This window comes from Dreissena polymorpha, chromosome 3 (assembly GCF_020536995.1).
Source record: "Dreissena polymorpha isolate Duluth1 chromosome 3, UMN_Dpol_1.0, whole genome shotgun sequence".
Taxonomy (NCBI): Eukaryota; Metazoa; Mollusca; class Bivalvia; order Myida; family Dreissenidae; genus Dreissena; species Dreissena polymorpha.
This window is the reverse complement of record NC_068357.1, coordinates 31,071,750-31,143,838: the sequence shown is the minus strand read 5'-3', so window position 1 is coordinate 31,143,838 and position 72,089 is coordinate 31,071,750. Positions and strand designations below refer to the sequence as shown.

Genomic DNA, 72,089 nt, shown 5'->3' with positions numbered 1-72,089 from the left:
AGAATAACAGAAAAATCGAGATTATTGATTTTAAAACATACAAAGCCACAATACCTGACAAAAACTTGTGTTATGTAAAATCATTCTATACATAGAGATGACGTCACTTTGTTAATTGTCTGTAAGATCGGTGTGTACCGGTGTCGTAAAATGCATATTCTTTACAAGGAAGAATATTCTTGTTATCTTGGCAAAAGAAAATGTTAAGGGTTGCTTCCCTTGTAAACAGTACGGTGTAGTTTTGCATGGAACTATCCGAATACCTTGCGCTTTGTTGTTTAAACGTTAACATACTATAATTGAAAAAGTTTTGTGGTAACTCCACAGAAATAACGGATTTAAGGGCATTTTTTTTAAGTAATTAAATTATAACGACCGCTTGTCCCGTCGGACTAGCAAACTCTATATATTTACTTGTCCGGACTAAAAATATGGTTGTCCCGGACAGTCGTACTACCGTTAATGTCGAGCCCTGCGAAGTTAAGGAAAGCAACACAAATAACCAGTTATTCTCAAAAAGAGAAAAGCAGTATCTCAGGCAAATATATGGTTCATGTAGATATTGTAGACCTATAACTGAGTAAATTACTTAAATGTTTGGTCAGAGTATTGAAGCGTGCATATCCTATTCCACCTCATTGCGTTGTAGATTGCTTTATTATCCTTTACCGGTTTCACTTGAGGGGACTTATGGTTTGAGCTCTGTGTGTCCGTCAGTCTGTGACACTTTTCTGGATCCTGCGATAACTTTAAAAGTTCATAACATTGTTTCATGAAACTTGAAACATGGATAGATGGCAATATGGACTTAATGCACGTCATTTCATTTTGTTCCTACGTCAAATATTCTGGTTGCTATGGCAACAAATATATATATATATACATATAAATATATAATCCGACAATGGTTGAGCCGGTTGGGGACATATAATGCTTGGCAAAAGTCTTGTTTGTATATTAAATGCTGAGCTTGTAGTGTTTTGCATACTTTAAGCATAAATGTTACCTTGCAATCAATTATGTTTTCTAACTGCTTATGATCATGGATATAACACACAATAGAACATGCCAATACTACTGCTTATGTAGAATATGTTTAGCTCTTACACTTACTAACATTTATGCTTTGAAACTTATTTTACTTAACCCTTTACTTCATGCATACTCATTTTAACACCTTTGCCAACGGAACAGACCTAAGCTCGCTCGGTTTGTTTATACAATTATAATAAAAATATAATTCTTCACTATTGTCTGTAATGAGAACATTCTTTGTTTAGTACTAGTGCAAGAATATTTATATATATTCATACTGGGTGAAGTTTGGTAAATATTCGTGGAGGAAAGGGTTAATACTTAGGGCTTTTGTACTTTGCTTTATAAGATTAACAGTGTATGTTTTAAATGTCATGTTCATTATTGTATTCCATTGTGTAAATTGATGTTAAATGAGAAATACAAATTGCAGGTGCCTGTATTTCAAGGATACAGGCACTCAAAAGCATTCAATGTGTCTTTTGCTGATTTTGTCTCCAACTGTCGCATGCCTAAAACATACATATGCACATCCTGATCTGAAACATGATATCCTGAGTATTTAGTACCAAATTTTGATGTTTCATCATTATACAACGTCAAATTTGTTTTCTCTGGTATTAGTTCACCTAACTGCGTTTGGGACAGAATAAGACGCTCAACATTCATATTTAAAACAGTAGATCTTGCAGGCAATTTTTCACACTGCTTTCCAACTATTTTCAAAACACATTTTATAACATGTTCAACATTTTGAGCACTTACATTCAAAGACAAAAGAGTGTATATACATTGCCTTAAATCATAACTGTATTTTCCCTCAATGCTGTCATAAAAACTAACTGACTGTGACTCGTTCAGCATATCTGCCAGCCAATCACGCTCTTTTTCCATGTTTGAGAGTGTTTCATTTTTCGCCTGCAGTTCTCGTTCTTTATTTGCCAATTCAGTTTCAAGCCTTGCATTATTACTTCTTACATCATCAATCTGTTTTGTCATTTGCCCTATTTTATTGTTAAGCTTGTTTATTTTTGCAACATTACGAGAGTGCTGCAACCTAATTCTTTTCAAAGTTTTGTCTTTGATTTTGATTCTCTTTTCAAAAATTTTTATAAGAATTTTCTGAGTAGTTATGGTATCTTTCATTTTCACTATTGTTTTTTTCGAAGTATTGCTTTTTTTCAGTTCAGTTACAGTTCCTTTCAACTGTTCCTTTTCTTCATTTAGATTCTTATTTTGCAAGGCCAAATCAATGCTTACATTTTTATATGAACAATCACCCCCACTTTTGATGCATGGTTGACTGGGATCTTTGTTGTTTTTTTAATGAATAGCAGCCTTAGGAAGCTGAATTTTGGAGTTGAGAAAAAGCTGGAGTGCTTCATGTCCTCCTCCTTTATTTATATTCTTGACAAGTTTACGATATGTTTCTTGAGCTTTTTTTAGACATTGTCTGTAGGATGATTCCGAAGGTTTAACTCAATGATGATCTTTATCCAGAGACTTTAACCAGAGGACAATAGTTTCATTAGATACATTTTTTTTAATTGATTCATCAATTCGGCATGTGTCGCCATTTTCGCCTTGATTCTCTTCCTCGACAAACTGGTGAGGAGGAGCGCTATAGGGGAAAAACGTTAGTGTGTGTTAATATTTGGGTAAGTTAGTGTTTGGTATACTTTTTACTGATCCAATATTTCACCTGATACAAATAAGTACACCCATGTTTGACTATTCATGCACACAACCTCAAATATTGGCACAAAAATACACCAACAAGGACATTGATTTCTTGTGTGGGTTTACTGTAAGTAAATGTTGAGTTGAATCCAATTTCCCCCCCCCCCCCCCCCCCCAATAGTACATATAGGCTTTTGCGTGTCACTTTGTACATGATTAACAAACAAGAGATGTGTTTGACATAAAGACAATGCCCCCTATTGCGCCGCTTTGAAGCCATATATATGACCTTTGACCTTGAAGGATGACCTTGATCTTTTACCACTCAAAATTTACGGCAATGTTAATACGGTCCTCGAGTTTTGAATCAAGTGAACCGGAAATGGTTATTTTGTATGCTTCGCGTAATGCCAATTTACTCAATTAAATTACAGCGGAAAGTCATAATGATTACTGTTTTAAATAAAATATACATATTTTCACATAATAACACCAACCTTTTATTAATTTGTACAACAGAACAACAAAATAAATGCCTTAAACTGTTTAGCCTTCAAAACAATCGTGCACAAAAATCGTTAGTTTTAAAGTCTCGTTTTGGAACTGCGCGCCTGATGACCAAGAGTAAACCAATTTTTGTAAACATACATTTGTTTGAAGAAGAAATCATTACTTTACATGACACTACAGAAAAAATAGAGTTTCTGAACATACTTTCTTCGTTCCAGCCTTATAATTTCGAAGTGTGCCGGAACTGGTCATAGTTCGGAACTGGTTCACTAACTGTATTTATAAAGCATGACGAAAAAACAAGAACATGAATACTGTTTTTCGGAAAAAATATTGCATATGTCAAGCCGTTCGCATAGGTTCCTTCATTACAATACAGCTGACAAAGTCTTATTTTCATGTCTTTAAAGGATGTTAGCTACTAATTGGACCCATTCGTATAGGCGGCTGTACATCTGAACGGTGTATTTAGACTTTAATCCTGTATAAAACGTCTGACATGTATATCAGTATTAGATTTGTTATGTGTAATTATTTATAATAATAGTAATAACAACAAAATACTTGCATTTTGGCATTTCCTAAAAGAAATACTACTGTCGTTTAAATACTTGTTATCCACTACTGATTTGGAAGCAAATCGGATATCGACGTTACTGGTTATTACTGTATTAATGACAATTTTTGAACCTCCCTCACGCGCTCAGAAATCGGAAAAACCCACAGCGCGGGAGTTCCGAATTAAATTTATTAATGAATATTGATTAAATAAATGCCATTAGTTGCATTGACAGCAGAGGGAACTGGTGAAGCGACTTGTGTTTATTGTCAATCTCACACTAAAAATACCTGTTTTTTTCTCTCCAGAATTATGGCTGTGGGACCACTTTCCACAGTTGTGCCATGAAAATTGCACAAGTACTTGTCAAAGAACATGTTGAAGACTTACCGGTCATGTAGTCATGAATAGACAGCAAAACTCATGAAAGATGTAAAACCGGCAGATACCTGTATTCCTGTAATAATTAGAAGCTATAACGAACAACTTTAGAATTAGAATGTAAAGAGAATTTGAAATGGACGTCCATCCATGAATATTGAATACCTTAATTGACTGGGATGAGTTGGACCATAAGATTTGCTCACAAGGTAAACATGCTTTTTGACTCACTTGAGCATATGCTCCATGAGCATACTGACTTCTGTTTAATAAGGCTTGTATACACTATTATGCACCAAACACTAAAACGTCATGTTCACTATGGACAAGGTTCAAGTATAGTCTATACTTGAACCTTGTCCATAGTGAACATGACGTTTTAGTGTTTGGTGTTTAAATAATTAGTTTTACTTCTAAGAGCTGTGTAAATTGGGGGAGCGTTGCTGACTCATGACCATCGTAACGCCCTTGATTTGACATACAAGTTGTTTATTGACAAGTTATATTAAGACCCATCTTTTCCCAATAGCAGAACAAATTTAACAAGAACCAATGGTGAAATAATAAGCAAGTTTTATCCTCAACATTGAAACATCCAGTTATGTCCTGTTAACTCATTTTGTTGTACATTTACACTAAAGACAGTGTACAGACTGTGCTCTGTATAAGATGTTATTGTCTTTTAAAGGTAAATTGTAAATTGTATTTCTCAGAAGCTGGCTAGCTCTGAAGCATAGCTTTTAGACTCGAATAACTTTGTAATTAACTTTAAGTTTAGAAGTGTCAAAAGTCAGCCATATGTACATGTATATGTAAATCTTTAAGGATGTGTGTATTATCAGAGAAATGTTGTTTTAAATTCAGCAGGGGCTGAAAGATCTGTTGTGCAGTTGCCACAGGAAAGTTCCACCGGAAAAAGTAAGTTCAGTGACATTTTATAAAATAAATATTTTTATTAAACACATTTTGAGAAAATGCATATACATGTATTTCAATTTGCTACGTTTCTGTGGAAAGCAATTTAGAACATAAGTTAGTGTGTGAAACCTGGCTCTCATTTCAATGCCAGAAATGGTTGCATAATAATTGATGAACTAGTTTGTGATTTGACCAACAATGTTTTTATGCCCTCAGCATCTAGTGTTATCACCGTCCTTCCGGGCTACCTTTAAGGGTTTGGGGGCCATCTAACTGTAAACAGAACATAAGATAACAATAGACTTTATTCCGTCACAACAGAATAGGGGGAAAAATGGCCCTGTATTAAAAGAAAATAACAATGGAAATGGCCCTTTATCCCATTTCGGCCGGCCGGCTGTCCGTCACAAAATTCTTAACCTTTTATGGCAAGTTGGCTATTAGTCTATTTCTACAAAACCTACAGTGATGAAACTTCACACACTTACTTATTAATGTATTTGCCATCATATGTTTTTTTCAAAATGCATATTCTTGAGAACTTAAGCATTTGGTTAACATCTTTGTAAACTTGGCATTTGTCTATTTTCACAAAAGCAAGTGATTAAACTTCAAACACCAAATTGTATCCATGGATTTCAGATTCTGTTGATCCACCTTCAGTTGACAAAGAAACAAAGCAAACATCAAGAGCCCAAGGTATAATTTTTCATAATTATTTTGTTTATTTACAGGTAACCACATTATTGTTTTATGGGTATATGGAGCCAGTTATTTGACATAATGCAAGCTGGCTTTTAACGGGCTGACTAACAAACACCAATGGCAGAAATGTTAGTGCATCATACTTGTTATTGGAGGTGTTCCTGTCATTGGCCAGCCGTATTTTGATGAGCAAGAAACTTAATGCTTGCTTAGTACTTGTTGGTTTAATGAACAGATTCCAGATTATATCTATAAGCTTCAAGCCTCCTTCCATATCAAATTCAAATAAATCCTGTATAAGTTAACCTACCATTTGAGTAGAACACTAGTGCTAAATGCTGACAACATCCCTACATATTCATCAGCAGGGTTTGAATAACTTTAGAAACATTTTCATAAACCAGGTTAAATGGTCTGGTTGAGTCTAACTCACGAAACCCGAATTGTTTAGATTGCTTCTATCATTGTGCACCAAGTATGACTTTGGTTTTTAAGATTCTAGAATAATTTGTCTTTTCTGTACCCTATTCACATTTTGAGAAGAACATTGACAGTGTCTTGTGTCCTTGATTTTCTTGTGATGCCAATACATCAAAATCCTTTGAAAATTTGACCCTAATACATGTAAAATTAATTAATCACTTAAATAATAAACTTATACTAATAAATAGAATTACTTCAGTTCATGTAATTTGATTGTGAAAAACAATTGATTAAATAGTTGTTTTTATGCCCCCGAAGGAGGGCATATAGTGATTTGACCGATCGTCTGTCTGTCCGTCCGTCTGTCTGTCTTGCCGTCACACTATGTGTTTAGGTTTCCAAAAATGCTCATAACTTCTGTGTCGCTTCAGATAACAATTTGATACTTGGCATGCATGTGTATCTCATGGAACTGCACATTTTTAGTGGTGAAAGGTAAAGGTTATCTTTCAATGTCAAAGGTCAAATATATGGCTTCAAAGCGGCGCAGAAGGGGGCATTGTGTTTTTGACAAACACATCTCTTGTTTATTATAACCCACAAATAAAGTTAATTAACTGAAAACTGCAAAAAACAAAAATAAGGTGTGGTCTTGCATTGCAGATGTTCTCATAAGACATGGTTTCGATGTCACTGTAACTCAGTGCATTGACAGGTACAAATATATGAAACGATCATACAAAGCATATCTTGATAAAAGCAAAAAGTCAGGAAGTGATAAATGCTCATTTAAATATGAAGAACAGATGCATGCTCTGATTGGAGATGACCCAGCAATCAAACCGCTGTTCACATTCGGATCAGGTGATAAAAGTAGAGTGTGCAGATCTCGATGCTAATGAAAGTGATGAGAGTGTAACTGCTTCTAGTAGTTCTACACCAGTGTCTGAACCCATGCGTTATTGCAGGAGAAGCATGATAAATGAGTTGAACGAATTGATGGAAGAAAGATATCAGAGGTTGCTCTCTGCACTTGAGAAAATGAATAATGAGCAAAATGAGCTGATGAAAAAACTTATTGATAAGTTGTAAACTTAATACATTCTGAACTAAAGATGTATTGTTTTAAAGAATTAGAAAAACTGTTTTAATTTTGTTAATTAATTTTAATTTGAAGAGTTAATTTTAATTACTATGTTTTTTTCATGCTAGTAAGGCTATTTTGAGGGTTAAAAGCATTATAGTGAACTAACTCACACAATCGTCATTTTTAGAAAAATGGAATTGAAGTGTTTAAGTGTGCCTTTAACTTATAAAACATTGGTGTCATATATCGTAATTGTGTTAATAGTCAATTGTAGGCTTTCATAGACGAATGTTTATAAGTTTAATTTTTTTATGTCCCCGGATCGATAGATTGGGGGTATATTGTTTTTGGCCTGTCTGTCTGTCATTCTGTCCCAAAACTTTAACCTTACAGTTTTGCAATAACTTTTGAAATATTGAACATAGCAACTTGATATTTTGCATGCATGTGTATTTCATGGAGCTGCACATTTTGAGTGGTGAAAGGTCAAGGTCATCCTTCAAGGTCAAAGATTTAAAACTTTAATATAGTAAAGTTTTGCAATAACTTGAAATATTGAACAAAGCAAACTGATATTTGGCATGCATGTGTATCTCATGGAGCTGCACATTTTAAGTGGTGAAAGGTCAAGGTCATCATTCAAGGTCAAGGTCATCATTCAAGGTCAAAGGTAAAAAATTTAAATATTTAATATAGTTAAGTTTTGCAATAACTTTTGAAATATTGAACATAGCAACTTGATATTTGGCATGCATGTGTATCTCATGGAGCCGCACATTTTGAGTGGTGAAAGGTCAAGGTCATCCTTCAAGGTCACAGGTAAAAAAAAGCGGTGCATTAGGGGGCATTGTGTTTCTGACAAACACATCTCTTGTTTTTTAATAAAAACATAAATTTGTGGGATAGTTTATTATGACATTATTTTATTTCTAATTTGTAGATACATATGTCATAGTAAACAAACCCACATTGCAAATGTTTCTCAATACAAAGGGTTATTAGCGTAGTCGTCGTGCAAAAACTTTGATGTGAGTCATAACTTCTTTGTTATTTGCATATGTTCATCAAATTCACAAATATTTTTCTTCTTGCAACAATGCCTATCCAGAGCTGAATTTTTTACCTTGACCTCTGATTTCAACCTTGACTCCTTTGAATCTGATTAACAGACAAGCGTTGGTTCCCGCGGGTACTCTTGTATATAAACTATATTTTTATGCTATATTAATTTATATCCAAAAATTATCACAATTTTAACAAGAAAGCATTACATGCATAATATTTGACATAGTGATATATTGTCATAATGCCCTCACAGTATGATTACGTGTAAAATTATGACTAAGAGTATTAAATGATGGGACATTGATTGAGGCTAATTAATTAAAAATTACTTGCATATAGAATTGCACAATCTAGTAGTGTACTAAAACAGATTGCATACATATAATTTCCCTAAATATTTTACAGAAAAGTATACTCAAAATTATTGATTTTTTGGGTGCCTTTGACATACAATGAAACTAAAGGAATTTTCCTACCTTCATTTTGAGGCTGAAATATGGCCCAAATGCAGTATACCTATTTTTCTATATCTCTTCAATGAAATCCTAATTTACAAGTTCAACACAATTTCAACACTTAGATTCTAAAAAATTAATCATCATTTTCCAATTTTGAATTTTGTAAGAAATCAATAACTCATTTTTGTGAAAATGTGGTTTACTTCACTATTCCTTTTCACCAGCCATTTGTTTGACAATTTTTGTATTTTATTTCATTTTTATGCTCCCCCCAATTTTTTTTGGGGGGGAGCATATAGTCGCCGCTTCGTCTGTCCGTGTGTCCGTCAGTGCACAATTTTTGTCTGGGCTATTTCTCAGCAACTTATAACCGGAATTCAATGAAACTTTATGGGAAGCTTCACTACCAAGAGGAGATGTGCACATTATCAGTGGGTTCTGGTCGGATGATTTTTCACATAGTTATTGCCGTTTGAAATTTTCCATTAACTGTACATATAGTGCAATTCTTGTCCGGGCTATTTCTCAGCAACTGATTACCGGAATTCAATGAAACTTTATGGGAAGCTTCACGACCAAGAGGACATGTGCATATTATCAGCGGGTTCTGGTCGGATGATTTTTCAGAGTTATGGCCCTTTGAAATTTTCCATTTACTGTACATATAGTGCAATTCTTGTCCGGGCTATTTCTCAGCAACTAATGACCGGAATTCAATGAAACTTTATGGGAAGCTTCACTACCAAGAGGAGATGTGCATATTATCAGCCGGTTCTCGTCGGATGATTTTTCAGAGTTATGGCCCTTTGAAATTTTCCATTGCACATATAGTGCAATTCTTGTCCGGGCTATTTCTCAGCAACTTATTACGGGAATTCAATGAAACTTTATGGGAAGCTTCACTACCAAGAGGAGATTAGTCTCATTTATAAGACGCGCAAAGAATTTAGAGATACTTTTTATATGGGCTAAATTCTTTGGAACGTCTCATCGTTGAAGGACCTTTTTTGTGGTGGAAACCAGAAAGTTTAAATTTTCATCAATTTGCGTAAAATTGCAAAATAACATTACCAACTCATTCAGTTTTAATTCAGAAGTTCATTTTTACATCAAATATCGTCGATTCGAAGTTAGAAAGGCATACATTCTGCAGTTAAACTTCTGCTTAAATCGCAAAACAATCACTGACCTGTAGCCATGTCATGAAACTGATTTAAATATGAACCAATCAGAAGAAGGCATTACGGTGTAACGTGTACGCGTAATTTTATTTAACATGAGCTTTTAACACCGACTTTTACGTAACTAGATCTAGTATGCTAAACTTTGTCGATTTAATAAGCATATGTTCAAAACAGATATGGTGCAGTTTCTATTCACTGTTCTAAGTTTCAGGAAGTGTTTATGCATGTCTTTTTCGCACCTCTGTCTGTGTTGTTTTATGTACTTACATTCTACGTTACAAAGGAGTGGACGGTATACTGTACGATCTGTTTCAATATTATTTATGTACAGTATAAAAATAAAAGATGTAATTTATTTCAGAACTTTTTATTTGTCAATTTAGAAAAAAAAACAATGCTAAATTAATCTTGAAAAGTATAACATCGGTTTACTATGTAACGCGCTGCACAACAACAGACGAACGCAATTTTTATTTTACGCTGTTTATTCTTCCACTTTAAACCAGATGCTTTACATCGAGGTCGTGTTATCGATTTATATCTACTCAGCGAGCGAATCGATAGATATTGAATAGTGGTTGGATTTAAATTGCTCAGGCGTGCAAAATTCAAAGTGTCATTACATATTATTTACGGAACATTATCGAGAAATGAATTATCTACACAGGTAAGTAAATATTATTGCAATCCGTTGTTATTAAGTGTCTTATATCGGGGCTTGAATGTTGCGCACAAAATCCTTGCGCAACAATATAGACAAAGAACAAAAAATTCCCACCACATAATTGGTCTTTCACCCTTTGTACGCTCCAAATATTACCCATATAAAAAGTAGCTTAATATTTAAGAGCGTCAAACATTTGGACTAAGAGGAGATGTGCATATTATCAGCCGGTTCTGGTCGGATGATTTTTCACAGAGTTATTGCCCTTTGACATTTTCTATAAACTGTACATATAGTGCAATTCTTGTCCGGGCTATTTCTCCCCAACTACTTACTGGAATACAATGAAGCTTTTTTGGAAGCTTAACTACCTTGAGGAGATGCGCATGTTATTTGTGGGTGCTGGTTAGATGATTTTTTAGAGAGTTATGGCCCTTTGAAATTTTTAAGTTGCTAAACCATCCGTCGTATTATTTTGTCCAAAGTTATGCCCCTCAAGACGTTTCCTTTTATCTGAATATATAGTGCAATATTGTGACAAAAAACCTTTGGGGAGCATCACCCGTCCCCGACGGTTTCTTGTTAAATGTGTTTGTCAAAATTGTTCATTCCCGTAGGTTTGAACTTCAACCTTATGTGTTTTAATCACAGAAATGGGGAAAAAGACAAACAGGTGAAAGGGGGTGTGTGGGGGGGGGGGGGCATTAATTTTATGTCCTGTGGACTTATTCCTAGTTTTGTTTATTATAGTCAGTTCCCTAAGAGTACAAGGAGTACATTGTTACTATGATAATTTATTATAAATTTCTATAATTTGTTAATAAATTATGTTTCAACTCGATCAACATTCTTTGTGTTGTTGATTAAAGGATTCCAGAATCATATGTTCCGGCAGCGAAAATTAGTAGTGTCTTAATAGATTTCTGTTCCATGCTTGCCTAGATAGCTCAGTTGGTAAGACATCAGACTGTCATTCCAGTCGTTGCTGGTTTGAACCACAGGGTGTCGGGCAAAATTTATCTGTGGTTATTTAATCAAGGTCAGTGTCTTAATGGTTATTAACCTTCCACTAAAGAAATTTTAGAGAAAATTTGTCAGTACCCATTGTACTACAGGAATGCTGGTTAGTTATCCGACCACTGGAATGTTAACTTATCTGTTGAAAACTTAGATTAGGCGTATATAAAGACTATGTATTAAAACGTAATTCTTACATATGAAATTTGAGTATAATATTACTATGTTTTCTGGAAAAGATGTATACAAGAAGGAAGTCTATCAAACATAAATTAAGAACATCAGTAAATACTATGCTTTATATGTAAAGATAACGTTAGAATATGACACATGAACATGCATGCAAATACAACATAACTGTAACCAGGTGTATTGCTGTAAATTAGGACATATAGTGAAATGTAAGGTAAAACCAACTGGTACCTTAATTTACATCTCAATCTGAACTGATTATGACATAAGCTCAAAGCAATGCATCTGATAATAAAATCATTTCCAACATGAAACAGTACAAATAAAGTACAATGTTAAACTTTCACTGAGACAGATGTCGTACAAGTTCATCTCTAAATTGGATTCCACTCTCTCTGTCTTCATTTAGTTCATCATACACATTAATATCAGGTTCTTTACAAAAATCAGTGATTTCATGGTCATTTATAAGACAGATATTATGGAGAACACACGCAGCTACTATACAGTAAGTTAAAAACTCAATTGTGTGTACATAAAATAATGTAAATCGTCTAAACCTCCCCTTCAGTTGGCCGAAAGCACGTTCTACAACCTGTCTTCCTCTGCTGTGCTGCTTGTTATAATTTTGCTTTTCCCTTGACAGAGTGCCGTAATCTTTGAATGGTGTCATCAGCCAAGGTAGTAGTGGATATGTAGCATCTCCAAGTATGTACTTGTTCTTGGGTATAACCTTTTCAGCACTATCTAAAAAGAGTGGTGAGTTTTTGAAAACTCATGCATCGTGACTGCTGCCAGGCCAGCCAACAAATATATCAAGAAACAAAAGACGATGATCACTAACAGCCTGGAGAATAACTGAGTGAAATTTTTTCCTGTTGTAATAGGATTCTTGATGTATCTGAGGAGCCGTTACGCGTACATGAGACGCATCAATCGCGCCAACAATACCTGGAAGCTTGCTCTTTTCCGAAAATCCCTGAGTTACAGAGTCAAGTGCTTCATTCCTTGGCCACTTTATAAATAGTCTCACTAGATGCATACTTATTATACGTGCAATTTTCCAACAACAAATGTGTGCGGTAGATGTTGATATCCCAAATCTGTCTGCAAGTGACCGAAAACTGTCGTGTGTTCCTGAAAATAAAAAAATGGATATATATCAAGCTTATTCAATATTTTGAAAGTGTTTAGAAACGGTGCCACAGGGACCTATACGTATAGGTCCCTGGGTGCCATGACTAAATTATCTGAAACACTTTTCCAACTATCAATGAGTGATACTATAAAACACATGCACAAAATATTGTATGAAGTAATTTGTGCAATACATATTACTGCGCGGTAGTAAGTATATGATAACACTTGCAGAAATCATGACGCAAAAAAGTCATTAAGAGGTATGTTTTTCACCAATCAGATGAGTCTGTTCATTTGTTCATGAAATGCAGTATAACTATAGCTCTAACAGATCTACATGTTTACTGTATATACATATAGGCAAAGTAGTACTGTTTTAAATCTATGAAGATTTAGTAAAAATAAGTACCCATAAACCATAGGAAAATCAAAGCCAGTGGTATGTTTCCTTTGCGTCGTTTCAAATGACTGCCAATGACACCACATATGATTTAAAATGAGCTTCTTTCTAGGCGAAAGTGACTTTTGAAGTCGCTCAAACTGTATCTTGGCACTATCGATTCTGCATACAATCTTATGCGAGGTACACTGTCGCGCCGTAAAAGTCTTGTAGTTACAAAGTCATTTTGAGTTATGAGAATGAACAATGATCTGGTGCGGTTCGCGTCCATGAGTTTTTTAATTGCTAACGTTATCAAACCTTTCTTTCTTCGAGTTTTGTCAGCCATCTTGAATTACTCCATAAGCGTTCGGACTAAATCCGTTACCCGAGTTACTCGGGTTACATAGGGTAAGCAAAACAATTTTACACGGGTATGTATGCCGAATGCGCTCAATGTAAACATTAAAAAGCTAATTTTTACCAGAAATGCAGCACTCACAATTTGAAGCCCAAGGTATTCCACTAAAGGAGGCTAAGCCAGACATCATGTCCACTATCCCCTGGCTTGTTACAGACATTTCTGGAAGAGGTGGACCACCCCCTGTCTGAGTCAAGCTTTTTTTTCATCGGTGAACTCACGTTTGGCCTTCACCTTTAGTATACATTTATTTATATAAATTGTCATATTTCGTAATTTCATTATTACGTATGTTATGTTTATTTCTATAGTTAATTCAGTTATTCAAGGGATAATGCAGCAACAGGACACGTTTAAATAATCTTGCATCAATATAAACAAATATTAAATTAATAATTTCATTATATTTTGTACAACATGACCATTTTTGACTGTATAGAGTTCATTATCAATTATTCTAATAAATATATTGTTTTTAAATATGTTTTTTGGTGTTTTACAATTTGATCCATACACTTTTAATTAATCCATAAATATAAAAATTATAAAAAAATATATCCATTAATGCATATGTAATCCTAAATAGAAATATTAAACATAGTAAAAGCGTTTGTCAAAACAATCAGTGGTGGAGAGGTAGAGGATAAAATATTGCTTCAAGAGGTCCCTGGTTCGAACAACAGATAGGGTGCATTGTTTCAGTTGTCCAATTTCCCTGTTATCATAAATATTTGAAAATATTTAAAATATTAAATATGTGTTAATTATTCCATTTAATGACATTAATCATCTGTTAACAAGTCCCTTTAAGTTGCATTTTTGATCAGTATTTTAAGTAAGTCGATTGGATAATGAACAATGTTGTTAAATTTCATATAGACGTTTGGATATGTAGTTACATTTCATACCATGTTCGTCCACCTCTGTTTAATTTGATCAATCGTTCGCGGCCCATTGCCCACTGTATTAACGCGGTCCTTGATCTCCGCCCACACTTATTCCTGAATTGCCTTGGTGTTAGGATTACTTCCACCGCTGGCATGTTTAGCTGTGAGTCGCTTGAAATGAGTTTCCATGCACTCTTGCAGGACTTCGTTCTCTCGATAATAAAACTGCCTCGACCGCTTAATTGTACCGGTACTATCGCTACAGTCAATGCCAGCCATTTTGTTTGTTTACAAAATCGCCGTCTGACACATCGCGCGGAAAATACGTCATTAGAAAATGCATCATGGGATTGTTTTCGGTAACTTTAACCAGCGGTTAAAGTCCACATTTTTCGGTTTGGTAACTTTGCGGTATATTGTGTTTATACAATCAACTTACCTTGACGGTTACTTAACCTGAATAACCGCTAACTAACCAAAGGTTTAAAAGTTACCGAGCGGTAACTTTAACCAGCGTTTATACAATTGGGTGCAGTTGTTTATAAAAAGTATATATATTATATTCGATATTCACCCAGTCATCTTAGCCGAAATGATCCGTAAAACAACATAGTGTCGTATGAAGGAATCTGCCGATATTCACCCAGTCATCTTAGCCGAAATGATCCGTAAAACAAAAGTGTCTTTGTGTCGTATAAAGGAATTTGCACTGAAACTAGATTTAGATTCTTAGAGGACTGGGTAAGTCATGTAAAATATCGTACATAAAATATAAACAACTGGTAGTAAGATGAGTTGCAGATAATTGGTCAGCAAACACATTTTTACTAACTCTTTTGACCTGTTAATTCTTTTCAGATCAATTCAACAGTGATAATATCGCTTTTAATATTTTTACCCCGTTAGGAATACGGGACATGTACTATATTTGTCGCACATTACAAACTATAAATTGTGTCAATGTGTCGTACGAACGAATCAGTACAAAAATACGCGAATGCCCCGAACATGAACGAAACAATACAGAAGTTGTTGCTTACATGAATAAAACTCTACTTTTGATTATTCTCATTTCTTTATTCTTAATGATAAAATATGAGATATCTGCAGTGAAATTAACAAATTGCTATTTCCGCCGCTGAAAATAACACATTTTCGTAAATACTTTTTCTATTTTTAGATAATTATATCAAGATTATCATATTTTTGAATGATCATGAATTAAAATCGGTATTCCACCGAATCCAACATATTTTCTTTTTATTGTATGCTTGTTTCACCGTTTAGTTACATTGTAAAAGAGTTTAACTAGAGAATTTCGCTTGAATAATGACGTCATTTCGTGTACTGAAATGTATTGAGGCACGCCACAGTAGAAAATCATTTGGATTATTCGATTATTTTTCATACTGGTATTTATTATGGTAAACTATTGATTTATGAAGATGACATCTTATATTTGTATTACTTTAGTAACATTACTATTCAAAATCAACGAAAATATCGTACAATTGTTCGTAAAATAAACTTAACCAATTAAAAATCAGTGTTCCTTATGGCAATTGTCGAAATTTCAATGTCAGATGTGATCTGGTAAAAAAGATGTTTGTAGATCAAATGCTCGTTTTTATTATTGTTTTGCATATCTATTCATACGACACATGAACACTAAAATGGTGTTCATGTGTCGTATGAATAGATATATTCGCGGGAATTAATTGTGGCCACAAATAAATAAAAACGAGCATTTTGTATCTACAAAAATCTATGTAATCATAGCACATCTAGCGTTGAAATTTTGGCTATTGCTATAAACACTGATGTTGAGGTGTTAACTTTATTTGACGAAGTACTTAACGTTTTGAGCGTTATAGAGACTTTAAAGCGGGTATATACGATTTTGTCAAATATTTATGAATTTATATAAAATGTGTAAAAAACGTATAATATATATATTTCAATAAAAATTAAAATAAAAGTTAAGAAGAACATGTGTCGAAAACTGCGAAATAAGTCAGATATTTAATTCTGAAATCGATAACGGCTGTACAGTCGAATTCGCCAGCATGTATATCATGCATGTACGAGGTGAATCTAAACTTAGTTTAACGGTTCTTTGAAATTCATGCAACGATATATATTCATACGACACACGATAACCAACTCTGGTCCTAATAGAAAGACGAATGCTTCGGTTATTGTAGGAAAATATGTTCGTCACAATCGGCTCGGGGCGCTAATTTGTCTTTGCTGCATTTTATGAAATTCGTTTTTAATGTATAATTTTTCTTGCCTATTTTGTGTTATTCTAACATATTTTATCAATATATTACAATTTAACACATAAAAAATCGTATAATCTCGCTTTAAAATATGAATAGTACACATACCAATGACAGTATCTGCGTCGTCCACGACGCCATGAAACGATGCCACCGCCTGCGAGGTCTGTGACATTTCTGTCAAAGGCGGTCCTCCCCCTGTAGCGGCAGCATGGTTCGGATCCTTTGATATATCGGATTTTTTTTAAAATCACTATAATTTGTTATTTTTTAATGACTGCATTTTCTATGCAGCATTTCATGTCATCATGACTGAAGAGACACTTAACTAATTGCTGTCTTGACCGTAAAGGTAGCTGGCTCATTTAGTAATTAAATGCATTGTTGGTCAGATAATCTTCATTTTTTAAAGTTATTGATGAAAACTATGCAGTAGATGGGATTCTTCTTCATATAGAGTTCTTAGATATCGATCTAATTTTTTTTTCTTTTGTCAGTTTTCTTGCAATATACAATTACACTCACACTTTTTGGAAGAAGAAATAGGGTCAAGACATATTTTGATAACATAAGAAAGATATTGAAAATCAATTGTTTTTTTACAACTGGTGTTGATGTTGTAATATATGTATATGAAAAAACTAAATTTAGATTCACACCGCACATCGATCATTTCTGTCGTCAGTTGTCAACACGAAAGTACGGTTGATATTCAAATGGATTATTTTTCTCTTCCCGGAATATTGTTTTAGTATGTTGATGCTGCATTAACAAATATGTGTATAAGTGAAAACACCAAAAATAAACAACGGTTGCGATAGACACCTATATACTGTTAGATGCCAATAATATCACTTTAAGTGAAAAAAAACAAGAATAAACTACAAGAAAGAAAAAAGGACCCTGAACTGGGCACTGACCTCTGGAGTAAAAGTCTAACGCTTAAGACCATTTATAATTGTTAGGTTTTTTAGTCGTCAAAAGATGCATACTGTACGGTATAATTAAGTGAACAGTAAGATATTTAAGAGCATAATAAACGTTCAGTATTACAGTTGCTTCATACATATCACAACAACAACGAAACATTGCGAATCTAAAACATGTTTTGTTTATATGGTCAATTTACTAAAACGTGAAAATGTCCCTTTAAAATTCGTTGGGTTTATAATTTATGACGTCATCAGATTTCACATCGACCGCGGGATTGTATTACGTCAAACCTGAATATATTTAACTCCAACTCAAATTTCTTTGTCTCCTGAAGTGGATTTGTCTTATACCATGCGTTTTATCATTCTTAGCGTAAGTGTATATACTTGTTGAAGTTCATTCTTATACTTGCAACACACTGATTAAACTTAATAAGTACATTTCAATTAAGAATTCAACCATGTTTTCATTTTTTATACAAAAACAAACAAGTGACTCGTGAGCAGGTCAATGTCTGGCTTGCTCCGATGAATAACATTCGAAATTCAGCAAAATATCTTAATATTTAAATAAATAGCTAATTGTCCGTGTTTGATTATCGGCAAGTTAAGTTGGCACGTTAAGTTGACAATATATGAGATTTTGGTGTTGGTTTGGGTCCGTGCCCCGGGATACGGACCGGCTTTGGGTGGCCTACTTTTTGGGGGAAATCTTTTACGGTTCTCCTTTCGCTGCTCTTGGAAAGTCAATCGTGCACCGCTTGGCGGTCATCTCCCTGGCGCGTTTTTCTGCCCTCGTACTTACCCCAATGAAGGCAAACTTCTGGCGCATATCTTCCTCGAGGAGCTGAGATAGTGATATATCATAGAAATTAATATTATCACTTACTTTATGGTTTCATATTTGTCTTATTTGTTTTATTAAATCTTCGAACTGTTTTCAAACTGAATATGTCTTTATAAATGATCATTCCATCTGCACTACGATGATGATATGATGCTGATGAAAGTATCATTACCATATTCATAACCGTCATCAGCCTATTCACCAATACCATCATCATGACTCGACATCACCAGCATTGCAAAAACTAGTAGGAAATTTAGTTGCTCACCGAATGCGGTTTTTCAATGTAGGTGAAAGCATCTACTTATGTAACTCCACACGCACTTGGCTTTGTTCATCCTTATGTTGCTTTCGGGGCGGCAGGAGGTTTTGAAAGTTAAATATAATGTGTAAAGTGCTAAAAGAACTGACCAAAACACTGTTTTACCATGATAATTTTCATTGCAAATCACTGATAAATCTTACATATACCGTATAGCGCCTCGTTTGTCCGTATTGCTCTGACTGCGGAATCAGGCCATGTTTTTTCTTGTCTGTGTTTCCATCTTACTTCTCAAAACGGCCACCGAAAAAACTTTGCGACACCGAAATTTCGTACACTCAAATACCCTTTTTATGCCCCTCTTCAAAGAAGAGGGGGTATATTGCTTTGCACATGTCGATCGGTCTGTCGGTCCGTCCACCAGGTGGTTTCGGGATGATAACTCAAGAACGCTTGGGGCTAGGATCATGAAACTTCATAGGCACATTGATCATGACTTGCAGATGACCCCTATTGATTTTGAGGTCACTAGGTCAAGGTCACGGTGACCCGAAATAGTAAAATGGTTTCCGGATGATAACTCAAGAACGCATATGCCTAGGATCATGAAACTTCATGGGTAGATTGATCATGACTTGCAGATGATCCCTATATATTTTGAGGTCAGTAGGTCAAAGCTCAAGGTCACGGTGACCTGAAATAGTAAAATGGTTTCCGGATGATAACTCAACAACGCATACGCCTAGGATCATGAAACTTCATGGGTAGATTGATCATAACTCGCAAATGACCCCTATTGATTTTTTAGGTCACTAGGTCAAAGGTCAAGGTCACGGTGACCCGATATAGTAAAATGGTTTTCGGATGATAACTCAAGAATGCTTACGCCTAGGATCAAGACACTTCATAGGTACATTGATAGTGACTCGCAGATGACCCCTCTTGATTTTCAGGTCACTAGGTCAAAAGGTCAAGGTCACAGTGACAAAAATCGTATTTACACAATGGCTGCCACTACAACGGACAGCCCATATGGGGGGCATGCATGTTTTACAAACAGCCCTTGTTCTTAAAGGTCCTATAAAGGTGACGATCCGTAATCATTTACCGATTTTTAAATATTGTTTTTATATTTTATTTATAAAGGTTATCAAAAAACAATATATATGTGCTATTGGACATTACCATAAACAAATGAGCAATACAATTTGTTTTGAGCTCAAAATACAGTGTCCTCCAGGTTAATCGTGTTTACAAACAATCCGTTTATTTACATCGCTGTTTACAAGTGACTCAGGTCACCTTAAATATATCGTTGATTTTCAACGTGTTCCGGTATCCCTCACAAAGTAGGTCTCTTTTAAATGGTTAAAACGCTTGTAGGGATCTAATAAGTTACTTTCTGCTGGTAAAAAGTTGTTTAAGATAGAAATAAAATTGAATTTTCTTTCGGCTATTTTTAGCATACGTCAACGCTTTGAGGCTACACATCACGTTAGTTGCAAAGTTGTTAACATTTCTTCCAACTGAAATCCGGTAAAAATTAGACCAGTTTATATGCATAATAATTGGATTTGTCACCTTTATAGAGCCTTTAAAGATTTTCTTCTATTAGATAAATAATGCGGTAAGTCTAACTTTTGATTAATAATTGATTAATTTTGCTTTAAAACTGCGTTTTTTTACTATGAAATGTATTCGCAAAGTTGGTCTACCCATGGGATTTTTGCATTTTCCGTGGGATTTTTTGTTATTCCCATGGGAAATGTTGCCAAATCCTACTTGATAAAACATACTGAAACTCAAAAGAGTTCATTATTTCATATAAAATTTGTACTGAAATAGATGTCACACAAAAGGCATCAATTAGAATAAGTAACACAGTAAAACGGTAGAATGTCGGCTTAAGTGTACCATTACCGAAGCGTACCAGACTTAATCGTACCTCTAAGCATACCACCCTAAAGTGTTATAGTGATTATAATTGGTTAGTATCTCAATATATGGTACATTTTGTTATCCCCCGCCATAGGCGGAGGGATATTGTTTTGGCGTTGTCCGTCCGTCCGTCTTTCCGTCCGGAGCCATATCTTGGAAGTGCTTTGGCGGATTTCATTTAAACTTGGTATGAGTACATATATGGATAAGAGGATGATGCACGCCAAATGGCACTGTACACTATCTCTTAATAACGGAGTTATGGCCCTTTGTATCTTGAAAAAAATGCATTTTTTGTGTGTCGGGAGCCATATCTTGGAAGTGCTTTGGCGGATTTCATTGAAACTTGGTATGAGTATATATATGGATAAGAGGATGATGCACGCCAAATGACACGGTACACCATCTGCTAATAATGGAGTTATGGCCATTTGTATCTTGAAAAAATGATTTTTTTGAGAGTCAAATATAACACTTTTGTGTCCAAAAGCATATTGGCGGGGGATATCAATTCAACGAATGTGCTTGTTTATTATGTGTTGTTGATTTTAAATAAAAAAATTGTTTACTTAATATATGGTAATTAAATACTATTATAATTAAGAACAAAAAAACTCAGTATTAATATTAAAAACAATGATTCATAATTTGTTCAAATCGAAAAATGTATCCGATATGGACTGTATAAATCCCACATAAACAGCTATAAATTCACACATTTCCAATGCTGTTCAGAACTTTACATCACCTTATCAAGAATAAAAGTACGATTCTTTGTGATGCACTTACTGCATTTCTTGTAAGGTATAACACAACTTCCAAACAATGCATACCTCCGATGTAATTTATTTGTTCCAAATCCATTAAAAAGAATTAGTAAAAGCAATTGTATTGTCTAATGAAGGACCTGAACCTTGAACCAATCAAACTACTAGTCTAGCAACTTACATGGAGAGCCTTTGTTCGCCTCTTGAGGTATGTGGGTTATGACGGAGGGCGTATGTCTGCACAGCGGTGATCAATTTGTATTTCTTGACTTTGCTTTCAAACATCCAGCACTCCTACATAATGAAATGCATGAAGAGATGGTGTGTTATTCATAAGAAATATTGTCACGACTCTGACTTTTGTGAAAGTAAAATATCTTCGGAAGCGGTAGCGAATCGTATCAAGATAAATTTCTTTTAGTTAAGAAGTGAAAAATAAACACTTTTTATAAATTTTGTCAAACATATCATTTATTATTTTCATCATATCACACATTTTTGAACATAATACATTTATGTCAATGATAACATTACATGAGAAAAGTGTGAGTAATAAGTTAATAATTTTGTTAAAATACTGCAAGTTTTCTGTTAAAATTCTGCAAGTTTTTCTGTTATATTTGTATGTTATTTCTTTTTCTTATGAGGTTGTAAATTACAAACCATCAACTTTTAAAGTTTTTGTCTTTTATTCTCATATTCTTGGGTGGGATGGGTGGGGGTATAGTGTGAGGGTGTGGTGGTCATTTGTGAGATGATCTTAAAAAAAAAATAGGGGGGGATTCGGGGGGGGGGAGGGCACGGGGGATGGTTTGGGAGTCTATTGTGGTATGTCAGGTAAGAGTAGTTTTGTCAAAGTATCAATCAAATCTAATCATAAATAAAGAAGTTATGGCAATTTTAGCAAAATTTAATAATTTGACCTTGAGAGTCAAGGTCATTCAAAGATCAAGGTAAAATTTACTTTTTTTTTTTTTATTCAATATAATACATACAATGTATACATGAATATATACAACATAGTGATTGTACAAAGCAATAAAGTTCAGACATGTTATACAAGATATGCTAATATGTATTTTTTTTAAAGAGAAAAGAAAAAAATAATAGAAGAATTGTTATGAAAAATGATGAGTTGTATAAAGTCGGAAGAAAGCATACTGGACTTGTGTGTTTCGTTGTATATTCAAAATGATCTTATAAGATTGAAGAAAAAAAAACATACAAAAATATTTTAGAAAGATAAACTTACATTAGAGTGAAATGTATATAAGTGGACAAACATCATGAGAATTTAATCCGATTCCATTTTTGTTCAAAGTTTTGTAATGTGTCATTACTGAGGGCTATTTCTTTCTCAATCTGGACTTTAAGTTTGAGACTATGGATAAAACAATAAAAATTTGGTACTTGTTTTTTGAACTTCATGTTAAAGATGAACAATTTCATCATTATAAGAATAAAATTCACAATATTATTACAATCTCTTGATTACAATGAGTAAATTCCGAAACTTACATTTAAGAAAGATAGTTTAACGTTTAGTTGCTGTTGTTCAAGAAAAGATGTTAATTGATTCCAAATAGGCTGGATGTGTTTGCACTCCCAAAACAGGTGTTCTATAGTTTCGATGTTTTCACTGCAGAAGTCACACAGATTTGAATTAGATAATTTGCATTTAAAGAGATATTTATTTGTAGCTATAATTCTATGAATGTATTTATATTGAAAATTTCTCAGAGTGCTTTCAATAGTTGCTTTATATGGCATGGTAAATATGTGTTTCCAATTAAGTTCATGTACTCCGAAAAGGAATTGCCATTTATTTTGGGTTTTTGAGTTTTCTGTAGGGTTTTTAATTTGTAGTGTGTAAAATATTTTATTTGTTTTGTTTTTTCTTCCAAGTATATTTTCTACGAATGTTGTTTGAGTACATGGTGTATTATTTGTATTGATTTCAGATTTAATATGTATGGGTATGCTTTTGATTAATGTGTAGTACTTCAAAAAATTATTTGAAGGTATTCCGTATATGTAGCATATATCATTAAAAGAGTAGAAATCCTTAATTCTGTAGTCATATAATTGGTCGACATATTTAATGCTTCGTTCAAACCAATTTTTATAGAAAAACGTCTTATTGTTTGAAGTTATGTCTTTATTGTTCCATAGAATAGTTTTGCTGCTTGTTTGGGTTTCTAGTTATGAGTGACATCACTCCATGCTGATAGAACATCAGACAGAAATATGTTTTCGTTTGCAATTTCATGTAAGATAGTATTGCTGATGTTACATTCAAAGAGTAAGGAGTCACCATATTTTTTTAGAATTTTCTGATAGAATAATTTCCATTTACTTGTATTGGCATTATCTAGGTATCTTTTAACCCAGCTGCATTTGATTGCATTCAAGAATGAGTCAATGTTCGTTAATTGGATACCTCCATTTTCTACAGATTGAATTAACTGAGTTCGTTTTATTTTATCAGGCTTACCGTCCCATATGAAATTAAATATTGCTGATTTTATATCGTTAATAATATCATTTGGTGGATTTGGGAGGACTGTTAATACATAAATTAATTTAGGAAGTGCAAACGTTTTCAATACTGTGTTTTTTTCCGATAAGTGTTAGTTTACGGTGATGCCATGATTTTAAGCAGTTTTTAAAATTCTGTAATTTAGGTAGTATGTTTTTAAGAACTGTATCTTTTTCATTATTTGTGAAAGTAATTCCTAACGTTGTGGCTTCATCGGATGTCCAATTAAATTTCATTTCTTTTTTATATTGGACAATTTTTTGTTTTAATTTACCTACTCGTAGCACAGTACATTTACTTTTGTTTAGTTTCAGACCCGATGTCATTCCGTAAAGGGTTAGCGATTCTATTAGGTTATGGAAAGAATCGTAAGTGTCGTTTAAAAAATAAGTTGCATCGTCAGCAAATAGGGACTGTTTGATTTCTTCGTCAGGTTCTAGTGATATGCCTTTTATGTGTTTATTTGATTGGATGTGATGTGATAGATACTCGATGCAGATAATAAAAAGCGATGATGAGAGTGGACATCCTTGTCGAACCCCTCGTTCGATGTTAAAACTGTTTGAAAAGAAGCCATTGTTAATGATTAAACTGTTAATATCGGTATAAAATAGTTTGACCCATTGAATGAGACTTTCACCAAAGTTCATATTTTCTAAGCAAGAGAACATAAATGAATGATCAAGCGAATCGAATGCCTTTTCGAAGTCTGCAAAGAAAATTAGACCAGGATTATTTGAATTGTTGAAATAGTTTATGCATTCTTGGATAAGACGAACGTTTTCACCAATGTAACGTCCTTTTATGAAACCAGATTGAGATCTTGAAATGATTGCTGGTAATATTTTTTTTTATTCTGTTTGCTAAACTTTTAGTTGCAATTTTATAATCATTGTTTAGTAAACTAATCGGGCGCCAGTTTGATAAGGATTCTAAGTTTTTTCCAGGTTTTGGAATAAGTGATATAACACCTTGTTTTTGTAGCGTAGTTAAGTTTTCGTTGTTAAATGAATAGTTTAGTGAATTAATTAGATGTGTTTTTATATCATTCCAGAATATTTTATAAAATTCGATTGTGATGCCATCAGATCCTGGGCTTTTGTTATTTTGCATATCCTTTAGGGCTAATCCACATTCATATTCATTAAGCAATCCGTCGCACAGTTGTTTTTCCTCTTCGTTTAAAGCGTGATGTGTATTTTTAAAAAGGGTGTTATTTTCAACATTTTTTCGTTTATAGAGGGTTTCGAAAAATAAACGTTGTTCTTCTAGTATTTGAGTCATGTTTGTTATATCTTTGCCATTGACTACTAATTTGTGTACAGTTTTTTGTTCACTTCTACGTTTTTCAATGTTCGCGAAGTATTTTGTATTTTTTTCATTGTGTTCAACATGCTGTGCACGCGCTCTTAGTATTATTCCATTGAGACGTGTATGATAGATTCCATCTAATATTTGTTTTTTTTAATGTTATTTCATTTTCAATGTCGGTGGTATCATTTGTGTTTGTTTGATGCAATTGTTTTTCAAGTGTTTCAATTTTCAAGGTAAAATTTACTTGCCAGGTACAGTAGCCTCATGATAGCATAAAAGTATTTGAAGTTTGAAAGCAATAGCCTTGATACTTTAGAAGTAAAGTGGATCGAAACACAAAATTTAACCATAAATATATTCAAAGGTACTTAGTCAAAAAAGGGCCATAATTCCGTAAAAATGACAACCAGAGTTATGCAAGTTGTCCTGTTACTGTCCCCTTATGATAGTTTGCGAGTGTTCCTAGTATGAAAGCAATATCTATGATACTTTAGGGGTAAAGTGGACCAAAACACAAAACTTAACCCAATTTTCTAAGTATAAAGGGCCCATAATTCCGTCCAAATGCCAGTCAGAGTTACATAACTTTGCCTGCACAGTCCCCTTATGATAGTTAATAAGTGCAATAGCTTTGATACTGTAGAAATAAAGTGGACCTAAACACAAAACTTAACCGAATTTTCAATTTTCTAAGTATAAAAAGGGCACATAATTCTGTCAAAATGCCAGTCAGAGTTACATAACTTTGCCTGCACAGTCCCTTTATGATAGTTAGTAAGCGTTGCAAGTATGAAAGCAATAGCTTTGATACTTAAGGAATAAAATGGACATAAACACAAAACTTAACCAAAATTTTCAATTTTCTAAGTATAAAAAGGGAACATAATTCTGTCAAAATGCACGCTAGAGTTATCTAACTTTGCTTGCCCAGTCCCCTCATGATAGTTAGTAAGTGTACCAAGTTTGAATGTAATAGTATGATACTTTCTGAGAATAGTGGACCTAAACGCAAAACTTAACCGGACGCCGACGCCAAGGTGATGACAAAAGCTCTTTTTTTTTCAAAAAAAAGATGAGCTTATAAAATGACTATGTTTACTTCACATTTCATAGTATCAGTTATTGGTTGCCAAAAACAAAAATGACAATTAAGTTTGTAACCGTCGGAATTATTTAGTGCATTACGACCTTTGCTGATCCGAGTTTTACACAGTTTGCATGGTTTAAAGAGTTACTTCCCTTTACCAGTAATGCCGTTAGAATTTCTATTCAAATTTCGATTTGTTTTTCTAGATTATTTACATGTAATGGAAGGAGAGATTCCAAAACTCGGTATGTTAACAATTCATTAGTATTTAATGTTTAAGTGCGTTAATTGTTTCTATGGCATAATTCTATTTATGTCTTGAATTTGTTTCAAAATGTACCCGACCACTAAGTTTGTAATTTTGGATGCATTTGCATATTCGGATTTAAGACATTATTTCCATATGCATGTTATAATGAAAATTGGTATACATTAATGATTTTTTTAAATGACAAAGAAGTTACTTATGGTTAGCTTATTAGGTTTTTCCGGAAACCAATGGAAAATACATGCTGTGCAAAATACATGCTGTATTAAAATCTAATGTGGGTATTCACTGGCTTTGGCGGGAACAGTGGTGGCCTCCGCATTTGTTGCCGGTAAGGATGATACCCTCGACCACGTATGAACGCAGGAGATGGCTGGTAATGACACCTTTCAGTGATTGTTGGCCTTCGAACAATGACTGGTTTATTCTTCTTTTGAATGGGAGGAACAACAGCAGCTGGAAAAACAGCCCTTTGCTCCGCTTTGAACTCACGGAGTTCATCAACTAATTGCCCAGCGCTAAGCCCATCGTATGAACCGCTGATTTCAGTTCAAGAATCTCAGATTTGAGATCATTTATGCAAGTGTCACAAGTTGACGGCGACGATGAAGAAGACGAAGACATGGAAGATACACTCCATGCAGATTTTGTAGGACACACAATTCTTTTATTGGAAGAATGTAAGGGTGACTCTCGAAAGTCAAAAGGTGACAAATCGTGTTCACCTAACGACTAGCGTATGCGATTACTTTTTCTTGTCCACCTTGAATTTGACTTAATACAGCACCTATACCAAAATTACAAGCATCACAATCTAAAATGAATGCTCCATCATTTATTGGTAAGTCATGAAATCAGGAGTTGTAAGACAATGTTTCAATTTGTCAAACGCTATTTGACATTCATTTGTCCATTTCAAAGAACTATCAGTCTTGGTGGTGACCCCAGCTTTATTCATATTTTGTGTTTATGTTGGTTTGTATTGTGCTGTTTTGTACTTTTTGGACAATCGGTCACTTGCCTTAAATAAAGGACCAACTAATTGTTTTTAATGAAAATTCAATACTGCTCCAGCGGCTGGAGTTTCACTTCTTTATATTGGTGAGATCAAACAATGGTGTTGCAATAGTACTGGAATGGTTTAGATGTTTACGATAATACGAGCAAAGACCAAGAAATTGTTTAACTTCTGTTACATTCTCGGGGACCTTCCATTGTAAAACTTTAGCTACATTACATGGATCTGGTTTGACACCTTTAGCAGACACCCTGTATCCAAGAAATGTAACCTCATCTTTTAACAACTCACATTTTTTAGGCTTGAGCTTTAGATTTGCCTGTCTAAATCTGTTTAAAACCTCAGATAACCTGCTTATGTGGTCATTATGTGCTTCCAAATACAATACAGTCATCAATATAGATGATACATGTTTGCAAGTTCCATAACTCTTTGAAAAGTAGCTCCACTATTGGTCATACAAAACGGCATAGAGGTAAACTCATACAACCCATACTTTGATGTGAATGCTGATTTGGGAATGTCATTTTCATGCAAAGGAACTTGAAAATAACCTGATGTAAGATTTAGTGTTGACAAATATTTAGATCCTGCTACTGTGTCAATACATTCATCCACTTTTGGTATTGGAAATACATCTTCTTTAGTGACCTTGTTTAACAAACGATAATCTATGCATGGCCTTATTGTGCCATCCTTTTTGGTAACTAAACATAGCGGTGAAGCCCAAGGGCTGTTTGATGGTCGTATTACCCCTTGGTCAAGAAGTTTATCAATGACCTTTTTTTTCTTCTTCTTGATAAGCAATTGGAACACGCCGAAAAGGTTGTTTGATTGGCCGTGCGTTGCCAGTGTCAATAGTGTGCTCAGTTAAATTGGTAAAGCCAATGTCATTTTCATCCTTTGAGAAAACATCCTGGTATTCTATAAGAACATTTGCAATCTTTTGAATATCAGACTGATTTTTGGCTTTAACTGAGTCAGTGTACAGTGTTTTTAAATGATCCGGTATTTGCTCACTTATGCTGTTATCATTTGATATTTTAATGTTGTCCTGAGAAACATTTATTAGGACTTTGTTTTCAGGTGTTTGAACAAATTGTAATCTCCTTATTGAATTTGTATTGAGGTCCTGCATATTTTCTGACTCAAGTAATTGTACTGGGTCATATGCTACAAATTCTGCTGTACCAATCACAGTGTCTTGATTGATTGAAACATCACTAGGACATGGATTTATCAGTCTAACTTTAACTGTTGGGGCACTATTGATATTTGCTAAACTTGTGGCCATCATAACAGGGAAATTGTCTTTAAAACTAGCTAATGCCTCAATTCAAATGTCAGCACACTTTCTATTGTCATCCATTTCATATCTGTCTACATATGCATCAATTTTTTGTTCTGTATAGCCATTAATAACAATGAATGCAGACTTAACTGTCCGTACAGTATTATCACTGTATTGATAACATGTAATTTCTGCGCCATTGAGGAAAATTTTGTTCTGGCTAAGTATAATATCAGCAGGTTTGCCGTTAATTCCTTTTAAAATGTCCATACCAAGTAAAACATCATCTTTTATATCTGCAATAATAACTTCACATTTTGTTTAATATCCATCAATTAGCAATTCTAAATCACATTTTCCAAAATCTGTCAATGGTTCCCCACCTGCATGTAGTAATTTGCCTTTTTTGTAAAGATGGTTTACATGAATCATCAATTTAATTATAAATATTTTTGGAAACTACAGTTTTTTCTGCACCAGTATCAACAACTTAATTAACGTGCACTCCTTGAACACATCCAGCAATATATATACTTTCTGATAATGGGAAACCTCGCCTAATAGGATTATTTGCTGGAATAGCAACATTACTCTGGCCTTCAAAATTTTGGACTGTCTCTTGGCCATTTAAGTCAGTCCTATCTAGTTTAAACATGAGCCAGGGGTAGCATAACTGTAGCTATTGGTGTTGTGTTGATGGTGCCATTGATTTTCACTGCCTTTATTGCTTTGATTTTGACTCATCAGTTGTGTGCTATTGATGTAGGCATGATTTTCTCTCCCTTTGTTTATATTACTTTGGGATGGGAATGCTGATGGCATTTTACACTGTTTAGTTAATTGGCTTTGTATGTTTTGTAATTGTGGGCAATTTCTTTTTATATGCGACGGGTCATGACAATAGAAACATTTCCTGGCATTGTTCATTCTGCTTTTTATGTAACTGTTTGCATGTGACCTATCCTTTATAAATTGGGCTTTTGGTGCGGTGTTGCAACTTTTGTGAAATTCTACTTGGTTTTGTTGGGCAGTCAATGCATTTAATTCTGCTCTGACAATTTCTCTCAATTTGTCCATGTCATTGGTTTCTATTTTATTTGATAGGTTTTTATGAACACTGTTAACCTCTTTCTTAATGAGCCTTGTTTTATTTTTACCTGGTGCAATTCTTGCAACATCACATTCTATATCACTGTTATCTGAATCAGTTAGTATGTGTCGAATGTTTTCATTATATGACCTTTTCTTTTGTTTTGTTTCTTGGAAACATACAGCTTCATCAATAGTTTTGGTTCTTTTATGCATTCTACATGAAAACGAGCCTTATCATCAATTAAACCATCAAGGAATCTTCTTAAAAGATCCTCTTTTCTTGTTTCTTTATCACGATTGACATGGGCTTTGTCATACGACATTTTTAATTCAGCAGCATACTCTTCTGCTGTCTCCCCACATTTTTGATTTCTGTGACTGAATTGTACCCAAAATGTTTGAGAGGTTTCAACTATCCTGAATCTGTTTGAGAGTTCTTTGCATAAAGATTTGTAATCTGACCTAGTGTCACGGACCATAAACATATTCACCAGCTATTCCCTGTAATCTAGGTAATATTTAATCTAATTTTTCATCAAGTGTCCATCTTTGCCTTTTTGCAACATCCTCAAATCTGTTAAACCAAACATTCCATGATTCTTTACCTGTGAAGGGAGGTTATTTCGGATAATGTTTGTTTCCCCTGTTAACATGCATTGATGAATTGGACATAAGATTATCTGGGTCAGGAATACTCTCACTATCCGTATCACTCTCACTGTATGCCAACCTGTGACTTTGAAGTCTGTTTGCCTATGCGAGTCAAGAGATTTATCTCTATTATTTTGCAAATCAAGATTTTTTAAAGCATTTGTTAACTCCTGGGTTACATGTAATAAGAATTCTCTAGGCTTGCAACTTTTGCCTCAATGTTTGAAATACTTTGACTCATTGCTTTATTATCATGAGTGTCACCAGCACTCATATGTAACTTTGAACTAGTCATACACTGTGACTGTCCATTATAAGAAAAACAACATTGTTCATCTGTGTTAATAATTTGTAATTCTTCACTTTTTGAATGTTCAACATTCTGCTTCTCATTCCTAATTTGAATGTTATCATTTTCTTCACGAGCTCTATGTCGTGTTAACACCATATCTCTGTCCATAGTTTAAAAAAAATTGAGAACGGTTTTTAAAAAAATAAATAATTTTCCAAATATAATTTATCCATTTATTCTAATGAAAATCCATTAAATATGAACATTTAAATTCTGCAGAAATGATACAAAATTGGTAGCATGGATTTTTCGCTGCCACCAAAATATGTCACGACTCTGACTTTTGTGAAAGTAAAATATCTTCGGAAGCGGTAGCGAATCGTGTCAAGATAAATTTCTTTTGGTTAAGAAGTGAAAAATTAACACTTATAAATTTTGTCAAACATATCATTTATTATTTTCATCTTATCACACATTTATGAACATTATACATTTATGTCAATGATAACATTACTTGAGAAAAGTTAGAGTTATAAGTTAATTATTATGTTAAAATTCTGCATGTTTTCTGTTAAAAATCTGCAAGTTTTCTGTTAAAATTCTGCAAGTTTTCTGTTATAATTCTGCAAGTTTTTCTGTTATATTTGTATGTTATTTCTTTTTCTTATGAGGTTGTTAATTACAAACCATCAACTTTTAAAGCTTTTGTCTTTTATTCTCATATTCTTGCGTTACCACCTACCGACCCAACCGTTCTGGTTAGAGTGATTCAAACTCAGAACTCACGGCCTTTTTTACTCTCAGATATTATGTTACCGCAGAATTCTGTAAGTATTAGAATGTCATAACGTGAACAGCAGAAGACTGACAGAATCACCAATAACTTTGGAATGATTCAATGAAAAATATAACATTTCAATATGTATTAACCATATAATATATAATACTACATAAATTACCTGCATATTTGCTATTTTAAATGCAAATAGTATTTTAAAACAATAAAAATTAATACAGTATAAAAACAGTTGACAGCAGATTGTTTACGTAATAGTGACGTCATTCTCAGCTGCAACGCCACCTAGGTTTAAATAACACTAAGTGAACATGTGTACAATAACTTTACAAAAATCTGGATTTCAACTCAAACAATCGCGTAGCTGGTAATCCAGGTAAATTTTCAAGTCTGTTATCATTAGAGTCTCATAGAATACTATAGCTTAACTGCAGAGAGCATTCGAAACATAGGTTAAATATCAAACAGTAAATAAACATTACCCCACCCACTAAGGTATACATGTGCTACATTATCACAAATGAATGTAAAATATCACAAAATATGCGCCAGGAACATCTCTAAATGATCGTAGAATTTTCAATATCGATCACGAACGTGCCCAATGCCAAAGCTTTTACCAACATAAAGAATATTTATGCTTATTTCTTGTATAATTTCTGCTAACAAAACGATAGTTTCAACAAGTTATGCACACAATAGTGGCAAAAAAGAGATCCACATAAATATTTATCGAATCTAATTCACAAGAAAACTTGTTCAGCTGTAATCAGAATAATTACGGGAATGTACCTTCCGGGCCTCAATGAGTTTCTTGACAGCGTCCTGGTTGTTGAAGAGTTCAGAGAGCAGCTCCTGTTTTTTCTCGTGCCATGCCTTGACAATGGTGTCGACTACCTACAAAACCATGTGCTTACAGGAACTGAAAAGGTTATAATATATAAAGACGGATGTGGATACCAGAATAGAAATGCTAAACTTCTTAATGCACTATCAGCTTTCGCAAACGTAAACAGGTCGTTTTAGAACACAAATACCTAGAAAAGGGGCACACCCACATGAAATCTGACTCGATGCACAGTGTTATAGAAAGACAAAAATGACATAGAAACATCCATGTTTACTGTGATTAGGTAACCCTTATACGGTCAGCACGTAAAACTGTGCCATATACTGTGAAGTACATTGACTACACTTTTTTTGTCTGATTATATTGAACAAAAGGAGTATAAGTCGATACGTCCAGGAATAGGAGTCGGGTCAAAAACAGTAAGTGGTATACGGATACTACTGTACTCTGTAGATATCGGTATTCAAATATTTATGATTGAAATGTACGTATCCCGCTGCGCGCTTTTTAATTATTTCTTCTTGACGATTTTATCAATGAAGTATTGTTCCTCGCGATTATATATTTTTTAATTAGACTTTGTTAGTTAATGACTTCGTATTTGAAAACAAAATCGCCCACAGTAAAAAATCTTAAAGATGTTTTTCAGCGACGAATCCCTATCAACCAGTGTACTTGCTGATATAAAATCAGCATTAAACAAAAAACAACACAAAACGCAGATCCGATGAAAACATTAAAAGTAGAAATGTTATTTTTCCTGCAATGAGTGGAGAAAAGTGTAAGAGCGAAGATGCAAAAGAAATCTTGCGAAATACATGAAATAATGTGTCTTAAATAGCTGCCATGCAGCTTCAAAGCGCAGTAGGGAGCATTGTGTTTCACAAACACAGCTCTTGTTTTTTTTAAATTCCAAAGCAACATTGGAAAATAGTACAATGATTTTTTTTATAAATAAAATATATTGATCTAAATGCCTTACTTGTTCCATTTTAATTCATAAATGAAGTGAAGGCTGTAGTTGTCTTCATTGATTAATCAGTTGATATTAGTAAATACCTAACACAGCCTAATGCATCATTTTTTCTATGCAAACTTATATCAAAATGCACATCAAAAGTTTAGAATTTAAGGAATTATTTATCAACTGAATGTAAGAAAAAACAAAAATAAACACACTTTTCATTTAAATGTTGTATTAGTCAACGATTAAAATTCCAGCGATTGCAAATTATTGACACAAAGCTCCCATAATAAAATAAAATACCACATAGGTGATTTAAGTTACAGCTTGTCCTGAAAATGCACAATGGGAAAATGATTTGCTATTATTGTATTGACTAAGACTTTTTTCATTTCTCACAAACATACATACAACTAAAAATATTTAAACGAAATCGTTAACAAACATTTCGGGAACCAACTATGAAAAAATATAGCATGTTTGAATTTACATTATGGAAAAATAATACATGATAGATACAAAACATCCATGTGGTATTATGTTAACACATTTTCAGCAATAAACAATGTCAATAATCTTTAAAGACAAATTAACATTACAATTACATGCTGTGTAGTAAAATGTCGATCGATCAAGAGAGAGAGAGAAGAGAGACAGACAGACAGACAGGCAGGTAGACAGAGAGAGAGAGAGAGAAAAGTGGGTAGTTATCGCCAATTTAACATTGTTTTTGCATTTAACGTCACTAACTTGCGATTTATTCGCAATAAATTTGTACACTGAGGTTTTTTTTTACAGTTGAACGTTAAAATGCCGATATGCTTACAATAGTCTTAATGTGTTTGATGCAAGAATGCACTAACAAAAATACAAGGTGTTTGTTGGCAGTTTTCGGACACTTGAGGTAGTGATCGTCCACTTTACAAGTTATTAAAAAAAAAAATCAAATTCTTGTACTGAAATTGAAGGTTTCTGTTATTGTTTTCTTTAACAAAATTTGTTCTGAACAAAATCATAAAGCAATTCAAAGAAACATTGTACGGTTGAGTTACAGGCATCTTTCACAGTGGAATCGGTAGTTGCAAACTTTTCTGATTCCTTCCGCTTTGACACAGCGCCACTCTTTGCCATAGTTGTAGCAATGTTTAATTGGCATCTGAATATTTTTGTCTTAGCTTCTTTGCCATGATTCTGCATACTAAAAGGGGTAATATATAGTTTGGGTATACTTACTTCAGCATGGACGGTATTTTCCCGCAATTGACAATTCTGAGTGGTAATGTTCGACCATCCAAGTAAATAGACAACGGTGATTTTTTGGCATTAACGATTAACAGTCATTATATAAAGAATACAAACTATTATTTCTTACTATTTCAGCACTTTATAGCAATAAAAAGATGTTTTGTGGCTAACAATGATTTTGCACCTACCTTACAGATGTTGATAAGACGCTCACATTAAGATACGGTGTGATTTTCATGACCGAAAACAAAAAGCGCTTAATGAATCTGGTAGAAGTCGTTCTTGGAAAAAATGCAAGATGTATGATGTCATCATAAATGACATAATTTTAATCAAATACGTATAAGAAATAACAATAATTTAAATGGGTGCGATAAATACCACCGGACGATATTACCCGACCTTACTCTCTATATATATGAGGGTGAATATTTGATTAGGTTCCATTTACTGTCCATATTCAACAATTATCTAAATGGTAGACATTAACAGAGATAAGTTTCATAATTACAATGTTAAATAATATGTTAACAGTATTGGATAAGAGTTCTTAGCAGATCACACGCTTAAAGCAGTTTTATGCTTTGCCGAAGCAACTAACCCCCATGTATTTAGTAACGGTGTGTTGTCCGAATTCTTAAAGGGTAATTTTCTTGATTGTTTTATAAAAGAATGTCAAATAAAAATAAAAAAAAACAACCATATGGAACTAAATATATTTAAACTTAACTTGTTCACGGTTACAATTAGTAGCTTTTTATGCAGAATATTTATAAATGGTCAGTTATGGCTCTGTCCGTAATTTTTCAAGTCGACACCGTTACGAAGAAAATGTCATCTACCGCACGGGAATGATACGGGGATACAACTTTTTCCGAAAAGTAAACATTCTTTCAACCTTTTACGTCATAATTAAGCAATGAAAAGAGCGCGAAAATGTGAAAATCATCAAAAAGTAAGTAAACTATTGAACGTACTGTTATTCAGTGTCAACACCGTTCTTCCATTTTCTTTGCTATTTCCACTTCCTGTTCTTTTATGATTTTCAAATATTATGTATTCTTAGATGCCACAAAATAATGTGTGCGTAATGTTTTTTTGAGACAATTAGGATGCTGTTTGTGGATGATCAAATGCCTGAATGTCATCACCGTTACAGTCCACACCGTTACGCTGAATGAGTAACGGTGATGACAACTAAGTAACGGTGTGCACAAATATATACACACATTGTGGTGTGAATAAACTTCGTTTTCATATCGCCGATTGTTTTTCAAACAACATCGCACATTTTACATGGAATTTATCAGACAAAAATGGAGAATTTATACAATTGGAATCAGTTCTGTCAGAATTCCCGAATGTCATCACCGTTAAGTTCCACTAAATGAGAAACGGTGTTGACAACATCGTAACGGTGTGGAGAAATTTATACAAACAATATGATGCGAATAAAGTTCGTATTCATATCGCCGATTGTCTTTCAAACAACATCACACAATTTACATGGAACTTATCTGACATACTTTCTAGTAAAAAACACAATGCGAATAAACAAGAATATGAAAGTATAAGATAATCTGTCCACACCGTTACAAATGTGACAACACTGTTACGCCGCATAAAAAAGAAGACTTTTATATACATTAAGATTCAACAAAAACTGCAAACGTGTTTTAACATCATGGAGTCTTCAAAAAGGTGTCCAATGAAAGAAGACATTAGTATATAAACGTGTACCCAAACATTTTATAGAAATTCTTAAAGTTGTGAAACGTAATTAAAATGTGTATTAACACCGTTACGCACTTAATGCTCTGATAAAGTCACTGACAATTTGGAATTGATGTAATAGCCACTCATGATCACTTTGTACAATGAAACAACGCCAAAAAATCATTTAAATTAAGTTGAAATAAAATAATATTATCAAACAAGTATTGATGTCCGTAACGGTGTTCTCTTCACAGCTTTTGACGTGCGTCAAATAAGCCTTCATAATCGCGATCTAGGTCACATTAGGTCGTGCCCAGCTTAGGTTGACGTCCGTCTGACATGTACCTAACTGATAAACGGTATGTCGACACTGCTTTACTAATTGTGTTCTTGAATATTTTTTTATTAAGAATGGAACCTAATCAAATATTCACCCATGAATCGCGCCATGAGAAAACCAGCACAAATGACATCGACGACGTCATGGCAAATCGTCATTTTCATTACGTCATAATTTTCTGCGAAAAATGTATTTGTATTTGTGCGTGAGATATTTGTGTTTGAAAATTAAAAACTTATGGAATGGATGCCGAACTTGAGGTAAGAGCCTTAACACTATATTATAGATTTATTTATATTATATTTTCGCACAATCGTCACTGACTTTACGTTTTGGACATTATTTATTTAAACCTGATTAAAGGGATCTTTTCACGCTTTGGTAAATTGACAAAATTGAAAAAAGTTGTTTCAGATTCGCAAATTTTCGTGTTAGTTATGATATTTGTGAGGAAACAGTAATACTGAACATTTACCATGCTTTAATATAGCCATTATATGCATCTTTTGACGATTATAAAACCTAAAAATTATAAAGCGTTGCAACGCGAAACGATTGAATAATTTGGAGAGTTCTGTTTTTGTCGTTAAATTTTGTATAACTACGAAGATTGCTTATAAAAGGTATAAAATACGTAAATAATGTGTACTCGGCGGAATAGCTCAGTAGGCTAAAGCGTTTTTACTTCAGGACTCTGGCAGGACTCCAGGGGTTACTGGTTCGAAACCTGCTCCGGGCAATGTTCTTTTTCCTTTTTTAATTTTATTCTTGATTTTTTACTGGAGCTTTTACGATCCAATGTTTACATTTATCAATATAAAGCATTTAATGAATAAGTTAAAAAATGCGAAAATCTGTGAAAAGGCCCCTTTAAGATACACGTATTGTTTTGCACTGGATCAGTGAATGAAAGAAACTTTGGTTGGTCGTATAATTATAGTGTCAGACAATAACTAACTATTACGATATTTTGAAAACATTATTTATTGTGTAATATGTGTTGTCGTTTGAAAATTGTATGTAAGTTTATCTCATATTTAAAGCATCTTAAATGGGTGTTTACAATAATATTAAAAAAGCATGTGACTTCTATCTACTAGCCATAATAATTAAAATCTAAAGTTTAAGAACCAATAATTGACATATTAATAAGCATTTCTGAATGGATATTCATAATGATATTTTTTCAACATACCGTAGGGATATAATTTAGATAGTAGTTACAATACTCCTTCACGTAATGCAGAGTGAATAGCGCAGTCTGTATAGCAGTAGTCTGAAAACGTTTTGGATTGATCTAAGCATTGGTTCGAATCGTGGAATTCCCTACATATTTTTTGTGTTAGTATGTGCATTTAAAAGAATACAATCATTATTAAATTGCCACTTCATTGTTGCTTTAAATATACTGATATATATAAATATTAATTATCAATTGATTAACGCGTATTTAAATATTTCAGGATTTGGAATGTATCATCTTAGAACACTTCAATGGTCGTACCCCGGCGAATACCTCCGTTATCATGGCGAAGACATGCAGCGACGGTGAAAAAACCTCTTTGTGTTAATTGAAGAACCCAGGTTTCCTCTTCACGAACATCGGCAGTCTAGTGCTGCTGCTCGCTCCTGAATTATCTGCAGCACGCCACGGCGCGACTACTTGCGTGATAACGTGCGACCTCTATTAACAGCTCGGGGCCAGGAAGGCTTCGCGTGTTTGACAGAATGTTACATTTTTACTGTTCCAACTGTGCTAAGATTTTATTTAACCTGTAATTGTAAATGGATTCTGTACGTTTGTTTGTACATGTATAACTAAAATATATCAACATCACGATTTTATTTAAATTATCAAACAAACTACGGTATTTATTTTCGTGAAGAAAAACATAAATTTATATTTACACATTATATGACATAGCCAAACAGTAACACATTTATATTATATAAAGTAGACTCACTGCCTTAAACAAGCTCATTAAAAATTATTAATTTAAGAAAAAAATACTTTTGTTGTGATATATTGTTTTATCTTCAAATAAAAAAAACAATACACATACAAAACACACCTGTTTTATGGTCATATGAGTGTTTGTACATGCTTTTTTGTTTCTTAAGATAAACCTGGAGGTTTCTTCGAAGATTCAGACAGTGAATCCTGTTCACCAATCTCGGAAGGTTAGAAATTATGCATTATTATGGCACAAAAATACTTAAATAATGTATCGATCATTGATCAATCAATGTTAGTATTGACAATGATACATTTCTTCATAACAATCGCTGATCAATTAATGTTAATATTGACAAACAACGATACATTTCTTCAATCTATTTGTTGTCTATTTAGATTATTTTAACTAAATTTATTGAAACTATTTCTTAAGCTATCTATGAATGAATTGCACTTTGCCAAAACATTGCTTAAATATATATATAGTTACATTCCAAAATTTATGTATACATTTGTATAGCTTTTCGAAAACTAAATTGCTTTCTTATTCCCAGAAAAAAAAACACAGACACCGTAATGAAAAGGGTCAACAAGAAAAGGAAATGTATGTATTTTTTATTGAAAAAAAAAACAACAAGATATACTCATAACTTTATTGTCATGATGTTTGTTTATTAATAACTAAAATAACTTCCAATAATTTTCAACTTGCATACTTGAATCATAGTATATTAAATTGATATTTTGGAAAGTAACAACATAACAGGTATTGCATATCATCTGATGTTGTGCGGAAATGGCATTAGAAGTAATTTCATGATAATTTCATTACCAATGTGGCTGTGCTGGGAACGCACACATGATAATTGCCTTTGAAGTCCAGGGCTCTGCCAAATGGAGCTTTGCGATCATACATTTAAATAATGATGACAGTGTCTATGAATTATTACATACACATGTCCTTGCATGTTTAATAATTGGCTATACAAATTTATTTTGTGCTTTCCGATGGTTTATAGAGAAATATCAGTGAATTAAAACTGATAATTTCACTGTTTCAAATAGTGAAAATTATCAGTGAAAATAATTGATAATTTTTACTGTTTACTGTGAAATGATGTCATTTTTTTTAAATGACAATATTATTCCAGGGAAAATCTGTTGTTAAACTCTTTAACAATGTATATAAACAGAGACAAAAAGCATATAATAAAAAGAAAAATTGTTGAATTTGGTGGAATATCGATTTTAATTCACTCGTGATCATATAACATGTATATATTTTATATGATCACTCAACGTCGTGAATTAAAATCGATAATCCACAGAATCCAACAAATATCCTCTATGTGAATAATATACATGTGTATTTCAGGTGACTGCCATGATGAACTTCTGGCAATTGAGCGAAGGAAAATGGAATTATTGGAAGAACTAGTTCATTTAAAAAGAGAGTCACTCCGTTTTAAAAAGCTTAAGCATTCAACTACAAATGTATATGAATATTAGCTCGACTATTAATGAAATGGTCAGGGCTGCACTTCTCACCAAAATGTTGGCATCTGAATATTGTTCAGGTTAAAGTCATTTTTATGCCCCCATTCGAAGAAGAGAGCATATTGTTTTGCACATGTCTGTCGGTTGGTCTGTCCGTCGGTCCGTCTATCCACCAGATGATATCCGTATGATAACTGAAGAACAATTATTCCTTATATCATGAAACTTCATAGGTACATTGATCATGACTGGCAGATGACCCGCATTGATTTTCAGGTCACTAGGTCAAAGGTAAATGTCACAGTGACTAGAAACAGTAAAATGGTTTCTTGATGATAACTCAAGAATGCTTACGCATAGGATCATGAATCTTCATAGGTACATTGATCATGACTGGCAGATAACCCCTTTTGATTTTCAGGTCACTAGGTTAAAGGTCATGGTCACAGTGACTTGAAACAGTAGAACTGTTTCCGGATGATAGATCAAGAATGTTTTCGCCTAGGATCATGAACCTTCATAGGTACATTGATATTATTACTGGCTGATGACCACTTTTTATTTTGCAAGTCAAAGGTCAAGGTCACAGTGACTCAAAACATTAAAATGGTTTCCGGGTGATAACTCAAAAATACTTAGGCATAGGATCATTAAACTTCAAAGGTACATGTATCATGACTAAATGATGACTCCTGATTTTCAGGTCACTAGCTTAACGGTCAACTTCACAGTGACAAAAAAAATGTATTTACACATTGGCACTAACTACAACCGACAGCCCAGATTTAGGGTATGTATGTTATACAAACAGCCCTTGTTTTCAGGTGACAACAGAAATCAAAGATGACCAATAGTCGAGCCCGCTGTGTTAAACAACTTTTGTTAAGTTTATGTGTTACATTCCTTTAAACCTTTTAATATTATAATTTATATTTCTAAACATTGATAATTTTTCCTTATATAAAACCAACAAGATGAACATGATGAAAAATTGACAATATATGTTTATTTTTGTTAGAACCTATTGGTCAATATCGATGTATGCACATCAATAAATGAGATCAACAAAGCTGATCTCATTTATTGATGTGCATGCAACCATATTGAACAATAGTCAGTTTATTAAATTATAATTATTATTATAATTTTATCACAGTATATATCTGTAAAAAATGCTTCATAAGTTATCAACAGATTATACAATGAAATGACTGATTATACAATGAACTGAATAAAAGTGATTTCGTTATCTAAATCATTGTTCTTTCCGAATGATAATAGTGTAGGAGATGGAATAGATGTGCCAAATCAAATTGTTACAAAATCAAAGGGAAATAAGGGCAGACAAATACAAATTAATTAAAAAAAAATGTAGCAATCATTGTGTATACATTGAAGTATTTTGTTTCCCAAATGTGCCCACACCTTATGGGTGGGTGTAAAGTATTGTTACATGTTGACAACTTTTAAAATTATCAATTATCAGCTGTCTAGCCTGTTGTGCATTCACATCTATTCCATCTCCTACAATATTATCATCAATTTCTTCATTCTCTGTGGCGTTCACCTGTGGAACTGCAACATTGAACTGCACACAAAGATTTTGCAGTCGCATGCAGGCCACAACAACTTTTGCAGCTCGTTGAGGTTGAAATGGGAGGCATCCCCCCGACTTGTGAAGGCATCTTCAGAAGCAAGCAACACAAACGCATTTTCATGTTGCCAATTACATTTTCTACCACTAATTTATTGTATTCAATTAAAAAAAATCATTTGATTTTATCAATTAAGGGATTGAAATATTTGATTCGTAAAAGGCAAAAATACCAAATATTATGTAAAAAAACACTAAATATAGTAACAGAAACCTATTTATGAGGGTTCTTATATTGAACATATTAGAGCAAAAACCCAAAAAAGTACACAAACTTTCATTTGGTGTATGTATCATTGCAATATGGATATAACAATAATTGATTGACATCAGTTGTTAAATAGATGGATGATTTAGAAAACAAAAAAATATCATCAAGTACAAGATTAAGTATATATACAGATAATTTTCAATGGCATCAATCAACTTTTTTTTTTTAAATAAATAAAATAATACCTAAATCTTGATTTAAGGATTCCAAAGGCCCGTTCTACCACCAACCTGCCACGCCTATGAGCAGCATTGTAGCGCACTTCTTGCTGGGTAATTGGATTCAGTTTGGGGGTCAAAAGAAATGTCTTGAGCCCGTAGCCACTGTCGCCCAACACACTACCTACTTGTTGTGTCTCAAGATACTGCTGTAATTGAAATTGATGCAAATTTATAGAATTAAATACAACAAGATGTCTATACACTCTAATTCGATAACACGAGTTCAATGTAATTGATATTTGCATCAAAAACATTAAACATTGTAATGTGGTATGTGTTCAATATTGACCAGACACGTATTACATAATATTGAGATTAATAATACCGGCAGACAATCACATTAAAGGTGAATTCTTTTATTTAAAAGGAATATTAACGTTCAATGGTGCAGTATAAAATTGGTTCATAAAATCTGATATTTTAATTTAATATCCAATTTAACTAGTGTTTGTTAACTGACATGAACATCTTACCTTCAAACCACTGTTATTGAAAATAGCAGAATCATGCACTGAACCTGGCCACCTGCATACAACATCTCTGAAACTAAAACAATTATAGCATTAACTAAGGCATAACATGCAAAATAATTAAACATTTGAAAAAATACGTGCATTAACATTTCAAATTGTACTTCACTTTTTCTGATAATAAACATTAAAATGAGCAGTCATTTTTAGTTCTTTGCTTGTGAAGGACAACAGTTATGAGTGTGCGTTGCTAATCAGTCTGGTCTTAGTTATGCTTGGGCTTAGCTACGCTAGGAACGATAACACTATCTGCCTGTTTATTATCTAACACTGATAACACTTTTAAAGATATTTGTTTATTGTGAGTGTTGATTTCTGTGATATTAGTTTTTTCCAAATGTTTGATTAATTGTTATTAGGTTTGCCAGTCATGAGCCGTTTCTTAGCAACTGTTGTATATATTAAATGGCATGGAACTTGCATTAAATCTGTATCATCATAATACGGTGGTGCAATTGTAAATTTTGTCATGATCGACTTTATAATAACTTCAAAATTATAGCCCCTATGACAACGTATCATCATTCTATAATAAGTAATTCACTTATTTAAGCTAATAAAATCAGTATGTACTTATTAATTCCGAGATTATACTTATTAAGAGAAATGTGTTAATTTTGACTTAAGGCATTTCCTCAGATTCAAGAGAAAAACTGCAACAACAAAAAAACAAAGTCACAATTGAAATGTAATGTTATTTTACCCCGTTAGGAGTTAATACGGAACGTCTACTGCATTTGTCACAGAAACTGAATTGTGTCTATGTGTCGTACGACTTCAGTACAGAATATGCTGATGTCCTAACATGAACGAAACTTACACAGAAACTATCAATACAGATGTTGCCAAAATGAATAAAACTCTACTTTTGATTATTCTCATGTACTACGTTTTGTGAATTGTTATTTTAGTTGTTCTTTCTCCGTGTCAACATAAAGCTAATACATTTCATACAATTCTCAAAGGATACGTAGATTTAATTTTTGGTACGCTCAAGATTGCGCTTTAAAGGGACCTTTTCACATATTTTGGCAGGTATTGAAGTTTGTCGTTAAATGCTTTATGTTGATAAATGTAAACATCGGGTCTAAAAAGCTTATGTACAAAAAAAAACAAGAATAAAGAACAAGGAAGAAAAAAAGAACCCTGAACTGGGCACCGACTTCTGGAGTATAAGTCTAACGCTTAGACCACTCGGCAGGATGTATTTTAAACTTTATATAAGCAATCCTTGTAGTGTCACAAAATATAACAATAGCAAAACTCTCCAAATTATTTAATCGTTTCTCGTTGCAACCAAGATGCGTATATTTAAATATTTTAGAGAACAATTACAGTATTACTGTTTCTTCATAAACATCATAACAACAACGCAACTTTGCGAATCTGAAACATGTTTTGTTTATATTTTCAGTTAACCAAATTGTGAAAAGGTCCCTTTAAAGTGCATAGAGTTTAGAAATTATGACGTCATTAGATCTCCCACCAACCACGGGATTGTATTACGTCATACCTGAATATATTTTAATCCAACTAACATGTGTATGTCTCCTAAAGTGGATTTTCTAATACCATGCGTGTTATCATTCTTAGCGTAAGTTTATCTATATTGTTGAAGTTTCTTATATAACATTATTTCAGTATACTAGCGACACACTGACAAAACCAACAAATGTTAATTTCAACTAAAAATCGTTAAGTTACTAACAACACTAACGAGTCACTGAATGGGGTATTTCCACCTTTGAGGCTGTGATAAAAATCTCAAAATTATCTTTTCTTATATTCAATGACAATAATTGTGTTAATGTGTTCAGATTTGGAACGTACAGGAGTTGCGTTTTTTATGTTTTCTGATTGATAAAATTGTTTATGCTCTCTGAATGTGGGGAACATAAAGTCGCCGGTTTGTGAGTCTCCTTTGCTGGGATTGAATTTGCGTTTTCATGTACGTCCTTCCATCTTTCGTTTTGGGCGCTTTGTTTCGGTGCAAGATCACATACACTATATTAGACCTTGATGCAACTTTATAAGCAGCATCCCTACCGTAGTCCTGCGCAAGGTCATTCAGGGTCAATGCTTTTTCTGTTATGAGTTATTTTCTCATGATTTCTTAAACATGTAACTTTTTGTTTCGGCACCATATATCAAACACAAATAGTATTAATTTAATGACACTTGATATGCAGCATCCAAAAGGTGATCATATGCACGTTGTCCTGTTCCGGTGAGTTTTCAAGGAGATATTACTACTGGAATAATACTTCGTTTCCACAAAATAAATCCTTACATTAACAAAGTACATCATTTGGTAGCTTCCATCAGTTTCACTTACATTCTTGTGTAGTAAACCGCATAGCTTATATCAAAGTTGTTATGTATTGTAATACCATATAATAACAGATAAAAAAAATTCATTGTGGAATTATTTTGTAAAAATACTTACAACTGATCATTGGCTGCCATTTTCCAGTTGTGTACAAAAGTGTAATGTCTTAACAAGACTATTGCCAAGCAATATATGTCCCCTACCGGCTCCACCATTGTCAGAATTTGTGTTGTTGTTGCCATAGCAACCATAATTCTTGACATAGGAAAATATGAAATAACGTGCATAATGTCCATATTGCCATCTGTCCGTATTTCAAGTTTCATGAAAAATGAAGAACTTTGAAAGTTATCGCAGGATCCAGAAAATTGTGACGGACTGACAGACAGACTGACGCACAGAGTGAAAACCATAAGTCCCCTCCGATGAAACCGGTAGGGGACAAAAACTACACTAATGATTTCTTACAATGGAATATAAGTAATATCATTATGCAATGCTTTTATAAATGAAACCAAATGAAAAATTTACAAATGAAGTTACCAAAAGGACCACATCCACAATATTAAAAATATTGAGCTCGTTTAAAGATTTCATTAAAATGCAACTTTTCACAAGCAACATAAATAAAAAAATATTAAATATTTAAAACATAAAAACAAAATAATAACACTCGCTACAAAATATATATCAGAAGGATGTATCGTAAATGCATATAGCTGTGGTTACAATGTAAAATTAGATTCAATACATGTTCACATAGCATCCATGAATAGCATGCATATTGCTATTTTTTACTGAAAAATTTAAAGTAAAATAAACAGAATAAACAAAAGCTAACAGGAAAACAAAAGCAACAAGAACATTCTTTAGATTGATATCCAACTCCATTGATAAATTTACACCCATGAAGATTAATATTGATATCTTATATAGTTTCTGAAATATAGTCCTTACAAAATTTTGTGACAGATGACTGACGAAATGCCAATTCTATATCACTCAGCCTTTGGGCCTTTGACGGGGGATAACAAGCAGAATGCTAGAAACACTTAATTCGGGGTAGATACTTCAAAATGAAGTGATTTGTAGAGGTTTTATGAAGTAAAATAAATAAAGCTTGGGCAGAAATAACTTAACAGAAATCCACACAATGTCACTGGCTTTCATTGACCCATGACAGCAGGATGCTGTTGTGTGTGAGGAGCCGTGGCGCTGGAAGCAGTCAAGGCCAGTGGGTGGGTGTTGGGTGGGTGGTTGTACTGCCAGACACTAGCATGTTCCTTCTTCTCGTGGATGGAGAGAGTGTGCGTGTTTTTCAAGACGACCCCACACTCCCTACATGCCACCGCGGTGGACATACTGTGGGGGGCTTTGATGTGTTCCTTGAGCTGCACGTTCCAGGCTGCAGCGTAGCTACACATGGTACATTTGTAGGGTTTCTCTTTGGTGTGTGTCCGCATGTGAGACTTCAGCTGGTATCGCTGCACGCAGGTGAACGTGCATATCGCTGCACGCAGGTGAACGTGCACTGGTCACAGCTGTAGGGGTGAATACATAGGAAAAAAACTTTTAACATTTTCTATCATTATTGTAGTGTTATGTTTATAAACAAATATCATTGCGGAAGCACCTCAGAAGTGACAACTATTGCAATCTCTAACCAGTTCATCAAACATTATCTTTTTTATGAATGTATCAGCTAATAAATTAACACAAGATCTGAGCTCTATGAGAATCTTAAGTTATACAAAGTTATCAATCATTAACCAAAACATCAGCTGAAAGAGCAAACACATAAATTTCTGGAACAGAAAGTAAATATTATTGTGTACGGTTGAGTACTTAACTTAATTAATTAATAAGCTTTTAAAAAATACCCAGTTTTGTGTTGTGAGCTTTTTGTTTATGTTTTCACCATTTTTAACAGTATTTCAGTCATATGGTAGTCAGTTAATCTGCACACTCTTTTGCTCTGAAAGCTCAGCAGTTTAAGCGGTTTATTTAAACTGTGTGACTGTGTGCATAATAAAGCCTTAAATATGTTCTTGTGTCATTATTTGTACAAACTGTTACTTGTTACACATTATTAAATGAACAAATAGAACTCGGAAATTCAATAGTGAAAACACACAACAACAACAAAATTCATATTATATGTTGTTAACCCTTTACCCCATAAGCCAAGTGAAAAGGCTTTTGCAACTAGCATACAACCAGAACAGCCTCTGCAGGTAACTTGCAGTCTGTTTAGGTTTTATGCTATTTGCTGCGCATCAGTATCTAAGGCTTCAAAATGAAGCCTTTACAACTTGCATCTAGTAAGAAAGGTTTTTAATTACATTTAACTGTCTAAGGGACTACAATACAAATGCGTAAAAATACGTATCTGAGTGGTAAAAGGTTAATCTGTTAAAAATGACACTTCCAATCTACCTTCATGAGCCCGAATATGCAACCTCAGCATGCTGGCACTTTTGGCAGAATATGGACAAATATGGCACTGATGGCTGCGAATGTTCTTATGAATGTACCGAACATGCGTGTCTGAGCCCATTTTTTCACTGTTTTCACTTATAGAAAACAAACAAGAGACCCGTAAGCAGGTCAATGTCTGGGTTGCTCCGATTAATAACATTCGAAATTCAGCGAGTTATCTTTATATACAAATGGCTAATTTCTGTTGTTGATATATCGGCACGTTACGTTCACAACAGATAGCGTTATGACGTATAACAAAATAAAACAAAGAGTTAATTCAAAATTCTACTGTTACTTTCAGTTTCATAATTATGTTTATTACCACAAAAGCATATATCCAAAAATATCATATAGAGTAAAGTGGGTAGTTATCGCCCATTTAACATTGTTTTTGCATTAAATGTCACTAACTTGCGATTTATTCGCAATCAATTTGTACGCTTAGGTTATTTTGCAGTTGAACGTGAAAATGCCGATATGCTTTATAGTCTTAATGTGTTTAATGCAAGAATGCACTAACAAAAATACAAGGTGTATGGTGGCAGTTTTCGGACACTTGAGGTAATTATCGTCCACTTTACAAGTTTTTAAATAAAATCAAATTCTTGTACTGAAATTGACGGTTTCTTTTATTCTTTTCTTTCACAAAATTGGTTCTGAACAAAATCACAAAACAATTCAAAGACGCATTGTACGATTGAGTTACAAGCATCTTTCGCAGTGGAATGGGTAGTTGTAAACTTGCTCTGTGGGTATCTCTAAGATCATTGCGTCCCCTGTGTAGGTAATATGCCATGCTGATCCACAGGAACTACAGCGAACCCACTCACCGGCAGCTCCTTCGTCGGATATACAACCCGGGCATGCATTTAGTTCATTGATGTCCAAGCTTCATGGGGGTTCTTTCAGTTAATTCAGAGTGCACACTATTAAATGCATTAAACCAATCCCTACCTGTAGTATTGTTTAAAATGGGGTTTGTGCGACCATCACAATCAATGATAGTTTTCACCTCAAGGCAAAGTTCATTGCGTGTTACTTGATAACCGATGGATGCCCTCCCTGAACAGTACTCAACCAATGCATTTTCTTCGGCTGCTGTCAGGACGGTGGAAGGACCAAGTTTCGCTCTATGCTCTGGTGTCCGACCTGCGAGTTTGTCCATTAGAGTGGATTAGGGATCGCGAACATTTCTTCTGCCTTCCGCTTCGACACAGCGCAACTCTTTGCCATAGTTATGGCAAGTTTTAAATAGGCATCTGAATATGTTTGTCGCTTTTTTGAAACTTTTAGTTGCTTTGCCATGATTCTGCAAAATAAAAGAGGCAATAGATATATAGTTGGGGTATACTTACTTCAGCACGGACGATATTTCCCGCAATTGACAATCTGAGTGGCAATTTTCGTCCATCCAAGTAAACAGACAACGGTGATTTTTTTTGGCATTAACGATTAACAGTCATTATATTAAGGATACAAACTATCATTTCTCACTATTTTAGCACTTTATAGCATTAAACAGATGTTTTATGACTAACAATTATTTGGTACCTACCTTACAGATGTTGATAAGACGCTCACATTAAGATACGGTTTTGATTTTCATCGACCGAAAACAAAATGCGCTGAATGGAACTGGTAGAAGTCGTTCTAAGAAATTATGTTTGATGTATGATGTCATCATAAATGACGTTATTTTTATCAAATACGTAATAGAAATAACAATAATTTAAATGTGTCCGATAAATACCACCGGGCGATATTACCCGACCTTACTCTACAATCAATAAATTAATGAAACATTTGTAACTGCATCTTATTCTGTATTAAAATCTTTTTCTTGTATTAAATATTCTATCGTAACCGGATGTTTAGACTAATTCTCAGTAAGCAAGTGCATTTTGGCCATGTTAGAATATAAACAATAAGTGTTATAGACCAGCTTATTCAACTATTTAACAATGAACTATAAGGTATTTCAAACATTTTTGCAACAATTTGTGAACAACATTTAACAAACAAACATGTTAAGACAGTCTTTAAATAACCTACCCAGCAACAGAAAAATTGAATGCTGACATGTGCGTTACCAGGGGAATACGTTCAAAAACATTACTCATTTACATATGTATCTACACTTAATATCAAAATGTTACGTTATCTTGATAGAGGACACATCTGTAGACGTTTTCTTTTAATTTAAGCTAATCTTAAGCTTAATATAATCAACAGTGAGGCAGTTGTTTAAAAAAAGACCGCTGGTGATAACATCTGAAAAAAATGAACACACTTTCTAACTAAAAACTGACACACGTACTTTGCGAATCGCCTCACCGTTACAGTAAAATAATCGGCTAGTGATTAGCTACTGATATAATATTAATGACATTATAATTAAGAAGTATAAAATCCAGCCAATGTGTCATTCTAATAATACTGCGTATGTTTAGCATATAATATTAATTACAAGGTTGTATTCATGCGGCATGTCATTAAGGTATGTGCGTTATACATTTCATATTTCAGTAAATAAATGCAATAACTGTGTAAACATTAAATGTTCACAATTTTTAACCAATATAAAATGATAAAGAAACGATCTGTATATGGTGCCATTAATAAAATGTTAATACCAAGTAATTATGTATTGCAAGTTCAAACTCAATAACTTGTTACATAACGATAATAGTGTCTATGTGTCGTTATAAGGACTCGGCACAGAATAGCGTGCATTCCCAAACAGCGTATATGTCTTGTGTACATGAAAGAGACTTCAGTACGATTAAGATATTGCCGTTTTATGTATATCGTCGTATCTAAAGAAATCTTACTGTAACTGACACATATATGAAGTGGGCAGCAGATATATTTGGTTTAATGCTTTCAAGATTATAATATTGGTATTTGTTACATCATGATGAATGTTAAAATCTATATAACGCCCAAAATCAACGAACATTTCGTTTAGTATTTCGTAAAATAAAGTTTACACCAAAACAATCAGTGTTCCTTATAGAAATAGCTACAATTTCAGCGCTAGATGTGGTATGATTACATAGATTTTTGGAGATACAAAATGCTCGTTTTTATTTATTTGTGACCACAATAAATTCCATGCTAATTTCCTAGTTTCTATTTTACCAGACCACATCTGCTGTTGAAATTTCGGCAGTTGCCATAAGGAACATTGATTTTTAATTGTTGAACATTATTTTACGAAATATTGTACGAAAGTTTCGTTGATTTTGAGTAGTAATGTTACTTTAATTTCCCTTGCTAGATTAGTAATGAATTACTCTGTAACAATTTTACTTATTTGAAACTAATTCATTGTAGATTTACACATGTTAATGTGGTTGAATATCGAGATTCGTAGAAGCATAACCACATACGTTATACATGTACTTATCATATTTCCTCGTGTCTTATTCACTTTTCCATTCGTCTTATCATCCTCAGATGGTGCTTTTGATTTGTACCCAAATGATAGACGTTAATGTACTTTGAGTAAATAAGAGGCTGCCTCAAATTCAGACGCATGTGCCCACCAATTACTCTCCAGCATAGCAGTTTTGTATATATCTAATGACATGGCATGGTCATGATAAATTTGTATCTTATTCTGTCAATAGTCCCAAGCATTGACAATTATTTGGATGATCAGATTTCGAAACTTTCGAGAATTATCAAAAGTTCTTGCCACTGCATGACTGATACAGTGAAAGAAACAGTTGCAATCCGGTGGTACATCTTGTACCAAATAGAGAACATGTCTATTCTCTCAAATTTAGTAAGTGAAATATTCTGTCAAATGAAATGTTGTCTTTTTGTTGACTTTCAAACTATTTAAACTTTAAATTTCAACTTTTGGATTTGTTTATTGAATGAAACGCAGATTGTATCAGTTTAAAAAGACAGTTTAAGCTTAAGGTGATATTATGGGCATTTTTCACTGTTGAATTGAGCTGAAAAGAATTTACAGGTCAACATAATAAGTTAACATGTGGTAACTGACAAATTATCTACAACTCATCTTGCTAACAGTTGTGTATAAACAATATGTATAATTTTCTATATTTTACATGACCCGCCCAGTCCTGTTAAGCCGAAATGATCTGTAAAACAAAATAGTCTCTTTGTGTCGTATGAACGAATCTGCATAAAAACTACATTTAGACTCGCATCGTACATTAAATAATTTCTGTGGTCAGTTGTCAAAACGAAAGTACGGTTGATATTCAAATGGATTATTTTTCTCTTTCCGTGATATTGTTTTAGTATGTTGATGTTGCATTAACACATATAATTGTATATGAAGTGTAAACACCAAAAATAAACAACGGTTGTGATAGACACCTATATACTGTTAGATGCCCTTAATATCACTTTTACATAAACATGTGCCTAAATGAAATGAAGAGTGGAATCATATACAATATCTTTAAAATTGTCTATAGCAATAACTTAACAAAGTAATTGTTGGCACTAAAAGCTCGCATGATTACTCGTTAATTTATCGGACGGTTTATTATATCAATACGGCTGATAAGATGGGATATAATCATACTTATGGCCAAAAGACAGACATCATAACAACTGCACCACTGCCACCACACGCAGAGGTTGAAATGCACACACTTAATCCCACTTCTATCATTACCTTTATTTCTTTTGCATTTATTCTTCTGTTGGTGTGAAACAAATACAATATAAATTCAAGTTTGACACACAGTGGTTTTGTTACAAGAGTAAGGAACTTTTGTTGCTATTGAACTTCTTGAATATATTAAGACATACGAGTATGAACCTTACATTATCATTTACCGTTATCAAAACAGAATTCCAGATTATCAGATGCTACTCTTATTTTAGGCAAATGACTAATTGCCACAAACAATGTTTCTGTGTTGTGCATTAGAAGTGTGATTAAGTGTGTGTACATGTTCTACTAAAAATATACATCCATCTGATCCTTTATATGTTTGGGCAAGTGCCCAGATGGGGTAAGACTTAACTCTCTGTAACCAGATGAGATTGGTTATAATAGTTTCAACAAAGGGTTCAGTCCTACCCATTTGCAGCCTTTAATTCTCCTACTTTCAGGAGTCCAGGCTGTTGTTTTTGCGCCCTTGTACCAATGTATTTCAACTTTGCAGGCGATACAATATGTATGACTTTGGTAACCGGAGGCCATTCGTCAGCGTATTTTGCCCAGTCAATGAAAACAAATGAGCATTCGTTGATGACTTGTTTTGCAGCAGTAGCAGCTTTTATGTTCCCTATTATAACTGAGGGATGGGATCGTCAATTTTGACAATTCTCAGCAACTCTGTTATATCATCTGGGGCTGCTGTCTCCTCTAACTTCCTTTTCTGCATGAGCATATAAAGGATTGGCACTGACTCATCCAGTCAGCTGTCTTCTGAAGGAAGAACATGCAAAAATACTTTAAGATTTTTTGCAATGATGAGTGATTTTCGTGTCGCTTTTGTTCGTGTTCGACTCTTGCGCTTTTTTTTTCAAGTATCACTTGTTTTTTCTTTTCATCCTTTGCGACCTTTCCAAGATACACCTCATTTGCTGAAATGACGAAGTAACCGCCGCTGGTCCGTTTTCCGCTAGGTGTTACTTTGAATGAATAGCCACTGTCCCCAAGCAGATATGTGTGCTCGCCTGCCACATGTCCATGCTCAAACAATTGAAATACTTTACCCACTCTCCCTCAGAATCCCGCCGTCTTGGGTTGACCCTGGCAACCGCGACTTTAAGTCAAACAGTCTTTCTAGACCGATATAAATCTTGATGGAGTTTCCCTGCTGTCAAGCATCTCCGTGAACTGTGTCACTGCCCTCGACACTGATGGCTGTGACAAATTATCAAATGTAACCATCATAAATCTGGAAATCTCCCGACGAAAATTCGCGTTTGGTGAAAATGATTTTCTCTAACGAAGAGACATTTCTTGGCCCACATGTTATCGCTGATAATCGTTAACCGTCTTATTAAGACTTGATTAAGGCGATCGATGCCATCTTTATCGGAACGATATTTTCTAACAACCTCAATGTTTGTGAGGTTCTCAAACGTTTCCAGCGTTTTGTTCATATCTACAAGTCAATAAAAAGGGTTTATGTAACAGATGCATTTGGAAAGTTCTACGATAAAAACACAATATTGTCTGATAGACAGCGTTTCTTCAATACGTTGGGAATTGGTACCAGTACTAGTCACATTGGTACAAGTGAATACATTAAATTGATATTTCCAAAGCATTTTTCGTCTTTTTTATTAGGATCAGAGTAAGTGTAAGTGTGTCGTATGAATATGAATCGTTGCAGGAATTTAAAATGAACCTTTAAACTAAATTAAGATTCACATCGTGCATGCATGATACACATGCTGGCGAATTCGTCTGTACATACATTTTCGATTTCAGAATTAAATATCTGGCTTATTTCGCATTTTTCAACACATGTTCTGCTTAACTTTTATTTAAATTTATATTGAAATACAAATATAATAAGTTTGTTAACACATTTCATATAAATAAATAAATATTTGACAAATTGGTATAATCTAGCTTTAAAGCTTTTAACCCGACGATCCATTTCACATTTCAAAATGTCCGAAGTCTTGCAACGAATGTTAAAAATTAAACATGAATCTTATTTAGAAAGGCGTACACTGTCCAAGGGAGTTGGCACATATGGAGCTTTTTCATTGACGCTTTCATCATTTACCAACATGGCATGTACAATTGCTCCATGTGGAGCAAAGTTACATTCTTTTATATGTCGATACAAATCGACCTCAGAAGCACACACAAATTTCCTTATGGCACAATAAAATGAAACTTGATCCAAAGCGACGTGGGTTTTTTTTGTTTTAATGAAATATGTTCTATTATTGTCATACAATTATTTTTATTCTTTTGACCATAAACAGTCATTGTAATAACTGATCAGTAGAGCCTAAACAGCAGGCAAATAATAGTTTCTGTTTCTGCCATATGTATCTTTACATTATATTTCCTTTTATTTTGAAATCCATTTGGGAAACAGGTACCCTGTTATTGATTCTACACAATTATTAAAAGAACAATTGTTTGTATCACAACATACCGAGTCTCTTAGTTTCTAGGTCAAATGCAATAATGGTTGGTTTCTCTGGCAAGATTACTGGTTTGAAGATTCCCTTATGTATCGTATCTGGTATTTGATCCGTGTCGGGGCTGTCTTTGTGCGCTATACCTGTGCAATAAACAGCTGAAAAATAGGGATTTGTTTAGTGTTTTTTGTTTGAACACACATGTTTATGTTGTCAATAATACAGTAAACCAGTGTCAATCGCAATGTTCATTGAAATGCAAATGGATGCATTTTAAAATCAGTAAAAACAGGAAATGAAGTGACGGTTATCAGATCATTATAAATATAAACATACATGTACTCATCAACGATTGAATTATCCTTGAGGTCAAGGTGGTGTAATGGATAAGGTTTCCGCCTAACGATTGGGAGGTGTTGAGTTGCCTAACTTTCACTGGCGGTAAAAAAAGATGATCGGTTATACAACACGTTCTATACAGTTTGATGTTTTCAATGTAAAAAAAATACTGTTACCGCTGATAATCCGAATAAGAGATTCTTCATTAAAGAAAGCATAGGTAGCTACAAGATGCACTTTAATAAGGATTCCATACGCAATTGTTCCCGCAGCATCAATTTTATACATTTGCGCACAGATTGACAGTAGCAAAAATACAATTAAAGTGATAGTATGGACATCTAACAGTTTATAGTTGTCTATTGCAACCGTTGTTTATTTTTGGTGTTTTCACTGCATATACACTTATATTTGTTAATGTACCATCAACATACTAAAACAATATCCAGAAAAGAGAAAATAATACATTTGAACATACTTTCGTTTTGACAACTGACGATCGAAATAATTCGATGTACGATGTGAATCTAAATTACGTTTTAGTGTAGATTCGTTTATACGACACAAAAACACTATTTTGTTTTACGGATTATTAGAGGCTTAGAGGACTCACCAGTCATGTAAAATTTCGAATATATATTTTGTTATAAACAACTGGAAGCAAGATGAGTTGCAGATATTGGTCAGTAACCAAATTTAACTAACTCTTTTGACCTGTTAATTTTTTTCAGCTCAATTGAACAGTGAAAAATGTCCATAATATCACTTTAAAGTGTCACAATATATACAGACATCAATAATCGAATGTGTGAACATGTCAAACAATGCTCGTTAAAAACTAGGTGAGTGACAGTCATTTTGTTCAACTAAATAGCAAACCTATATTAAACACATACGACTTAACACATTATATATTTACATACATGTACATAAGAGTTCGATTATCGCTTATTTGAGTTTAGCCTGTATTACCGAGGCTTCTGAAAATGATAATTGAGTCGATTACATATTGTGCTGATTCTTTACCACAAGTCGTTGAATAATATTCAAACTATTGTTTTATGTAATGTTAATGTATTTTCGTTGTAAATGCAGTTTGATTATATAACATAATATATCCAGACGTTATCAAACGTTATGTGTTGAATTTACGCCGAGTTGTGAAATTTTGACGTCGTTTTCATGTTACAAAGTGGAGTCGGACTTTTTGAGGTTCATCAAAAGAACTTGCAAGTTTTTGTGCAATAAATGACCAAAAATAACAGAAAGATTATAATTTATATAATACAATTCATGCTTAATATACAACGCACATTTTAAAAATTATATACCTTTCTGACATTTCCCTTATGATCTCTTTGATCAGATGTTCCTTATTCTCGAAGAGGCTTTCAATGCTTCGATGTCGGATCAGCACGCTTGACACGGCAACATTTCTGGATGACAAAAGAAAAACCTCATCTTCGATTTCCTTCACAATTACACCATCAGACTGAGCTGGCTCGGCTGGCGATGCTGGGGTTAATGGTGATGCCGGTGGTACCGCGGGAGGATACATAAGGCGTGTCATCCTTCAGGATACGGAAGTCAATGTAGTGATCCAGCATGTGCTGTATCACAACATTCACCTCGTTATCATTCCAAAATCCAAACCCCCGCAAGTCATATACCTCCAGCGACACCGCATCCATTCCTTCGGGCAACCAGCCGCTCACCAACGCATCTAACTGCGCAAAGTCTGCTGGTGCAACAAGAACAATAGTTGTGGGCGCATCCATCCTGCTTGCTTTCCAAAGTAGAAATGAAGAATAGAACGATGTTATGCTATATATAGAAAATGGAATCAGCCAATGAAATAGTCGGGTTAGTGAGTACTAGCTTACATATTAAATGCTGTGTAGTCATTCTTTACCTTGATGGTGACGTCACTATGGGTTAAACATTGGTTTCAGTTAAGTCGTTGAATAATTTTCAAACTATTGTTTTATGTAATGTTAATGTATTTTCGTTGTAAATGCAGTTTGATTATATAACATAATATATCCAGACGTTATTAAACGTTATGTGTTGAATTTACGCCGAGTTGTGAAATTGTGACGTTCATCAAAAGAGGTTGCAAGTTTTTTGTGCAATAAATTACCAAAAATAACAGAATTATTATAATTTAGATAATACAATTCATGCTTAATATACAACGCACATTTTAATAATTATTTACCTTTCTGACATTTCCCTTATTATCTCTTTGATCAGATGTTCCCCATTCTCGAAGAGGCTTTCAATGCTTCGATGTCGGATCAGCACGCTTGACACGGCAACATTTCTGGATGACAAAAGAAAAACCTCATCTTCGATTTCCTTCACAATTACACCATCAGACTGAGCTGGCGATGCTGGGGTTAATGGTGATGCCGGTGGTACCGCGGGGGGATACATTGCCACATAGGGCGTGTCATCCTTCAGGATACGGAAGTCAATGTAGTGATCCAGCATGTGCTGTATAACAACATTCACCTCGTTATCATCCCAAAATCCAAACCTCGGCAAGCCATATACCTCCAGCGACACCGCATCCAATCAGACAACCAGCCGCTCACCAACGCATCTAACTGCGCAAAGTCTGCTGGTGCAACAAGAACAATAGTTTTGGGCGCATCCATCCTGCTTGCTTTCCAAAGTAGAAATGAAGAATAGAACGATGTTATGCTATATATAGAGAATTCAAATGCATATTAAATGCTGTGTAGTCATTCTTTACCTTGATGGTGACGTCACTATGGGTTAAACATTGGTTTCAGTTAAGTGGAGTCTACCTGTTGGCCATCTAAAGATATTACTACGTCAGCGAACCAGTAGTGGGAGCTATGCGTTTTGCTTGTTTTCATTTTTTTTAATCTTCTTGTTCTAGTTCTTGTTAATTTTGTTAATTTGATTAGCTCTGTGATTAGTTGAGCTTTTGATTCCTTGTAATTTGGACTGGTTACCAACCGGTCCTAGCCCCTTGCGTGTCTACCGACCTCATCGTGGTGCAAGGGTGAACATCTATTGATAGTAATATCTTTAAATGGCCAACAGGTAGACTCCACTTAACTGAAACCAATGTTTTCGCTTATTTCTCTTGGAACACACACATACAATGAATGACAGACAGACAGACAGGCCAAAACCAATATGCCCTAGATCTTTCTATTTGCACAATGATCAGCATACCAAATATGCTTTTCTTTACCACTGCCTGCATTACATATATGAAGAAAAGTGGTGGCCCCAAGATGGATCCCTGGTGAACACCAATAGTGTTAGTTTTGAAATAACTTTTGCATTTTTGAAGATAGCAACTTGATATTTGGCATGCATGTGTATCTCGTGGAGCTGCACATTTTGAGTTGTTAAATGTCAAGGTCAAGGTCATCCTCCAAGGTCAAAGGTGAAATATATAGGACAAATCGCTCATTTAATATACACTTTTGCATTATTGAAGAAAGCAACTCGGTATTTGGCATGCAAGTGTATCTCATGGAGCTGCACATCGTGAGTGGTTAATGGTCAAGGTCATCGTTCAAGGTCAAGGTCATCCTTCAAAGTCGAGATCCAACATATGGATAACTTAGTTTGTTCGCACGTTTGTGTTGGTAAAGTGTTTTCGCTTAGCTAAAGGCAATATACAACAACAAGTGACTGTCTGCTATATTATTACAATTATTAATTATCTAAATTTTCGCACGTATGTGTTTTAAAAGTGTTTTGGCTTAGCTCAAGTCCATTTTTTGATTCCAAAGTGTTTTGCTTAGCTCAAGGCACGTTTGTGTTTGAAAAGTGTTTTCGCTTAGCTCAAGGCAATATACAACAACAAGTGACTGTCTGTTATATTATTACAAACTATGTAATAATATTTTATTTTCAGACAAAAATCCTGGGTAGTAAATATAACCAGTACTTATCAATGATCATGTATAAAAAGGAAACAAAAAATCACGCATTTTCCTGGGTTGAATCAGTACCTACAATGTATACTAATACATATTCATTTAAACAAAGATATAAAAATCATATATAACAAACCTTAACAAATAATCAAGTATGTTCCTGGGTAGAACCAGTACTTACAATGCATACTAATATATATTCATTAAAATAAAGACATAAAAACATTAACAAATAATCAAGTATTTTCCTGGGTTGAACCAGTCCTTACAATGTATACTAATACATATTCATTTAAATAAAGACATAGAAGCATATAAAAACATTTACAAATAATCAAGTATTTTCCTGGGTTGAACCAGTACTTACAATGTATACTAATACATATTCATTTAAATAAAGACATAAAAGCATATAAAAACATTTACAGATAATCAAGTATTTTCCTGGGTTGAACCAGTACTTACAATGTATACTAATACATATTCAGTTAAACAAAGACATAAAAGCATATAAAAAAACATATAAGAAATATCAGCCGGACTAGGGCTCTACATAGGGCCTGCCGCCAGGCGAGCTGCACGAGCCTTGGCCAGGTTTCGGATCTTTGCTCGAACCTGCTCAAAGCCCAAACGGCCCTTGGTCGCCCGGTTGTAGTTTCGTCTCACGACTTCGATGCCTATACTCTTGCCTGACAAGGACGTCGAGACAATGTCCTCTGCGAATACCATGTTTATGGCAAGTTCGTCCGCCTCCGTAATCATATTTCTCATTCGCCTCTCAGGCCTGGGTGATGGCAAAGCCACCAGAGGGACCACTCGAGCCACCACAGGGACCGGCGGAGCCACCAGAGGGACATCCTCGTCGGAGGAGGCGGAGGTGACGGCCTCAAACGGGACGTATTCCGAGTCCGAACTGGACGACCTCGACAGGGAGCTGGACGACGTAGACGCTCTGGACGACATTGACGAACTCGACGACCTGGGCGCTCGGGACGATCTCGACGACCTAGACGGCCTGGACGATCTGGACAGGTCGGACGACCTGGACGAATTGGACAGGTCGGACGCCCTGGATGACGGCCTAGACGAACCTTACAACCTTAACCTGACAGACGTGGGTGCCGGTGAAATGGCGGCCTGCATGGCGGGCGTCTCCTCCATGATGGCCGGCGTCTCAACCCCGTCGTCCTCTGGCTCGCTCCACTGTTGAAAAAGAATAAAACACGTGTATATTCGATATCATTAAAAAAAATGTATCTATATATGAATATTCACCTTTATATATATTTGTTATAAAAATCTATATGCCGTCATGTGTCTGAGCAACACTTCTTTGTCAATATTGAAACTATTTAAGAAGTATAATACAAGTAATTAAAACAGGCAATTCACTTACGATATACACTCCCTGTGTATTTGCTCTTATGCCTTTCTCGACCGCCCACTCTATCCACTGAATGGCCGTCATCGATGCCTCCGATGCATCTATCGTCCACAACTGTAATAAAAAAGTAAACACTTGTATAATGGATATCATATAAGCGCGTTGCAACGCTTTTGAATATTTAGATGTTTAAAATGTCAAAAGATGCATAAAATAACTATTTTAGAGAATGGTAAATGTTCAGTATTACTGTTTCTTCAAAAATATCATTACAACAACGCAACTTTGCGAATGTGAATTTTTTGTTTTGTTTATATTGTCCAAACTGTGAAAAGGTCCCTTTAAAGTGCGTAGTGTTTAGAAATTATGACGACATCAGATCTCACACCGACCGCGGGATTGTATTACGTCATACCTGAATAATTTTTACGCCAACTCACATGTGTATGTCTCCTAAAGTGGATTTTTCGAATACCATGCGTGCTATCATTCTTAGCGTAAGTTTATCTATATTGTTGAAGTTTCGTATATATTGTTATTTGAGTATACTAGCACCTGACTGACAAAGCCAACATAAGTAAATTTCAAATAAGAATTCAACACTGATTTCACTTATAGAAAATAAACAAGAGACTCGTGAGCAGGTCAAAGTCTAGGTTGCTCCGATAAATAACATTCGAAATTCAGCGAAATAGCTTTATATAAAAAATAAATGGCTAGTTTCTGTGTTTGATATATCGGCACGTTACGTTCACAATATATAAGATACTGGCGTCTGTTTGAGTCCGTGTCCCGGGATTCGGACCGGCTGTGGATGGCTTACTTTGTATGTGAGGTATTTTACGGTTCTCGGACTCTCCTTCCGATTATTTTTGGGAAGTCAGTCTAGCAGCGCGTTTAGCGGCTATCTTCCTGGTGCGTGTTTTTGCCCTCGTCCTTGCCTCAATGAAGGCAAACGTCTGGCGTATTTCTTCCTCAAGGAGCTGATGTATATAATAGAAATCAATAGTATCACTTACTTGTTCTAAACTAAATGACAGGGACTGCTACACAAGGTTTTATGACATAAATGAGATAAATGCTGACAGGGATCCAAATTAATGCAAAATTGGAACTACAAAACTATGCGATGTACTTAGTGGTCTTGGATGGGTGCTCGGCTGGATGGTTTAATATTTGTCTTATGTGTTTAATATACGAACTGTTTTCAAACTGAATATGTCTTTATAAATGATCATTCCATCTGCACCACGATGATGATATGATACTGATAAAAGTATCATCACCATATTCTTAACCGTCATTAGCCTATTCACCAATACCATTATTATGCTTCGATATCACTAGCATTGCAAACATTAGTAGCACATTTAGTTGCTCACCCGATTGTCTTTCAATGTGGGCGAAAGCGTCTTCTTCTTAAACTCCACGCGCACTTCAAACGCGCAGTTGTCTTTGCTCATCCTTATGTTGCCTTTTGGGGCGGTAGGAGGTTTTGAAAGGTTCCCTCTCCTTGTTCCTGGGTATCAGATAAAAAACAATCAAAATATATTAGGTCAAATGTTTATAATTCTGTTTCTATAAAGTATGAACAATTAAAGAGTATGTGTTTCACTGTTGACTTGTGTTCATGCATGATATATATAATGAGGCTGTCCCCCTTTTAGTATGCCATATTCCATGCCAATTTAAGCCTTATATTATTAATGACATGTATTATTGAATTTAAAGTGCGCTGTCAAATACAAAGAAAAGGATTTAAATTGATAATATTAGATTTACATTACAAACATGTAAGCATGTGTGTACCCGTTATTTTCGTGCATGGGTCTCTTGAGTAGACCAGTATCGGCCCCTCCACCTTGCACACCTACCAGTCTTGTTTTGGGCACTAAGGACAAGAGCTGGACAAAGTGAACAACTATACATCAATCTGAAAAAGGTTGTTTTTGCAAAATTAAAATAATAATATGAACCACGGACAAATGCTTGATCTGCATCATATTTATATTTGCAATTGGTAATGTTTACAATATGACTAACTTCTCCTCCAAAACTGTCAACTGCAGTTTTTTGGGAAGAGCTGCCTTCCCAGACCTCTCCACAAAACCCCGTCTCTTCCCATCCTGCATAATGGTCCGGCTCTAAGATGAATAAAATATCACTTGAAATAATGAATGAGTAAAAGGTATCCCTCCTCTGAATGGTAACAGTATAGTAACATGCCATTTCCTTTCAATAAACAATATCGATTGTCAGCTTCTTCTCTAAGCAGATCCTTCATTGTAGCAACCATATGGTTTCCACTCAGTGTTTGAAGTGGATGCATGGTGTCAATGCAAAAATCCCCTGGGGGAATCAAAATGTATTTACAAAATGTAGCATTGTAATTCAGCAGTGTTTAATCAGGGTAATTTAACAGTAAAAAAGAAAACTTTGCCAAGAAAACATTAGTTGTGATTTGTACAAAATTTTTAATTTGAAATGTACTATTTAAGTTTTAACAAAGCTTAATATTAATGTGAAACTGATATAATGTTTTACCTCTCTTTCGCACTGAACCGGAATTCTGGAAACATGCGGAGATACGTTAAATATATGTTGGACTAGCCTTGAAATTTGACAAGCAAACGCTATGTAATTTTTGTTCTTTTAGCCAAGAACGCCAAAAGTATTACAAGCATGCTCAGACGGCAAACCTCAGCCCTTGCAGATACCTGTCAATCATTATGGATGGCATGGGCCAGGACAAGACAATCCTTCCACATTATCTGAAGGATGCACTGATTGCATAACCTCTTGAAGGTGAAGGTTAATCTCGTGGGTTTCATTGTCCATGGATATGGTGCCTATATATATATACACCATTTAGTGGGCTCATGGCAGTTCCTGTGCTATATGTGGTCAAATTGTATGATAAACCTGAACAAAGTGTAGTGCCAGTGACATCCGGTGCCACGCCCCCCTGCAGAGTGGTACCCGGCTTGCGTCGTTCATGTGACGGGACCATGCCGCTCGGGCGGTCCGGGCATGGTTGCTCGAGTGAGAGACATTTGGAATTAACTTTTAGAAAACGTAAATGCCTGTGGAAATGGCCCCAGGACCATTCAACAAGTCAAAGAAAAGTGGCGAAACATGGTAAATTTAGAATTAGTATGTCTTTCATTAGAAATTTATATAAAATAGACAATTTCCATTTAACGAGTGAAAATGATTTAACGTACGACAAAATTAAGCACTTAGGAATATATTTCGCGGTGGTGGGCTCGAACCCTCGACTGCCTTAGTAATAACACGTTTTTTTTTCAATTCATAGATCTACAATTCACCTATCAATGCCAGAATATCGAAGAATTTCAAAAGGCGAAATGAAATGTATCCATTTATGTTATATTTATTTTAGACAAAACACGCAAAATCAGAGGTTTCAAAGGAGCGGAACCATGCTGCCGCTACGGGGGGAGGACGGCCATTGCCAGAGATGTCACAAACCTCGCAGGCGGGGGCGAGTCTCTTCACCAACTCGGCCTCGTTCCATGGCATCGTGGACGACGCAGATACCCTCATCGGTTTGTTCAAATTCGATACTGTTTTAAGATAAAAGTAATACAAATGAAAAATATTCCCGATATTTCCTCTTCATAAATCAATATTTTTACCTAGTTGCAATAATTCAACTCTCATTATAACCCAAAGGGTTGCTCCGCCATAGCAAAATCATCAAAGGCTCTGTTTATATCGACTATATCTTTACCATACCCAAAGATAACAAATACCAGTATGAAAAAATAATCGAATAATCCAAACGATTTCTTCTCTTACCTTGTGCTATTCATTATCCATTGTCGTTGATAAATTAGATCCTTTCCAATCATTTTCGAAACAATATCAGTTACACTCCTAACACATTCCCGCGTTTCTAATAAATCCAAATCGTTGTAGCGGCTACTCCTCCATCGCCGAGTTTCCTGAGTCTGCCCATGCTGGATATTATTACTTCGGTGTGGCGGAAACCGTTCAAGACAGTAAGTACAAACACTTAAAAACTCCATGCTTTAAATTTCAAGCAACAAAATACGACTGTCCACTTCGACATCCACAGTCTAAATGACGTTGACGAACACAACGACTGTTCCAAAAATGTTTGGGTGAACTCAATGTTAATGCTTTTGACATGTGCATTGTGAAAAAAAATGTTCCTTGGTTATAATTATATCAAAGATGCATAAATATTCGCCACTTATACGTGTGATGCACACATATGTTTGAAAATGCGGTTTAATCAGTTCAATGCTATTCAAATGAATATGTGTATTTTATTCTTCACATAATTTACCCGTGTTATTAATGAGCGATTCCATAGAGACACCATGTTGGTGCAATGTGTAGGGGTCCAATGAGGGGAAGCTATTGCCTTTTTTTCGTAATAGATAAAAATTTGTTTAATTTAATTTCCAGATACGTCGAGAACCAAGGAAAAAACTACCGGTAAGTTCTTTCATCAAAATTACTAAAAGTCTATACAGTATTATGTACGAAATAATTATTTTTTATTTGTAAATTTTAACTCGTCTCTACGTCGCTTCGTCTGTAGGCCTTTTTAACACAGCAAACCCGCTGTCTACGTGACAACGTGCGTGACCTAAAATAATAATAAGTCTTAAATTATATATTTTACAAAATAAAAAAAGTGTAATGCAATATTTGAATACGCGTTAATCAATTGATAATTTATATATAGGTCTATCAGTATATTTAAAGCAACAATGAAGTGGCAATAATAAATAATAATTGAATATAACATACACATACTAACACAAAAAAATGTAAGAACTTCCACGGTTCGAACCAATGATAAATTAATCAAAAAAGTATTGAGCCTACTGCAATACCAACTGCGCTATTCACACTGGCTAGAGTTATGATGTATTGTACAATCTAAATGGATACGGTATGTTGTAAAAATATCATTTTGAATATCCACACAGAAATAAAAAAAACACATAAACTAACAGCTCATTAATGTGTCCATTATTGCTACTTTAACTTTAGATTTAAATAATTATGGCTAGTAATTGTCATGTGCTTTTTTAATATTATTGTAAACACACAGACGAATATTCTTTAAATATGAGATAAACTTACATACAATTTTCAAACAACAGCATATATTACACAATAAATAATGTTTTCAAATTATCGTTATAGTCTTGTTATTCTCTGACACTATTCTACGACCAACCAAAGTTTCTTTCATTCACTAATCCAGTGGCAGTGAAAAACAATACGTGACGTGTTTCTCAATCAGGTTTAAATAAATAATGTTCAAAAAAATATAGTCAGTGACGATTGTGCGAAAACATAATATAAATAAATCTATATTGTGTAAAGGCTCTTACCTCAAGTTCGGCATCCATTCCATAAGTTTTTAACTTTCAAACGAAATCAAACACACATGTACACAAATATCTCACGCACAAATGCAAATCAATTTTTCGCAGAAAATTATGACGTAATGAAAATGACGATTTGCCAATGACGTCGTCGATGTCATTTGTGCTGGTTTTCTCATGGCTCGATGCATATGTATTAAACCATCCACTTTGGTTTCTTGAAGTCACGATAAGGCAAAAGCCGATCAATGTGCACAGATTTTGGTTGTTTGTTTGGAGAAGTGCGAACCAGGTAAACCATGTCATCAATGCGCTTCTCAATCATAAATGGCCCAATCCATCTACTATTTAATTTGCTACAAACGCCAACTCTACTTGTCGGGTCGTGCATCCACACTGCTGATTTCTCTGGTAGGTCCCTGAATTGAGCCTTTCGGTCATAATACTTCTTTCGGTATGTTGAATGTTTTTTTCAAGTGTTCCCGAGCTATGTCATGCGCTTTTTCAATGTTCATACGCTGTATAAGCGAATATTCCTCTATGGTTTGAGCACTCTTCTCAGCTACTCCAGTTTCCAGTTCACATGGAAGAGCAACATTTCTCCCGAACACCATTACATTTGGTGACAGCGAAGTCGTAGAATGTGGCGTTGCCCTATATGCCACCATTACTTGTGGGAGTAAACTGTCCCAACTAGTTTGGTTTTTACTGCAGTATGCTGAAAGCATCTTCGTGATCGTCCGAGTTGCTATCTCGACGGTACCATTTGTCTGGGGTCTGAAACTAGTGGTTCTAGTTTTGTTGATTTTTAATAATTCACACAGGTCCTTTAAAAACGTGGACTCAAAATGTGTACCTTGATCAGTATGTATTTCCAACGGGGTGCCGAACCTACAAATGAATTGGTCAAGAAAAACATTTCCTACCCTTTCCGCTTCTTGGCTTTGCAATGGAAAAGCTTCGGTCCATTTTGTGAACTCATCAACCAGCACTAGAACATGCCGATTGCCAATTTCAGTCGTTGGCAATGGACCAAGTATATCCATTGACACACGTTCCATTGGCCCACCCGTGGTTTGATTTCCCAATGGTGCCCTATTTGTGGTCCGACTTGGCTTTCTAGAAGCACAAACATCACAGGTTTGACAGTATTGCTCAACATCAATATAAAGAAGTGAAACTCCAGCTGCTGGAGCAGTATTGAATTCTCATTATAAACAATTAGTTGGTCCTTTATTTTAGGCAAGTGACCGACAGCCCAAACAGTACAAAACAGCAAATTACAAACCAACATAACACAAAATATAAATAAAGCTGGGGTCACCGCCTTGGAACGGTCAATGCAAAGCATTGGGGGTTGAAACCGGTTATAGAGCGTTCAACCTCACACTTGGCCAAGCAATATTCATAAAAAATTAAAGTGTAAATAACATATAACGTCATAGCATTGTAACTCAAATAAAACACTAATAAAAGAGAATTGAAACGCATTCAATTTAATTACAATTTAATTACTCAATGGTATTGAAGATACCAGAGCAACAGATTTACAACTTTTTGACGAACGATCAAATGAAACAACAAACAAGCCGCATCCCAGGCCAGTTAAAGTGTTATTGTACTTTTGCAAGAGTGCTTTTGAACCCAACATGAGCAGATGTTGGTATGTCATGGCAAAGACACAGAAGATCTTTCCGTAGTGACACTGGTACAACAAGTTGAATCTTGACATCGGCGTCGTTTGTAAAATTTCTGCAGAGAAGTTCTCCTTGAAGTTCAAGACTTTCCCATTGTATCCACAAAGATTTTAATTTCGGCGATTCACCCAGGATATCTTTCCATTCGGGTATTGTGTTTGAGTTTTGTTTAGCACGTAAGATGGGGCCAATGTTGTCATCTTTTAGTTGTTCCGCTTGGACCGTCGCTGACTCCCAGTTTTGAAGCAAAAACGGAGTTTGGTCCACTGATTTGGATTTAACTGTCACCGCCCTTACTGACTGACTTGAATGTTCCAAGTTACACTGTTCCAGGTCGCTTATTTCACCGATCTCTTCGGGACTCGCTAAATAACGGACACATACTTTACACGGCTTTCTGGACAACGCATCGGCATTGGAGTGGCTCTTTCCCTTTCGGTGCACAATCTCAAGGTCGTAAGAACATAGTTCCTGTAGCCATCTAGCCATTTGTCCGGTTGGCAATTTTAGGTTTTTCATCAAGCTGACTGCAGAATTATCAGTACGGAGAAGTACACGTTGACCGTATAGGTATGTGTGAAACTTCTTCAAGGCAACGACAACAGCAAGAAGCTCTTTCCGCGTAACACAATATGCCCTTTCATGCACATTTAGTGTCTTGCTCATGTATGCAATGACACGCTTTTTTGCCTTCGTCATCCATTTGGGAAAGTACAGCACCCGTGGCAAATTCACTTGCGTCCGTGTCTAGTATGAACTGCTTCCCTAGTTGTGTGTAACTCAGTATTGGACTTGAAACGAGCTTCTGTTGCAAAGCCGTGAATGCTGTTTGACAATCGCTATCCCAAAGGAATTTTGCTTTCTTTTCGCATAACGTGTGCAGTGGCTTGCTATATGTGCAAAATCTTGGACAAATCGTCTGTAGTATGAACAAAGTCCTAAAAAGCTTCGTAGGATTTTTTTTTGCAGGATCTGTCGAAACACCCTCTTCAGAAACTATATGTCCAATGTACGAAACTTGCTTTTGAAAGAGAACACACTTCGATGCTTTCAGTTTTAGCTTTGCAGCTTTTAATCGCCCCAGCACGTGCTCAAGTCTATCAATCCCTTGTTCAAATGACATGGCCGGCACAATAATGTCGTCCATGTAAACGAGGCATTCTTCCCACTGAAGCCCTCTCATAACGTTTTCCATAAGACGTTCAAAGGTAGACGGGGCATTTGCAAGGCCGAAGGGCATGACCGTGAAGTGATAAAGTCCAGAGCCTGTCGCGAAAGCAGTTTTCTCCTTGTCAGCCGGGTCAAGCGCAACTTGCCAAAATCCTGAATTAAGATCCATACAAGAGTACCATTTAGAGTTAGCCAGAGCGTCTAGACATTCATCGACTTTTATTGTGCAATCGTTCAACCGTCGATAATCCACACAAAATCGTGTTGAACCATCCTTCTTGCTTATCAGGACAACAGGCGATGCCCAACTACTTTCTGATGGTTCAATTACACCTTTGGCCAACATGCGTTCTATCTCGTCCTTTTCTACTGGTCGCTTTCCTAGTGGTTGTCTCCGCGGTGCCTGGCGAGTGGGTGCAGCTGTTCCTGTATTGATTCGGTGTTGGACTAGGTCAGTGTGTCCAAGGTCGTCAGTTGACTTTGCAAACACGCTTTCATACTTAAGAAGTAAATCTGCTAATTGGTCTATTTGATGCTTTTCAAAATCGGTACTGCTTCGATCAAGTAAGTCTTGTAGATGGTCTGGTAATCGTCTAGACTCCCTTGCATTAATTCGACTACAGCTAAAGGTGTTACTGATTGATGCTTCTGTTACGTCAAAGGCGAGGATTGTTGGAAATTGGCGATTTCTTCGTCCATTGCACTAGAATGGTTTGTCGCTAAAATGAGAAATAAAAATTTATTGCAATTTAGTATGGACAACGTATTGAAAAACATATCATACAATTTTCAAACAAAGCATACCTTGCTCTTCTTGTTCATCGTGTAACTCGCCAAGGTTTCGTTTTGCTGATAAAAATGCGATAAAACAGGTCAATAGATTGTATTAAAATTCATCAAATATTTCCTTTTGTATGGCTTGTTAATATAGTGTTCCTAAGTAACGAAAAATCGTTAATTTACTAGTATGGTTCATACTTGTTCTACATACTTAATCTGTTGACATTTTTCCAAAAAAAAATAACCTTCCCGGCAATGTGAGTTTTCAGTCTATTTATAGTATGCAAATCTTGAACTTGGCATAGCAGGATTCCATCTGGGCTTTAAAAAGTTGTAGCCACTAACTTTCGCCAAATTCAAACAGTTGTTGCCACACTGGGGCTTCCTTGGGGCAACGAAGATCATGTTATTATAATACAAACACAAACTGGGCATTTTACAGAATGTTTAATAAATTAATTTAATAACGGTATTATTAATATTAAATAACAGCACGTTTAACAATTTTCGAATTACTTATATTTAACAATGTATTCAACATTATCAGTAATTTGGGCAATCAATCATGATATAATGCACCAATGTACCATAAAAGATTAAAAAAGTCTTACCCAATGCAAGCTTTGTGTTCATGTCATAAACTCTGCCATGGCATCGCTGTTGTGACATGTGGTTTTCATGTGATAAAAAATCATCAAAATAACAGTGTTCACACCGAAAATCCTGATTGTCGGTGGTAATTTTATTCCTATGTAAATCCACACTTTTCGTTGGAACGTTTTTTGAAAATTTAACTTTAATGTTTCGTTTTGTATTCCGAATTATATTCACGCTTGAGACAGGTAAGTTTATGGTGGCCCTCTGTATCTGCCTCACACAGACTTTCATTACACATGTCAGTCACACTCTCTTTTAACTCGAAACATGTCCTGAAATTCAACTTTCTCAGCAAGAAGTTCTTGTCTATATTTCATACAACTTATATGGCATCTGTCCTGGAGTTTGATGATCTGCAAACAACGATGTGGCAAGGTTCTATTGAAAAAATACAAAGTTGGGGTTAAATATTACACTACAAAGCAAGGTAACACGTTTCCTCAGTTTTGATGTTCAATAGACCGTTTACCTTCTCCGGAGATGCCCGTATCTGCATCCTCGCAGATTCCGTGGAAGGACGAGCTTTGGTAAAAAAAAAAACAGCCACGGCCTTCGAGGACTGGCTCATCTCATGTAGAGGGGACCACCACCTGTCGCCGCTCTGTCAACTTTCCACATACAGATTACAGTCTTTGTGCTTTTCGACTACAGTACACAGTCCTTGAATCTCAGTGACTTCAGCATAATTCATTGTATATATTTGGGGAAAAAATATGAATGTGTGTGATATCATGAATCAGCAAGGCAATCAATAGGGCACTGTGTGGTGTTTCTGAAAAGCTGAATGCCAGTGCTCAGTTTTAACGGAATCCAGCCATTTTAGAAAAAAAACAATAGGAAAATCTCAAAAGAGATCACAGAAACATCGACATTGACAAACAAAGACAGTTCTCTTTGACAGGTACTAGTACCTCAACATTTAAACGCATCGCTTACAGTTTCAAACCAGTGGCAATAAAACCTTTACTTAACAGTTCATTATGATTTTGTGATTATGAATATTGACATTTATGAGATAACAGTTTTACATTTCTAATTTTTTATGCAGACAATATTTTTAAGCTTCTGTATTTAAAGTGGTGTACACTGATGAAATTATTTTATCTCATAAGAAGTTAAAAGTAACATTCCTATTAAATCTAAACCGTTCAAGCAATTGCATATTCGACAATTTATCAAAGCCATCTGAGCGTTCACGAAAATTTCTTCTAGGCATTATGCAATAAAATTGACAAAACACTATCACATAATATGTAAATGAAGATCTAATTCACACACAAAGGTCAAAATCGCACATTTTGATTAAATATTCCTTATTTGGTAAGGGTTCTACCGTACTGAAATGGATTCTCAAAATGTCTTGATGTAATTGTTCTCAATTATCAGGCACAACCCTTCACTTATACCTTTTCTTTAAGTTGTACAACCATCCATAAACACAATTTATTTGGCGGGGGATATTAGCGAATTTGCTTGTTAATTAATATATGGTTAACATTA

At 34.6% G+C, this 72,089-nt stretch overlaps 1 protein-coding gene and 2 long non-coding RNA genes across 5 annotated transcripts; 1 reads left to right on the top strand and 2 right to left on the bottom strand.

Moving 5' to 3' along the window:
- Positions 1-37,390: 37,390 nt before the first annotated feature.
- On the top strand, positions 37,391-41,899 carry LOC127873363 (uncharacterized). The gene is made up of 5 exons (XR_008046118.1): positions 37,391-37,456; positions 38,660-38,914; positions 39,318-39,377; positions 39,708-39,757; positions 40,529-41,899. It is a non-coding gene; the product is annotated as an uncharacterized LOC127873363 (long non-coding RNA).
- Positions 41,900-42,076: 177 nt separating this feature from the next.
- LOC127872127 (putative nuclease HARBI1) lies at positions 42,077-45,792 on the bottom strand. The gene is made up of 4 exons (XM_052415453.1): positions 45,773-45,792; positions 43,270-43,321; positions 42,806-42,942; positions 42,077-42,335 (listed from the first exon to the last, which is right to left on the bottom strand). The coding sequence occupies exons 1-4, from the start codon at positions 45,790-45,792 to the stop codon at positions 42,077-42,079; spliced, it is 468 nt and encodes a 155-aa protein (XP_052271413.1).
- A 13,684-nt stretch (positions 45,793-59,476) lies between these two features.
- Positions 59,477-67,475, bottom strand: LOC127875334 (uncharacterized). Of its 3 annotated transcripts, none has more exons than XR_008047372.1 (8): positions 66,292-67,475; positions 64,715-65,534; positions 62,936-64,479; positions 62,702-62,825; positions 62,275-62,411; positions 61,716-61,875; positions 60,905-61,006; positions 59,477-60,711 (listed from the first exon to the last, which is right to left on the bottom strand). It is a non-coding gene; the product is annotated as an uncharacterized LOC127875334 (long non-coding RNA). The 3 variants fall into 3 exon arrangements; XR_008047371.1 differs by having other exon boundaries at positions 62,702-62,783; positions 66,292-67,474; XR_008047370.1 differs by having other exon boundaries at positions 62,702-64,479; positions 66,292-67,474.
- Between the last annotated feature and the right edge of the window lie 4,614 nt (positions 67,476-72,089).

Bases quoted from the DNA above. Each gene is read 5' to 3' on its own strand.
- LOC127872127 (XM_052415453.1), bottom strand. From the start codon at position 45,792: ATGGCAGCCAATGATCAGTT. The intron at 43,322-45,772 runs GTAAGTATTTTT...TGTTGTATGCAG, and splicing joins ATGGCAGCCAATGATCAGTT to GTGGCCAGGTTCAGTGCATG. The intron at 42,336-42,805 runs GTTGGTGGTAGA...TTGCTTCTGAAG, and splicing joins GCTGCTCATAGGCGTGGCAG to ATGCCTTCACAAGTCGGGGG.